Source organism: Dipodomys merriami, unplaced genomic scaffold, assembly GCF_024711535.1.
Source record: "Dipodomys merriami isolate MVZ:Mamm:240054 unplaced genomic scaffold, mDipMer1.0.p SCAF_110, whole genome shotgun sequence".
Lineage (NCBI taxonomy): Eukaryota > Metazoa > Chordata > Mammalia > Rodentia > Heteromyidae > Dipodomys > Dipodomys merriami.
This window is the reverse complement of record NW_027202383.1, coordinates 3,604,331-3,676,419: the sequence shown is the minus strand read 5'-3', so window position 1 is coordinate 3,676,419 and position 72,089 is coordinate 3,604,331.

The window sequence follows — 72,089 nt, the reverse complement described above, 5'->3', positions numbered from 1 at the left end:
AGCAACCACTATGCCAGTGAAGGACTTTGAGCTTGGGTGATAGATAGGTAAAGGTAAAGGAGCTGATACAGACAGATATAACTGTCCAGTGGGCACAACCAGACAGAACTCACAGCTTAGCATCCGTCCCCTCCACTGTGCTCTGGAGTTCAGAAAATGGCCTACATTCTCCCTGTATTCTTCTCTTTCTCTGATCCTTAAAAGTTATTGCTGTGGAGTCTCTCTGAGCTTTCTCTTGACTATTTTGAATTGTCAGCTGTCTGATCCAGTACTGCAGTGAATTTTAGGTTATCACTTTATGGTGATTTTGAGGTTTCTTTTGTTGTTGTTGGTGGTGGTTATGGGGCTTGAACTCAGGGCCTGGGCACTGTCCCTGAGCACTTTTGTTCATGGCTAGCACTCTAGCAGTTTGAGCCACAGGACCACTTCTTATATTCAAATGGTTAATTGGAGACTTTTCTCCCAGGGTTGGCTTCCAACTGTGATACTCAGATCTCAGCCTCCTGAGATGCTAGGATTACAGGCATGAGCCACCTGCACCTGGCTTGAGGTTTCTTTTTAGCAGTTGCTTTAAAAAATTATTACCAGCACAACTATGTTTATTTACCATAGTTAATATATGGAACCAACCCAGATGCCCCTCAGTAGATGAATGGATATATATATATATATATATATATATACATATATATATAAAACATATATATATATAAATATATGTACACACACACACACACAAACACACACACACACACACACAATGGAATTCAATGTCTCCATCAGAAAGAATGACTGCCCCATTTGTTAGGAAATGGAAAGACCTGAAAAAAATTATATAAGTAAAGTAAGCCAGGCCCAAAGAAACATAGGTCCCATGGTTTCCCTTATTTGCAAGAACTAGTACATGTCTAGGACAAGCAGAAAAGGTCAAAGCTATGTACATATGACCATATAAGATGATGTTAAGTCAAATGAACTCAAGATAGGGACACAAATAATTTTTTCTTGCTTGCTATTGTTTCTAAAATATTTATAATGTACTATGTGATTTTTTTAGTTTCTTTGTATGTTCCTCTCACACAGTATAACGCCTGTTTTCACTGTATTTGATTCTGGTGCCCTGTATCTTGTATATATATTTCTCTAATTTGGGGAGGGGAAGGGAAAAAGAAAACAAAATGCTTAAATAGGGATACAGGTTGACCCATTGAAACAATGAGCTGTACAAGACACTATGTTGAAAATGAACTTTACAACTTCGGTGTGGGGGGAGCAGGGGTGGGGGGTAGTTGCAGAGGTTCGAGGGAAGGGATGGTAGGAGGAAAACAAAGGAGGAGGCAACAATGCTTGATAGAAAATGTAGTCATTACCTTGCTCATGTAACTGTAACCCCTCTGTACAGTATTTTTACATAAAAAACAAAATTATTATTCCCAAATGGAATAAAACAACATTTCAAGGCATAAGGAAAAGTTTCTCTATATTTGGGATACTGCTTCCTTTACAGAAATCAAATAATTTCTACTCCAACAAACTAAGATTATTGAATTTTTCAGTGAGATTTCTGACCCGTTAGACAAGAAAAATAATTATTTGAATTTTAGGGAAACTTTATGTTCTATTATTGATATTATAATTATATTTTTCATGAAGCTAGAAATTTATAATATTAAATACAATTTTAAATATAATTTTATGCATCTTTAAGCAAAAATCCTCCTCTATGCCTATATCTTGCTGATAATGATAAGTAATAACTAAGTGCCAGTTATGTACCACAGACAAGGAGCTGGAATTTCATTCTTGTTTATTTACTACATCAGTAAGTTTGGTTTGATTTATAGAGCATCGCGGAGATTCAATTTCCTCACCTGTGAAATGACAACACAACATGCATCTAGCTCTTCTGCTGTGTAAACAGAGTCCTGTATGCAAAAGCATTTGGCATGAATCACTAGCAGAGTCTTGGCTCTTTCTTTGCATGCTTCTATTTTCATCTGTTGTTTTCTAGGAGACTGTGGCTAAGTTTAAAAGAGGAAATTGAGTTAGGGACCTAGTTTCTTCTTCATAGAGACTGTGTTAATAACCATTCATTAATGAAGCCTTGAAAACAATAGTGTAAAGAAAATATTAGGGTAAACTCCAGAATGTTGCAACTCCCTATGGTCTGTCTGTAATTAGATTTGTTCTGTGAAGGCAGTTATACATTTTGTAAATGAGTTGTGAATGTCAGCTAATCTTGTTTTAATTAGAGCAAAGAAGACTGATGTGAGACAAAGTTTCAAACTTTTACGTCACATTCTTTTCAAGTGTAAAATGCAGTAAGAACCACTTTTTAAGTAAGAAATAAGACCATTATAATGAATCATTAATATCATATAAGGAGAAGCATTTTTTAGGAAAAGAAAAAAATTAGTATTTTTGAGTTAAACAATATGCTTTCGAGAGTATGTATAAAGCCAGATTACAAACTGAAAAGCTCAAGTGATCATCATTAGAGTGATTAGGACACTAAAATGTATTGCTGTGCTGTGTTCTTCCTTGACCAATGTGACCTGCGTGTCTGCCTCAGACTGATCAAGCTTCGGACGGCAGTCAAAGACATGACTTTCTTGCCTCAGAGCCTTGCTTTTAGGAAACTTGTAATCACAAAATACTTGCCTACCACTTTGTGATATAGATCTTTTCCAAAGGTCTTTTGATAGCATTTACCACATAGGAATATTGTTCTCAAGAACTTGGGGACCATGCTTTTGAAAATGCGATCTTCTATGAAGGTGGTTATTCACATCTAAGGCCCTGGGTGGGTGGATAGGAGACAGGATTGATAACATTAATGGGTCCCCAGAGCTCTACGCTGTAAAGCTGTGTCCTAATGGTGAACATGTAAGAAAGCTTACTATTCCTTAGGCCAAGGAATTACACAAAATTCAGAGGGTCTGAAATTCCTCATTCCAGCTTCTAAAACTCTCCTGTCTATCTTTGTTTCTCTCATGGGAAGGAAGATCTGGCAGAATTCTGGCAGTATTTCCTTTACCAGAATTCTAGAAGGAAGACTGCCTTACATGTTGAAACTGTACAATCTTTGCTTCAGAAGCTGTCAATACTTGGGAGTTTTCTTAAGAGACATATGTTTCCTCCACTCAGAAAAACTTTAAATGTAATAATAGAAGTTAATACCTGGGAAGGCAACATTTGATAAGTGGCACCACTCTGAATACATACTGGCATAGTTACGTGGTGTGATTCCTCGACTTGGCCTTAGCAATCTTGGCAATCTGTGAATTCAGTGTTTTCTGATCATGAGAAACATGTTCAGAATTTCTGAAACCTCACGTTAGAAAAAAGAAAATAAACACAATTAAATACAAAATATATAAAGTCAATTTTGGGGATGTGTAGCAGGTATCCATAAATCTTTTCCAGACCTTTTTTAGTCCCAGTATCGTCTGAGATTTCTTGTGAGCTCCTGTCTTTCCATCTTGCTTAAGATCCATTATGTAGGGGAAGATCAGAGTCATGGATTATGTGATTTCTTAATGAATTGCCCTGATGTATAAAATTCTGTTACATGATTTATAAGATGTGTTTGGCAATGTCCAAATCAGACTTCAGTGTGGAGGTCTGCATGCAAAGGGCAGTAGAGCTTCTCTGTATCCCACCTGGGTATATTCTGAGAATTCCCACATGTTTGTGGTATAAGCAATCTCTCTGATGGAGCCTTGGCACTGTAGATGTGATGTGCACTGTAAGCTCCCGAAGATTTCTTTCTTGCTTATTCCACACGAAGGCACAACATCATCATGTCTTTTTCTCAATAACAATATGTTGTATCTTCCTGTGACCTGACAAACCCAAAGCAGTTCAATCTGTCCCAGATTATTTGCCCTGAGCCCAAATATTGTGTACAGCACCACACTCTGATGAAAAGCTCTCCCTTCCCTCACAGAAAGGATGTTTCCAATTAGAAAGGTGACAAACATTTATTCGATTCATTACACTGGCAAGGTAATAAGCCAGCATTCAAATCTTATGATTGAAATTAAACCATACTTGCCTTCCACTAGATTTGTCTTTCTCCTAGTAATAAGAACTCATGCCACCAGGGTAAATTAACCTAAGTGCAGAAAAAGAAGATCGAAGATGTTGAATGGTTGTTCCCAACTTCTCTCAGAGTCATCATGTTTGCAAGGTTTATCTTATCATAGTGTTACATATCTGTAGACACAGCCACTCAGGAGACTGAGGCAAAGAATCTCTTGAACCCAGGAGTTGTAGAAATTCCTGGGCAGCCAAAGAAGACCCAGTCTCAAGAGAATAAGGAAAACTTCATCACGAAAGGATACAGGTCTCTGAATATTAATTCAGGGTAATATTATAACAAATAAATTGGTTGAAATGTAAGAAAATATAGGTTTTCCTAGTGAGAGTAGGTATTTGGAAGTTAAGTACTTGTTTTGCACAAGTAATTACCATGAAGAGTTTTACTACACTAAGCATCATAGTTTCTATTAGCATTTGTTCCAAACCTACTCCTAAATATATATTATTTGTTTTTATTTATTTATTTATTTATTTATTTATTTATTTATTTATTTATTTATTTATTTTTATTGTGAGAATACTGTACAGAGGAGTTACAATTACATGGGCAAGATAACAAGTCCATTTCTTATCAAGCATTGTTGCCACCTCATTGTTTCCCCTTCCCATCCCTTCCCATCCTCCTTCCCTTCCCCCAACAGATCCTTTCCCCACCCCCCACCAAAGTTGTAAAGTTCGTTTTTGGACATAACAACTTGTACATCTCATTGTTGCAATGGGTCCACCTGTATCCCTAGTTAAATGATTTGTTTTTTTTTCCCTTCTCCTACACAAATTATACCAACATCAAATACAGTGAAAGAATGGGTTATACTGTGGGGGAAGGACATACTAAGCAACATAGAAATCATCTTAGAAATATGATAGAAATAATTGCATGAAAGGAAAAACAAAAAAACAAAAAAAAACATGTGAATACTTATCTTGGAGATCATTCCCCTAACATCAACTTATCTGATCTTTTCTGCTTGACTCAGACATACACTAGTTATTGCAAATAAGGGAAACCATGGGACCTATGTTTCTTTGGGCCTGGCTTACTTCACTTAATATAATTTTTTCCAAGCCTTTCCATTTCCTAACAAATGGGGCAATGCCATTCTTTCTAATGGAGGCATAGAATTCCATTGTGTATATATACCACATTTTCTTGATCCATTCATCTACTGAGGGGCATCTGGGTTGGTTCCTTATCTTAGCTATGGTAAATAATGCTGCAATAAACATAGTCGTGCTGGTAGCTTTAGTGTGACCTTGTTTGTGATCATTTGGGTAAATGCCCAAAAGTGGGATTGCTGGGTCATAGGGGAGCTCTATGTGGAGTCTTTTGAGGAACCTCCATCCTGCTTTCCAAAGTGTAGAACACGTTAGCTCCCAAGACCAATAGAAAGCCCACCGATTGGGAGAAGATATTCATTAGCCATACAACAGACAAGGGTCTCATATCTAAAATATACCTGGAACTTAAAAAATTAAATCACCCCAAAACAAATCTTCAAAAAAAACAACTGCCCAATAAATAAGTGGGCTAAAGACTTAAAGAGAAACTTCTCTGAAGAGGAAAGAAGGATGGCCAATAAACACATGAAGAAATGCTCAAGCTCTCTTGCCATAAAAGAAATGCAAATCAAAACAACTTTTAGATTCCTCCTCATTCCAGTTAGAATGGCTATAATCAAGAACTCTAATAACAACAAATGCTGGAGGGGATGCAGACAGAAGGGAACCTGACTTGCATTGTTGGTGGGAATGTGAACTTGTTCAACCGAAATATATATTATAGGTGAAATTTAAAAAAAACAAACTAGGAACAATCCTCTATTTAAAGCACATTATTCCTCGTCATTGTTTATTCAAGATTCTCCTGAAAAGTGGAACTAACCATTAACTAATGATTTATACCTATATACCTATGTATATAAAAGGATTTATATATATCCATATATATAGATGTATATGAGAAAGACAGAGCAAGAAAGGGGAAGAGAGAGGAGAGAAACATCTGTAAAGAATCGGTTTATGCAGTGGAGGACAAAAGCTATGATATGCACAGTCGGCCATGAGGAAAGACACTCATGACAGCCTGATGAATCTGAAGTCAGAATTATTTCCTCCTTGAGAGAATAGCTCATTTTTAAATTTACTATTAAAGCCTTCACTAATTAGATGATGAAGATAATCTGCTATGTTGTCAAATGTCTCCAGATTTAAATATTAACTGTATCCGAAAAAGAAAATATTTTCACAGAAACAACCACAATAATATTTGACAAAATAAATATGGCGTTGTGATTCAACAAAGACGATACATGCCATTCACAATCTCAAGTGCATTTCCTAAACACGCTAAACACCAAGACCAAATATTTTAAGCTTAAAAATAAGCAAAACCAAGGCTTGCAGGAACTACCAAAGCAAACAACCAAATGGTTTTACCTCCACAAGCAATTCATATGGATGGAAATGACTGAAAGATTGAGAGCAGGCTTCTCCATCAGGACTTCCTTGATTCTTGCTGTGTGGATGAGCAGGGAATCCTGAGTCATATCTAGGACAGTTCAGCTTGGAACTTGAAGGATACAGGGGGATACTTTCTAAGTCAAGGAACAAAGAAAGAAGAATACCTGTCCAGTCAGAGGAATCAATTGGGAAGAAATAGAGATGTCAGATTTCATGTTGGAGAAGCAACATGTAATGTTGTGTGAGCCGTAAACTATACAGAGCAACTGAGAGGGGAGAGGCGAGCAAATGACCTGACCATGGAGTGATTTGTGAGCCACATGAAGGCTTCTGGGTCCCTGAGTGAAATGGCTGAATTCAAGGTCAGATATGTGTTTTATAACACATTTCAGAGGATAGGAAATCCAGTGTGAGATAGAAGATCCAGGCAGGCAAAGCCATAGGATCAGACAAGCAGGGTGCGGGGCTATCACAAACAAAGCAAACGTTTAGGCATTTTTCCAACAGTCATTTGCCACTAACATTTTTCTCTTGTTAATGGTGGAACTCCTAGCTTATTCCCAAAGTTTCCTTTCCCATTTCCTTTCCTTTCCCATTCTTGCCAGTGTTATTCGGGCTTCTGTCTTCTCTAGGGCTGCTTGCTTTTTCAAGAGTGCTTATGAGTTCTTACCAACTTCACAGAATTAACAGTGCCAACTGATTCCAGTGACAATGTGGCAGGATTCTCTTCAGTGGCACAGTCATTTGAAAGTCACGCTGTACTATATAACTCTCCACAATGCTCACCATATTTCAAAACTTCAAAACCTTGAGTAAGTCTGTCTCCAGTCTGTGAGTTTCCTAACATTTTATTGATTTGATTTCGGTAGTTCTAGGGTTCACCCCTGGGCCCTACTCATGCTAGGCTAGTGCTAAACTATTATATCCCTGACCTGTTTCCCAGCCTTTAGCAAGGGAGATAGACATCTCCACCTGAAAAGTTAAATGTGCAAGAAGTGTTTAGCACACTGCTTGTGCTAAATATTTAAAATACCTTGCTTGGTCATCTTTCTGACATAGTAAATCATGCTCTCTCCTTTCTGCAACAAAGTTTTAATGTCTTAAACACTGAATTGTTTGTCATTCTGAAGGTGTCTGACTGTGATGTGGTATGTGTTCTCCTGGTGTATCTAGTTTCTTGAATCTGGTTGGTCAACTCTTCCTGCAATAACTGAGGACCTTCCCCTAGAAAGCCCTGCTCCTCAATAGCCCTGGCGGCTTTGGGAATGGATTACTCATGACTGTGGCAATCATCACTGCACCACTGTGGAAAGTGAGGGAGAAAGCCAGGGCTTAGCTTACATTGTCCCAGATATTTCTGAAGACTGATACATATTTCAGATAATATATATATATATATATATATATCAGAATAGTCATAAGAGAGCAATAGAAAAGCAAAATCATATCTCTGGTTACTGCACAAGGTGATTTATATCTCTTACAAAGACATGAAGATATCTTTATGTGTACCTAATTATCCACCCTTTGAAAAAATCATCTTCAGGAAATTTGATATGGTATTTCTTCTTGGAATATATTTTCTTGTCTGAACCAAAAGACTGAAAATTCTAGTTATGGTATAGGACTCTCAAAATTCTCAATATATGAAAGAACCCAATATATTTTACTTTCTCTTTCCCTCCCTCCCTTCCTCCTTCCCTCCCTCTTTCTCTCTCTCTCTCTCTCTCTCTCTCTCTCTCTCTCTCTCTCTCTCTCTCTCCCTCCATATCTATATCTATATACATCTATATATACATATATATAGATATATAGATATAGATATAGATATAGATAGATATAGATAGATATAGATAGATATAGATAGATATAGGTGGTAAATACTATTGCATGAAACATAGATGCCTGTAGTTTTAGAGTCAGGAAACAATTGCACATTTATTGAAATCCAAGTCCTGTCTAGATATAGACAGGAATGGTCATGCCTCCGGCTGGGACAATTGTACAGAGAGATAATATTGCTCTTCTGTGATCTGCCTGCTGTTTCTCTTTCCCATGTTCATCTGTCAATCAGTGCTCATGTCCCATTCAAGCATTCTCACACAGACATAGCAATTTTGCTCTTTTTCCTCATTCTCCTACTCAGTAAACCACTTTATATTCTTTAAGGTCAACAAAGTACTACATTCTTATAGGAAATAAAGCTGCTAAAATGTACCATGCTATTTTCTTTCAAAAGAGAAGACATCTTTGACTTTTAAGAAATTCCTTTGAATGGGACTGTATACTCAGATCATATTCAAAGGCTTTTTTCTTGTAATTTACATCAACATGAACTATAATATATTGAATAATTGTAAAATTCATTTTGACTCCTATATGAGTTCTGCTTTCATGAGCCATTTAGATTTTATTTGTTCCAAGCATGCTTAAATTCTATGCAGGCCCTCATGATTTGATTGTGATTGTAGTAACATAATTTCACATAATATTTTTAAAGAAATTTTAAAAGACTCCAGTTTTTCTAAATCATTTATATTGTAATATATTGCACTGACATATTCTTAAACACTTTAATGTTTTGCTGTTGAAAAGAAACACTTTGATATTATTAAGATCAGAACTAAAATTCAAGTTCAAATATCAGCGTGTTGGATTATTAGCAACATTGAACCATGGTTCTCTTGGTGACAAAAAGAAGAAAGTAATTCATAAGGCAAAATTTATATTAATAAGCAAAAATTATATGTGCTCACATATTTGACTGTCTAGCATGTCTTCAAACACGTACTGAAAGCTTGAGACACTATTTGTTTGCTATACCATATTGAGAAGTTTGAGATCATTCCCTTGGCATTACAAATAATGTCTTAAACATAAGGTAACACCCCATTTTCTCTTATGCAGATATGTTATAGAAAATTCCATGTATTGTAGTTCTGTGAGCTAAGAGAAACACAGGAAATTTATTTAGGACAAAAGTTTCTTGGCACCAGTGGCTCACACCTGTAATCCTAGCTAAATAGGAGGCTGAGATCTGAGGATTGCCAGCCCAGTCAGGAAAGTCCATGAGACTCTTATTTCCAATTAACCACTAGAAAACTGGAAGTCGAATGGTGGTTTAACTGGTAGAGCGCTTATCTTGAGCTGAAGAGCTCAGAAACAGCACCCACGCCCAGAGTTCAAGCCCCACAACAGACAAAAAAAGTTTTCTTAATAATTGCTGTATACTTTCATTTAGTCATTCACACTGGATCCAGTTTAACTTACCAGAACATAGATAACAATTCTTGTGGGTATTTTTAGTTGTGACATGTGACAATATTGGAAGACATTTAGCTGATGGAGTGAAATGGAGTGAAATTGACTTCTGGATGTATGTCATGAAGACAATCTATAGTACAAACACTCATGTATAACCAAGAATCATTTAGTTCAAAATGCCACTAGTGCTAAAGTTGAGAGACACTGAGCTAAGTCTCTATTAGCACCTTGCACATCAATAGTAAATAGCTGCTTAGAAGTAGAGATGTCAATCAATATCTGCTGGAATTAGATCCAGTGGTAGAGTACTCATCTTGAACAAAAAAGCTTAGATACAGCATCCAGGCCCTGAATTTGATACCCAAGACTGGCACCAAAAAATAAATAAATATATTTTTCACGAGAAAGTCTACACAAAGTACAAAGTTGATACATGAATAGATAGTATCTAGTGTGCTCATTTACATGATTAAGAGAAAACGAAAGATGAAGTTATTACAGTATCCAGAGGATGTTATCAAACATTTGTATGGAAAAAAGCAGTTTCTTCAAACAGTACTTTGTTCTCATGAAGGAAATTTTTTTAAAAAATTATACAAAATAAATTAGAATTTATTTTTGCTCATTTTATTAAAAGCCATAGAGCCATCAAAATTAATAGAAGAGAATAACCTTTATTATCAATGAACATTCAGATGGATTGAAAAAGAAATAACACTCCCAGATCAAAAGTCCATGAAAGGCTGAAGTACACTGCGGATTAACTTAATTGCAACCCAAGAGGAATGACATTAGCCAATATTGTTCAACACAATCTAATTAAAGAAAGCCAGGTAGAATCAAGAGCCATTGGGGAGATTTATCAGGTTTTAACCAATTCAGGAGCTCAATATATCTGATAAAGCAAAATGTGTTTATAAAGAAGAGCCATATGACAGAAAGGTCTGTAAATAATAAAATGAAGAATCATTTGTCTTAGTGAGGTCCTACACTCACCAACTTATTCTCAAGTAAATTATTTTAATTTTCTGTACATGTGAAATAATGAGTTTTAAATGGTTTTACTATTATTTCCTTCAAATCTTTAAGGGACAGTCATGATAAAATAAGCATGTTTTAGTTTAACAAATACAATACAGACAGAAATTTGCCATATACTAAGTAGAAATTATTCTAAACCTCCGATTGTTGCAGTTCACCCAACTCTTAAAATATATAAAGAAATATCATTAATGGCATTTTAAATTTAAAGAAAATTTAGAGTGAAATAGATCAGTCAATACCATGTAGAAAATAAGTGAGAGAGATGGTATTCTGCCACTTAAATCCGACATTACTTGATGTCTAAGTAGTAAAGAGAATAATCTTGTATAACACCAAATTTCCTGATACCAAAGACCTCTCTTTGTTCCAGGATTAGGATATTATTCATTTTTTTAAAAGTAATAAATTCAAAACTTTCTAAAAATGAAATTATAATGGAAATCTGATTTCAATGGAAACCTGATTCTTTTTCAGAATTCCTCAAAATATTATGAAATATGTTCTCACACATAAAAAACATGAATGCATATGTTTACAACACAGAGAAAGAATCACAGTTCTTTGGCAAAAGCCTAAGGAAGGCAGGTGTTCATTTCTTGCTTCATTGCATCTGAGAAGCTTCCTGGATGCTTACTTGATCATTGTGGGGGTCAAATGACAAAATAATCCTGAATTGTAGGGATGATTCAAGCGCACCAAACAGGATAGTGTGATCCAGGAGTGAGCCAATTGGGTAAAACTGGCCTCGTGGAATGCAAATAAGAATACTGTGCTTGCAAGAGTTCCCGAGCATGGGAAATTTGAACCACAGTCCTTGAGAAAGGTAGCCAACCAATCAGTAGTGTCTACATTACATTGAAAGCCAATGACTATTACCCTACCCAAAGGCATATTCACACTCCAAACTCTGTCTTAGTACAATACTTTTTGGTCCAGTTGCCCATGTGTCTGTCTTGTAATTGCCTTCTAATAAACATTTGTCTCTCCTCTTCTCCTGTTTCAGTACATAGTTCTTTGTCAAATAGAGATTCCAGATAATCCATAATAACAAACTTTGGGGAGGAAGAAATCCCTGCTGTAGCTAGCTTTCAGGGTGGTTTTTAGGAGTAGAGAATATCAGCCTGTGGATCATATAAGGTACACAAAGTCATTTGGTATTTGATGAACAGACATGTATGCTTCTCATCAGCTGCTCAAGGTTAATCTGCTTGTATTGATAATTTGGTAAAATTTCAAATGATGCTATAAATATCCAAATGCTTCTTGGCAAAAAATGAAAAATTAAAGATATCTCCACTTTTAGGCCAATGGTTAGGAAGAATAATGCTAGATCTGAAAGAGACATTAAAAAATGTTTTGCAACATAAAAGTTCAAGAATTAAATGTCAGTTATCTGATATGGGGAAAGGAAAGGGAATGATTAGACAAAAGTGAATCAGTAATACTCACTGGAAACTCTGTTGGAAATGAACTTTAAATTTGGGGAAGGAAGAGGCATGGGGGAGGATTGGGAGAAAATGAGGGAGGGGTTAACACTGTTCAAAATGAAATGTACAGCTGAGTGTTTATGGTTCACACCTATAATCCTAGATACACAGGAAGCTGAGATCTGACCATCATCATTCAAAACCAGATCAGACATGAAACTTACCATGAAACTCAAAAATCTGGAAGTGGCGCTGTGGCTCAAGTGGTAGAGCACCAACCTTGAGTCCAAAGAGGCACAGGGACAGTGCCCAGCCCCTGAGTTCAAGCTGAAAACCCCACAAAAAATAGAAATGTATTCATTACATTTCTTATATAACTGTAAGCCCTCTGTAAAACACCTTTACCATTTAAATTTAAAATTTAAATTGAAAAAGCAACAATAAATGTAAAAAATTCTTAGATGATGTTGGGTTTTTTTGTGAATGAAAATGAAATGTAAAGCGGTAGACAGATGACTGATAGAAAGATTAAAGACTGTGGATACACAGATGATAGGTGTGTGTAGATTCATATTTTATTCTTGATACTTACCTCACCAGTCCCCTACATTGCATGTGTATGAAGCATATTTCATTCTTTTGCTTTACTTGACTCTTCAAAAGGCCATGGCAATATTCTCATATTGCTTTTACTCATTTTTACATCAAACACAGAAATTTGTGCAAATATGTACACACAAACAGACAAATATGTACACAGGATTTATCTGGAGAACTCATTAATGGGTGTGGAAGTATGTTGTAGGTCTGTTCAGAATTGCTGGATGATGACAACTGTTCTCACTTAAAGACAGGATTCCTGAAGGGATGTTTGCATGTTCTTCTTGGCTCACCTATTATAAGTTTCTGCACCTTCAGATTCTATGTAAACTGTAAAACAGGATCCACATACTAATCATTAAATTACCTGCAAGTGAATTTTCTATTGAAGTGGGGAGATCTGGTCTGTTGGGTGCCATCTTGCCTGACAAGGTGGATGGTAGGGTCTGACATCTTATCTTCGTTGGGGAAAGTAAAGCCCTCACCTAGGTCATGGGCATGCCTGAATCCCTGGAGGCAGAGTCAGGGACTTGGATGATAGGTTATGAAACCTGTCAATCCAGTGTCAGGAACTTGAGTTTCCTGTGACCTTATCCCCTGATCTGACCCTATTTAGGCTGAGACCAGCTCAGGCACCATGACACCATGCCACATGCCATGTGTCTCCTCTCACTCCTGTCCTATTTCCTGGTCCTTTCATCTACATGGCATCCCAACTCAGCTTTCCATTGGAGCTGACTTGGTCTGTTGGTATTGTTTTTGTTCTTTCTTTCCTCTCTGGCCCTCCTGCCTCAGTTTCCTAACATTGTTAAGTGTATTGTCTGGCTGCAGACCTTTGAGACAAGAGTCCACCATGCAGTTGACAGCTTTTAATAAAAACTCCAAATCTGACCTCTCTGAAGGTGGCTTCTCTGTTTTCTCGTGATTGGATTTGTATCTGATTTATGGTACAACAGTTTCAATAGCTTCTCTTCCCCGATCTGCATTACACTTTTATTCTGTCTTCACACAGGAAATACTTTATTTAGACAGAATTGATGAAGCAGTACCCTGGAGATTCAGCATGGTAGGTTAATGGGAAAAGAATGAAATCTGGCTAGACTGACAGACACATAAAAGAAATCTATTATTTGTTTCTGAATCTTGTACTGTAGGTATCATGGATATTATATAGGTTCTTTGTATCCATGCTTTGGGCCAGTGTTCATTATGCCATGTTGGGAGGAAATTAAATAAAGTGGAGCCACCCAAAATTAAAAAGAACTGTCACTGACATTCAGTTGCTTTTCTGCCCTCTGGAATCGTATCCCGGCACTGGGAAAGCAGCTTGGTATCCGTCCAGTCGATTCTCACAGTAACCTCCCCTGCCATTCAGTGCTCTATAGGGTATCAGGATACACTTGTCCTCCCTGCTACCAGCCAGATTCAGCCCCAGAGGTGCCATAGAGAAATCTGAGCTCAACGATTCTTCTTTCATCTTCAAAACAAAGTGGTGACTATTATATAATACAATTATTTGATGTAAAATATCTTTAAAGATGTAACCAGTAGCATCACTGATAATCTACCAGTGTTTTATAATGAATATACATTACTTAAATACTATTAAGTAAACGTATTTTTAAAAGCAGTATCTACTTTTCTTCTAAAAAATTCTTTTAGATTTTCCTCTGAAGTATATTGTGGATCTATAGCAGATTAGACAAAGTTAAGAATACTTCAGTAGGAAGTAAATGAAAGGATGATTTGAGGATTAGCATATTAGGACCAGAAAGAAATAAATAGGAACAAAGGGAATCTGAGTCCTTAGGCATTTTTACTTCACAGTTTTTTTTTAATAGAAAACTGGTTTAGGAATTTGTTTCTAGCTACACTGTCATTTCCTTTAGAAATATGGTCATACTTCCTACAAATTTTCATATGCAAATGCCACCCTTCCCCCAAACTACAGAAAAAATCATTAACATTTTCCTGGTTCTTTTAACTAGAAATTCTTTATAACTTCTTTGAACTAAGGGAGTTCTTTATCTGTGTATCTCCTAGGAACACATGCCTAAAAAATGTTGGCACGGAGAAAAGAGTTGAGTGAAAAGAATTTTAGAGAAGAAAAACCATCCACATTCTTTCCCTGACTTTAGTTATTAGTGTTTTCTCTTTAAATTTTCTTCACTATTTTATTCATGTTTATTTTCACGTATATTTTTTACATAGTTCAAGTAAACTTGTGAAAACATGAAATCAAGATAGACAAAAAAAGCATCTAATTTTACTTGTTAAATGATAGTATCAATATTGGCCAGGTCACCAAATATTGTGCATTATTTTTCATCACTTTCCAACTTGAAGTCTAGCCTTCCATTGATTACTATGTGTTGTATCAGACTTCAAGGTGAATGAAGCTATAAATTGTTTCTATACTATGTATTTCCCCAGGGCCCTTCCCATAGAAGATATTCAACAAATATCTGTGTGAAAAATAGCTTTAATTTTGCTGCATTTTGGATCTATGAAGTATATTTTGTCATGTCACAATGCCAGCCTTCTCAGAAAGAGGAGACCTTTTAACTTATTCCATGGGTAATTTAGCTTTGGGGAGTGGGAGGTCTCACTGTGACCACTCATTCGGAGTTTTTGTCTCCTCTTTCTCAGAGCCAGCTACCTTAAAGTGAAGGAATGAATGGATTCCAAGAAGATTGTTTGCTTGGACTTACCTTGCTTAGAGGATGGTCTAGCGTGCTTTCAAAGTTATTCAAGCTATACTAGTCTCTGAGAAAGCTGAGGTATTTCTGTGGGGGAACTGGTCTTCCACTCTTTTAAGAACAATGAGTGCCAGAAGCAGTGCTTTGATGAATAGGCCTTTAGCTTTTAAATAATGGAGTCCTGACAGAAAATACCAAATCCTTGAAACAAAATCAGATTCAGAAATCCAGTTTAAAACTTGGCAAAAGTCCAGGAATATTAAGAGAAAATTAAATCAGTTGTAGGAAAGGAAGTATTCATATTATACTATTATTTTCAAACAACTGATAAAACCTCTACCTTTTAACTCTGTACCTTAGAGAAAAACATTCCCTAGAGTAGTAACCTGCCTGACTTCATATAACATAATTGACATTAATGAATGAAATTTTCTTTTGATATTAATCAGTGGGAAAGATAAATAAAACACTTTTTTGGCTTGTATGAGTAAGAGGGATTTTGTCATGCCTTATCTGCTAAGCAGAATATCCTACAGACTCTTGAGCATTGCAGAATTCATAAAATTAGCAACAATTCCCTTTAGGAAGAGTGTGTCAATACGGGTTAATATGAATCAACAGTAATGTTTTTAAATTATTTTATTATTTTAATTTATTTTTTAATTTTACTGTCAAGATGATATGCAGAGAGGTAATAGGTATGTAAGTAAGGTATTGAGTACATTTTTGTCAACCTTGTTACCCCTCCCCCCTAAAAAATTTTTTTAGGAAAAGGAATTTGAAATGGTAAATGGTAGAAAATAACAATACCTAATCATAAGAGTTCTTAAATATGATTGACCTATGCCTACAGGAATGTGGATAAATGGAATTTTAAAATGAATTTGAAATTTAACATATATATATGTGTGTGTGTTTATATGTGTAAATATATATGTATATTTGTGTGTATAGAAAGGAGCTAGGAAGGGAGGGTAGGAAAGAAGGAGAAAAGGAAGGAAGGAAAGAAGGAAGAAGAGAGGGAAGGAGGGTGGGAGGGAGGAGAGAAGAAGGGAAGAAGGAAGGAAGGAAGGAAGGAAGGAAGGAAGGAAGGAAGGAAGGAAGGAAGGAAGGAAGGAAGGAAGGAAGGAAGGAAAGAAACTTAAGGTAACATGAGTCAGAGAAAAACATGAGAGATGGGAGTGGCCAGTGTAGGCTAGCGCTCTGAGGTGAGACAAGGTCTTTGATTATGCAACCAGAACTGAAGCATCAGGAGAGAGAGAAAGCAAGGCAGGAAGCAATTTGAGCAGAAAGATGGGAACACATCACCAGCTTATTAGTGCTCCAGGTCTCCCACCAAGATGTACCACAAGTGTGTGCCTCCCAGTACAATGATTGACTCAAACTTCTTGAGGTTACCAACTTAAATAAAGCTGTTTACTCAGTTGCTTCCTTTGATGAGCCTAGAAGGGCAATCTGTCCCGTAACTTTAGCTTCTCATGGCAACTGGTAACACTATGTCTTCATTGACTAATGTTTGAATCCGGCCAGTCTCTTTTCTCTATGGGGCTCATCTCTTGGCTTCTTCCAAGTTCACCTCTAAACTGCCATCTTCCTTTCTTGCCTCCTGAGTCACTGGAGTTGCAGATTTCTTTCCAAATTTGGCTTCAAATTCAATATGTTAAGTAAGTTTTACTTACTATAAGTAAGTGATCTATTTGAAAAGAAGTCACTAAAAATGTTTATGAACCCTTCTGGAAATTGTTTAAAGAAAGTAAAAAGACCAAGAGAAGAAAATGAGCTAGTTTCTGCCAATACATTAGAATGGCAAGAGTTAATAGGGGCTTAAAATATAACAACAATAACAAAGAAAGATAAATACATATATTTGACAACAATTTGTGAGAAGAAAAATAGTTTTGAAGATAGCAAATCAATAAATTATTAAGCTTGGTATGTCACTGAGATGTCAAGGAAAAATGAAAGCAAAATGTTAACCATATATTCAGAGAAATTCAATCTAGAGAGATTCTGGAAATGCACCTTTGGAATTTTGGAAAACAGGATGTTTATGAGACCTTCAGGTTCTCCATATGGAGAACAGAGGAAGAAAATCAGGATGGTTCCCATATACAAGTGGGTCCAGTAGTTCAAACAGTACAGTAGTCTGAGGGGTAAAGAATAAGGTAAGAGGGGCTGGGAAGGTGTCTCAGTGGTAGAGTGCTTGCCTTGCATGCATGAGGCCCCGGGTTCGATTCCTCAGCACCACATGAGCAGAAAAAGCTGAAGTGGCCCTATGGGTCAAGTGGTAGAAAAAAAATGTCATTACTTGTTGGAGAGAAAATAATATAGACTGCTTTTAACATAAAGCTTTAAATGCTATTGTATGAAATCCTGAAAACCTTCAAACCAGTTTTACAGGAATAATTAAGCACAGTTAATTTGTATTATTTTGAGATACATTTCTATATATTGATGATTTTCAGAAATCATCAAGTTATCTTTGAAGCTTATAAGAACTCCCTCTCAATTAATAGATGGGCTGAGTAGTACATGCCTGTCATCCAAGTGACAAAAGCACAAATAGAATTGAAATCCAGGCAGTGAACTTATACATAAAACAAAGAACACAAGGGCCTAACCTGAAAATAACTAATACCTCAAAGGAATGGTTCAAATAGTAGTACACTTGCTCATTAACTGCCGAATCCAGAGTTCAAGCCCCAGTACCACCAAAAACAATCTACTCACAAAATAATAATAATTTGATCATAGATAAGAACAGAAGCAATGACACACGTGAAATAATTCTTTTTTTTTTTTTTCAAATAGACTGGAGGGGCCCAAAGCAGAATAAATAAAAGAAGCCTTGTCAGGAAATATTACAGATTTAATGCAGTAGCTCTATAATTTGAAGGCCACATTTACATAATATTAGGAATATACAATTGAGGAAGACAGGAAACTGGAATCTGCTCTTGAGTACTCCCACAGAGTGCTAATTCTTTCTATGATTCAATTCATTGGATTCAGCCAGCAGTAAAATATTTTTCTTTCCCTCCAAAGACTTGTCTACCTGCTGTTAAGAATTGGACAAAATTTACTGATCTGGTTGCCTACTGGGGTGGTGTCTTTAAGTGGCGCATATAAATCTTTAAATCACACTGCTTCAAATGACTTTACTTTTCCTTAGTATTTCATCCAGGAATAAGGGGGGAAAAGCAATTGAGATCACATTATTTACATTCACATCACCAATATTTTTTTCTGTGAAAATTCATTTTCAATGCTTCTGGAAAGCATGTAACTTTGTCTGTTTATTAGAGTGTAATAATGGCCTTTAGAAAAATAACTTTTTTTCTCCAAATATTTCTTTATTGGGATTAACTGATTACATAAATTTCACAGTTGTGGCATAGTGATACTTAGCTAATGGCACAAAAACACATTTTAACTTTCACAATGCAAATTGTCATAAATTGTCATTATCCTTTTGTTGTTGTTGTTGTTGGTTCTGGGGCTTGAACTCTGGGCCTGAGTGCTGTCCCTCATCTCTTCAGCGCAAGGCTAGCATTCTACCATTTGAGCCATAGCACCACTTCTGGTTTTCTGGTAGTTAATTGGAGATAAGAGTCTCACAGACTTTTCTGTGCAGGCTGGCCTTGAACCATGATCCTTAGATGTCAGCCTCCTGAGTAGCTAGAATAACAGGCAGGAGCTACAGGTGTGGACTCAAATTGTCATTATCTTGATCTACAAAGCTTATGAACTCTATGGACTTAGAACTATTTCTTCTAAATCATGTGATACGTACATTTCTTTTGCTTACTGTCAGCTATTCCCTCTTTCTCTCTCATTCCCTCCCTCCTATCACCACCCTTGAGATGCTTCCTTCATTTTCATCAATGTTTGGTGCAGCTGATTGGCCCCTCTGTTGTATTTTTTTCACCCACTTTCTCTGATTCTCTACCCTCCTCCTAGTTTCCCTCAGAAGAGCACGTATATACACCATATATAGGGTAAAGAACATAGAGTCATCTAAAAATGATTCGACAAATTAAGATGAGGTCCTTCGTTTCTTGAGTCCTGTTTACTTTGTCATATCTTGTTAAAAAATAACTTTAGATGGAAGGAAACATCTATACTCGTCATCGTAAGCAGAAATACTAAAAGGGACACTTGAATACAAGGAGATTCTGGAAATTTGAGATCTAGAACCTCCCATATCTCTTTCTAACTCTACTGAATAGACACAATTAAGCTGTTATAGTGATTTAAATTTGCTGTCAAGTGAATTTGACATTTCTATGAGGAGAAACTCATAGGAGTAGGAATCCTGAACACTGACTTTTGGAATTAAGTCTACTATTCAAATTTTCATTCCTTTTTCTTCCCTTTTCTTTTTAAATTTGTGATGTTGAAGATTAAACTCAAGACTTTTCTTCCTGAGAGTCAAATACTCTGTCACTCGAATGGTGCTGCCATTACATTTACTTTTAGTTTGTTTTCAGAAAGAGTCTTACCTTTTTTCCTGAGTGGGCTTTGAACCTTAATACTCTTCCATAATCTCCCAAGTAGCTGGGATTACAGGCATGTTAGGCCATATTTGGCTACCATTCTACTTTTCTGTCTCATTCTTTCACATCTAAACCATTCACACTTTTTTTCTGTTACTCCTGGTTTGTAGATACACCTAATTTATCATGTCATCTTAATTTTTGATTAAACATACAACATTTTCTGGTATCATGAATTAAATATTCCTGAGTTATTGGAATAATTTTTCAGACATAAGATTTCAGATATGAAAAAAGTGTATCTTTTAGTCTGGAGGTACTAGTTCCTAGAATTCTGCAATTACTATGGTACCCCACAAAAGCAATGAGTTCAAACCCCACTACCAACAATAACAACAACAACAACAACAAAAACAACACCACCAACAAAGACAACAAGAAACAGAAAACATACTAAGATTTAGGAACTTGAAATGGAAGTTTGGAATTTCATCCTGTTTCTGCTAGTCACTAGGCAATAACCAATTTTCAGAAATGTACCTAGAAAAACACTGAAATTAGTAATAACATCTATCAATCAATGATAGTTATAGGAATTAAAATAATGTAGGTGAAAGTATCTAGAAATTATTAGCAACCTAATTAACTTGAGGTTTTGAGCTTTGTTTCCTTTGTAAAAAATGTCTTCAGAAAGTTCCAGCACTGTTACGATTTTATGCGTCATAAACTCTAGAAGAGAAAGAAAACCCTAGTTCATAGACAACATGAGCATTAGGCTCTAGCTGATTTCCTCCAATTTCTATTAAATTAAGTGTAACTACAATGCTGGAATGATTCTATTTTTCTTGAGACATTTTGGAAACTTGCTTTTCAGAGGACTTTATTAATTCAAAATGCTCCTGGAAAAATTACTAAATTAATTTACTAGACTTTTTGCTATTGCTTACAAATTGTTATTCTACTATTTTACATGCAAGATTATACATCTTTGGTTTTAGAACCCAATGTGGTAAGCTCGAATTGATAAAGCATGTCTGCAATTCCAATTACTCAGTTGGCACAGGCAGAAGATGCTTGAGTTCAAAATGAGCCCCAACAAACTTAACGAGACCATATGTCAAAACAAATCCCTATAAACATTAAAAGAGTGGCTGAAGTGATAGAGACATTGAGAACCTGGGTTGTTTCATATCCAATATTGCCAAAATAGTTATTATTTATATTTTAACTGTATATCTAAGTATATAATTATAAACCAGGACTTAATGTAAGTATATAAAAGAAAGATGCTCTTGTAGAATTTATTAGAAGGAAAATATTTAGTATTTTTCCACTGGTAATAAATGTAATCATTTTTTGGCCACAATCCTTGTGGCTTTCTTCTCAGTTCAATATTTTGGAATTGATTTTTTTTGTTTGCTTTGGCATTCGAATGGTTTAAGGTTTGCAGCCTCAGACTTTGTAAGCAAGTGCTCTACTTCTCAAAGAAGGCCCTGTGGTTCCTTTTTTGAGAAATCCTCCAAGAACCATCTATTTCTCTGATATACTATTCAATGTCAAAAAATCCATTTATTAATTGTCTACCTTGTCTAACAAATCTTTCCAGTTATTCCCTGTGACGTTTGTATACCTCAATGTGATTCCAATACACTCCTCCATTTATCTCCCTTAGAATATGTGGAAGAATTTTTCAGTTGCCTTCATCATTCAAATGTGAGAAGAGCAGGGTTGTGGCATGTTCTAGTCTAGGCTTCCATCAAACTTGAATCTTGTTCTTTTAGGAGTACAAGAATGAAATGAGAGCCGGGCACCAGCAGCTCACGCCTGTAATCATAGCTATTCAGGAGGCTGAGGACCATGGTTCAAAGCCAGCCCAGGCAGGAAACTCTGTGAGACTATCTCCAATAAAAAAAAAACAATAGAGCCGGGCGCTGGTGGCTCACGCCTGTAATCCTAGCTACTCAGGAGGCTGAGATCTGAGGATCGCGGTTCAAAGCCAGCCCGGGCAGGAGAGACCGTGAGACTCCTATCTCCAATAAACCACTAGAAAAAAAACCGGAAGTGGCGCTGTAGCTCAAGTGGTAGAGCGCTCGCCTTGAGCTGAAGAGCTGAGGGACAGCGCCCAGGCCCGGAGTTCAAGCCCCATGACCGACAAAAAAAAAAAAAAAAAAAAAAAAAAACAATAGAAAACCAGAAGTTGTGCTGTAGCTCAAGTGGTAGAGCGCTAGCCCTGAGCTGAAGAGCACAGGGACAGCACCCAGGCCCAGAGCTCAAGCTCCACGACCAACAGAAAAAAAAAAAAAAGAATGAAATGAGGCTTAAACTACACATAAAAAAAGGTTCTTGACTGTTTCCCAGTACAATCATCCAAATAATCTTATCTACTTAAAAAATTATGTGGCATCCTAAAACTGGCTCGTCCCCTAGAAAATGAGAAATTCAGAAGCAGAGAATGCTCTAAGTGAACCCTCAGTAACACATACCACAATGGAGTTGTTTGAGGAAGTGAATGATTTTTTATACTGAAAACTGGAAAACAGTGATAGAAACTGAAGACACACACAAAATGCTTTCTCATGTTCATGAAAAAATAAATTAAATAATAAATAAATAAAGTGTCCATAATGCTTAAAGCACTCTATAAATTCAATGGTATCCCTTTGGAAAAGGACTGTAGAATTCTTCCAAAAATAAGAAGACAATCCCTCTTAAAAGAGACTTTTTAACTGGGAGAGGGCAAGGTAATAGCTGATATTGTGTAAGAAAAAGAAATTATTCTTTATCTGACTTATGTAACTTTAACCCCTCTATACATCACTTGTGCAATAACAATAAAAATGCAAAAAGTGAGATTTTTTTAAGTGTCTGTAAGCACTAAAAAGCCTGAATTGCCAAAATATTCCTGAGCTAAAAGAACAAAATGGGAGACATCCTCTTCAGAATATACTACAGAATATACTACAAAACTGTAATAACCAAATCAGTATGAGAGCAGCCTGGAAACAGAGACTCAGGTTTGTGAAACATAACTAACAGCACAGATGTTATAACTCTATCATATATTTTATTATTATTAGTTTACCCAGTTCATTGCTATATCTCTCCACATATTCACAGCATATTCTAGTGACATTACTTGCCTTTCTCTCCCATAAAAATGTAACTCCATTATGTTTCCTTACTACATTTCCCTAGTTGCAAATGATCTATTTCAACAGTATTCAAGATCCTATGTACTCTCCATCAGCCTAAATCTTATATGCTCAATTAGATCCTTGTACAGATCTACTTTTCTCCCTCTCATCTCCTTACTGGGCAATAGGTTTTACTGAATTTGTTCTATGCTGCGATAATATATACTTGCAAATTATTCGCACTCATTCTTTTCACCTTTCCCCTTTACATCTTAAGTAATTTCTTATTTTGATTAATATTCTATGTTCAACTACATATACAGTATATAGACCATGTATACAGAACTCAGATGGATATAGAACATGTATATAGAACTCAGATACAATATATATTACATATACAAACATGAGTGAGTTAAATAAAAAATAAAATTTTCACTCATATTTGGAATCTAGAACTGAAAGACATATAAACTCATGGTGAATTTTGTATATCTGTATTTATATATGTATGTATTTAGGAAGATAGATAAATAGATAAACAAGTGGATCTATATGCATAATTACCTTCTAGGATTCGATGGTGGCTTTGATCTTAGCATTTAGGCCAGGGAAAGTATGGTCTTCATTATCATTTAACTGCCATTCCTGAATTGTATGAAAACTTCATCTGAGAATTTTTTGCTTGTTTGCTGAAGGTCTCACTATCATTTGATATATGCATACTAAAGAAGTATTTCTTTCCCAATTAGTTCATTTAAATATTCTTACCTTTAGGTTCATTTCCTATTTTCAGAAACCTTTGAAGAAATTCATGTTTATTTGATTTTAGGAACATAAAAATCTACCTTCAAGCATATGTTAAAAATAAACTATTTTTTTTTACTTGAAATACTCTAATATGCATGAGAAAAAGTTTCTGTCTTGTAAGAATATTATCGCGACTGGAAGCAACCGTGTTTTATTGTAATGCATTCACTGTGCTTTAGTGAACTTGAACATATTATATTGTTAAATGACAAAAATGATGAAAGAACACGGAGGGAGCCCATGCAGAAAATGATCTTTCCTGATCAAATAAACATGAAGCGAATCTCACATTCTTTGTAAATACCTGCCCATCGCTGCACAGGCCTAGCTCAAGACATGAGTGGGCTGTAGCAAATTAACTATATTGGCTAGGATAAATGTGCTCAATGAGAGCCACTCAGTGTAGATCTGTGAATGGTTTTCAGGTGGAACCTGCATAGACTTTTTGTTTTCTTCTTCGACTTACTTTAGGAAGGAAGCAAACTAGAACAAAAAAAAATGTTGTCAGAAACAAGTTAGAGGTGGGCATAATTTCTCATGAATCTGTATCCCAGCACTTGGAATGGTGAGGCTGGAGATACTGAGTTTGAGGCTAGCTTGGACTATGTAACAAGAGCCCATCACAAAACAAAACATAGAGGCATGATACTTTTAAGCCTGTTCCCCTAGGACCTTGAGAAGCAAAGGTTGGGGTATCACAGTTCAAGGCCAGATCAGGTCGAAAAGAAGTTTAGGAGAACCCAACTCATAGAATGCCTGGGTAAGATGACACATGACTCATGCTAGCCTCAGTGGACCACACATGCTGGGTGACTGACAGGTCCCAGTCATGCCCAGGAAACACAAATGAGAATATTGGAGCCCAAGCTAGCTTGAGTGTAAAACAAGACCTTACCATAGAAATAAGCAATATGAAAAGGGTTTGAGCATTTTAGCTCAACCAATAGACTGCAAGTCTAGCCCTGAGTCCAATCCTCAATATCACCCCAAACCAAACAAAACCTAGTACCACCTCAAACAACAAAATCCACTAAAACCAAAGAGAGAAAACAAAAAAGCACGTTAACAGGTGCAGCAGGTGCAACACACAACATTGACTATAATAGTGGGACAAAAAAGAGGGGGTTGAGGTGTGGCTCAGTTGGTAGAGCACTAGGAATGAAAGTGTCAGGTGATCAGTTCACATCCTAAAAAATAACGGCATGACAAACTTTATATTTGAAGACATTGATCTCAAATATCAAGAGTCTTAGGGTCACCAGGTGCCAGTGGCTCACGCCTGTAATCCTAGCTACTCAGGAGGCTGAGATATGAGGATTGTGGTTCAAAGCCAGCCCAGGCAGGAAAAGCTGGTGAGACTCTTATCTCCAATGAACCACCAGAAAACCAGAAGTGGTACTGAGGCTCAAGTGGTAGAGCGCTAGCCTTCAGCTGAAGAGCTGAGGGACAGCTCCCAGGCCCAGAGTTCAAGCTCCACAACTGACCAAAAAAGAAAAAAAATTTGAACTTCTGTGTTTTAAAAATACCCCATGGAAACAGTAGCTGCATGAAATAGTGCGAGTTTCTGCTATCTTAATGAATATCCCTGTCATTTATGCAGAGGAGATAGGTAAACTTAGCTGTTTCTTCTCTGTGTATTTTTACTTATCTGATTTGGACTCTTCTAATTGGATGATATCCAACTGAATGATTTCACTTTGCTTTTCAAGTTACAGAATACAAAATGACATGGGCTTTGTTATGTTGTTTTCATCTGACTGGGTCCTGAGACCCTCAGCCTCAGCCTCAGATCACGGGTGAGTACTTTAAGGACACAGAGAGGGGCTTGCCTGGCGCAGGGCACCTCTGTGTTCGGTTGCCTCTCCGTTTGAAGACACGGCCCAGACTTCCTCAAGCATTCTTCAGCCTCAGTGGTACCTGTCACCCTGCCACTTCAGCATCTCGGACCACACAGAGAAATGCATTCCCTGTCAAAGTCTTTGCTAGTCCCTGGGTGGAAATGTCTCTTCTTACATTTATCTCTGTGGTCTAGGAAGATGATTAAGCACAAAATGATGACTTGGAATGTAACTCTTCCAAAATCTAGGCAGACATTTTGTGCATTTTTTTTTCTTTTATGGGCAACATACTAGTGGTAGTTTGCCCACCTTTTACATTTGCAGTTGGAGGGCATGTGTAGTATTCCAGGCTCCCAGTGGAAGGAGAAATTTACTTCTGTCTGCCCTATCCCTCAGTGCTATATCACACTCCACCTAGATATGACCAGAGCTTGAGAGTTAACTTGTACTTGTACATGGCTTAAGACCCCTGAAGAGGATGGAAGGGGCTTGATGTGCATTTCCCTGTGAGAAAGACAGGAAATGTGGAGGGCCAGGATAGAGAATGATGCAATGGATTAGATCCATCCACAAATTTGTATGCGGAAGTAATACCACCTTGGGTCTTAAAACATGACTGCATTTGGAGATAAGGTCTTCCTAGAGGGGATTAAATTAAAAGGAGGTTAGAGGGGTGGACAGTAATCTAACAATACTTGTGGGTCCTGTAAACCATCGATACAGAGAATACATAATGCTCAGATACAAGAGCAAGGTCAGGGAAGCGGGGATTATCTTCTTCAAAAACCAAGGTGAGAGGTTTGGAACACACAGATCCTTCACTCACTGTCCTTAGAAGAAATGCCCTGGACTGAACACTTGAACATGGAGTCCCAGCCTCCATAATTACCAGATGATCAATCTCTGTTGTTTAAGGTGCACAGGCTACAGCACATTGCCACACGGAAGCCCGAGTAAGCAAAGACATTACTCAGCATGACTTCCTCTGCCTCTGATTTCAAACAAGGCTCACAAGGTTTAAAGGACTGTCAGCAACAATAAAAATCTGCCTGGTTTTTAATGCATGCAGTCTTGTAAGTGCTGCTGTGGAAACCAGCACAATGTCACTGTGACTTTAGTTGTATGTTTTCTTGTTTCACTGTGTCTGCATATTTAAAAGAAGCAATTATAAATGCATGGTGCGTATGATTCATAAAACAAATCCTATCTTGCCCTTCAAGCTGGTAAACTGGAACAATAGATTGTCAATAATATAATATGATGATAATCATAATAATAACCTATATTTTGCTCAGAAAAGACTCTTTATGACGTGCCTATTGATAGGCTTGCTTCAAGGCGTAGCTTGTCAGGATATCAGCACACATAGGCTTTCCAGCCAGGTTTTGTGCTGGGATAAAACATCAATCAGGGCACAGAATGCAGCTTAGTGGTAGAGTGTTTGCTTAGCCTGCACGGAGCCCTGGGTTTGATTCATCAGTTCCACATAAACAGAAAAATCCAAAAGTGGAGCTGTGGCTCAAGTGGTAGAGCAAAAGAAGCTCAGGGGCAGTGCCCAGGCCCTGAGTTCAAGCCCCAGGACTGGCAAACAAACAAACAAAAACCAGGCAACTGTGGACAGTGGCACCGCTTCTGTACTGTTTACTTCTAGATTTTATTTTCTGCATTTGAGATTTACAAAAAGTAATGCCTTCAAATTGTCCATTTGTGCCACAATTTTCCCCTTGCTGTTTTAAGTTTAGAGTGATTATTGCTAACCTGCTCTCTGCAAGACTCTGCCACAGTTCTCTCCCTGGTCTCTTACTCATCTATTCGGAAATCCAATGAATAACTTGGAACTTTAATATATAGGTCACGTTAATGCAAGATGTCCAAAGTCAAACTTGAACAATTCTCTTGCCTCTTATTTCCTTATTCAAAATAATCTGCTTTACTGTCTCCTCCAGTGTTTGGCTGGCATGTCAGGAAATACATTTCATAAAGTTTTCTAATAGAGCAAACATGCATAGGGCTCATATTGTGTGATAGCCAATCACTTTAGATATTCCCAGCATGTTGAGGAATACATTTTTTATTTCAGATGTTACTTCCATGATTTGTATATTCCCTATCAGTAATTAATTGAATTATTTTCATCTCATTGAAAGTCTGTGTTTCACATTCCATCTTGGTTCCTTTTATTTGTTCTCTATATGGAGTCCAGATTGCTGTTTCTGTATAGAAAACCCACTTTAATGTTTTTCTGCTTCACTGAACTTTGAACTTGCTATAGTGGGGATGTTTCCAATGTTCCCAAAGATGTAGCATCCTTCCCTTAGGCCTCCCCTGCTTCCTTTCCTGTATGGGATCTCTCCTATCAAGTAAAATAAACCAATTATTGAGACATTTGTAGATTTCAGAAGACTTTATGCTTTCTCCCACTCCAATACTAATTGCTACTCTAGGACATTTCCTTCCTTCTTTCTTTAGTCATTTAATCTGACTAATGTGTATATGTCCTTTGGAACTCATGTTTCAAATATTCCTCATGAGGTTTTTCCAGCATCTTAAGTGATAGCATTGGTGGGAGGTATTTCTAATGCCTGTTTACTTCTGTAAGACTTCTGTTGTAAAGGAACACATTTTTTGTTTACCTTATAGTGCAAAAATGTACCATGGAATAGGATATGCAAAAAATCTTGGTAAAGATTAGAAAATAAATACCTTCTTTCTGGTCTATAGTGCTATTACTAACTCATTTCTCCTCAATCTACTTACCTGATGAAAAGTCTTCATACTAATATAGGTTCCAAAATTTATGGATGTTTTTCTTAAATCTTTTAAAATTATTTCTCAGTACATTATAAAATGTCTGAGTGCCTTTAAGCTGCGACATAAGAATTCAGGTATTCCAAAGGTATTCCAGTTAGTCACTCAAACATCAAATATCACTGAGCATTTACTATGCATGTAATTGAGCTTAGAAGTGGATATACTATATAATACAGATGAAACAGGCTCACACATCAGAGTGGACCCAGGAATTTCAATTTAGATGTTAATGCAGAGGACATAATTTATAAGTTTTGAAAAAGAATAGACATATCTGGTTGAGTTATCTAAAAGTGATGGTCTGTGATCACATTTAATATAATATAAATATCATAGAATATTTAATTGTTTTAGCCTAATATACTGCCCATAAATTTGAGAAATGTTATGGTACTGTCTTGTTTACATGGGCTATGTTAACAAATTTTAGCACAGATATGTTTCTACAAATAGAGATACAGAGAAGTTGAGATGAAAACTGAGTATATATACCTAGACTTGTGTTTTATTTTAACAGTTCATTAGCTGCTCTATGATTAATAGTAGCAATCTCGTAATCTTGCTTCAAATGCTGAACTGCCACACACGTCAACATTCTTTGTCTTCATATGATCCTTTCAATATAGCTTCACCCCATTATTTTCCTCAGATGAAGTGGAGCTCAATAACCAGGCAATTTAATATGTGTCTCTTACTTCAGAAATTAATATTGGGAAAATAGTTCAGAAAGTGACTTTAACAAAATTACTCTCCTTAAAAATTAGTTTTATAGATCCAGTTCTCAAGAACCATATGTATTTCAGAACAGTGGATCTCCAATTCTTTCTAATGTTTGAGCTGCAAATAATAGTTCTTTTATTTACTAGTAGCAGAAAGGAGCCAATCTGCACTTCTTTAGAAAAGCAGAAAAACAATGGAATATACCCAGGAAAGAATCTGCTACTATAAACTGGATCTAGGGAGTTAAACTCACCATCAAAAAATATATAAATGAGAGCAGAGTTCAGGGTTGCTGACGCCTAGATAACAATTTGAACAGAAAGGGGGTTTGTTATGTTTCAACTCTGTTATATCCTGAATGTGTGGAGTACCTTCTATTCTGTGTGTATGTATGGGTGTGTACTCACAATTGTTAATTTAATTAAATTACCATATTTTGGTTGTATACATTACAGATGATTTGACCTTTCATTCCAAACTCTTAATACATTCATAATATGAATACTCAAACATATAGGTAGTCTACTCAAGAGCCTAAGTCTGGAGAATTGCTTGAGATCAGTAATTAAGGGCTCCCTATGTAGCACAGTGAGACCTTGCTTCCATTAAAAACATAAAAATATTTACTAAAATTTGTGAAAATTAGATACAATTTATAAAATCGGTTAGTACAGTTTCCAGATACATTGAAGACTTTCTTCTTTATGACTCGTAGATACTAATTTTGGTTTAAATACTTAAAAGATATCTATTAATAAAAATGATATTCTATCCAGCCTGTCTTGAAAATATCATTTTACTTATTTATTAATTCACTTTCTTTCTTGCTTATTTATTGGCACAGGCTATTGTTGCATGGCTCAAGCTGAACTCAAACTCACAAACATCTTATACCTATTTCTCATGTGCTAGGATTACAGGTTTATAATCCTCTGCCCAGGGGAAAAAGGTCTGTTTTAAGTGCCACATATTTTTCATTTAGAAATCTCTCCATATTCCCTCAGAATTGTACTCCCATTCCAGGTAACTCTCAGTATTTGCTTCATTTAGAGCCAGGGCAAGGCCATATTTGACTGAATATTTGCCTTTAAGGAAGCCCTGGCAATGTCCATGGCTTGCAAATGTGTCATAGTTTCAAAAGGGCACAAAGTTAGACACACCAAGACTACTGAATGCATGGAGATAGGAGAAAGGTCGAAAGTTTGCAATGGAAAGTTGGGGAAAATGAGGTTGAAGCCATAGAATTGAAGGGGAAACCAACTTGGTGAGTTTAGTCCTAACCCAGATGGTTAAAATGATTTCCAGTTCCACTGACAATCCCTGCCTTTATTTCTCTGATAATTTACCCAGAAGAGAAAGAAGATAAACTGGATCTGAAGGAAGAGAGGTAGGAACTTGGCCTATAGCTTAATAGGATTTTTGGACAGAAATGAACTTTGATATGTTATGGGATATATAACTGAATTATGTAAAGGACACATAGAAAGCACAAATTTTAGAAAGAATAAAAGTAGCAATTAGTAGATTTTAGTCATTAATCTGTCACAGAGCCTGCAGCCGTGTGATTCCTAAGATATGATTTTATCAAATAAACATATTTAATCCCTTTTCCAGAATGCACTAAAATTAAGTGCCTTCAAATTACATGGAAAGGAAATTGTATAAGAGCCAAGATTAGCATAATTGGTGATTTGAGAACGATTTGGCCTTTAAATGTAAATTTCATTTTATTCCAGTCTCTATATAAATTCTAACCCCAAGAGTTCACAATGATAGTAAGATAGTCTGCTTAAAATGTGTGTAAATATTTTAGCCTTAAAGCACATTCAAATGTTGCAGTACCGTTATCCATAATGTCCTTGTAAATTTAACATTTTTAATACCTTAGCTGAATAGAACATAAGACATCAGGGTGTACTGCTACAGTATATAATTCAGTTTTTTATTCTAAATCACTCTCCCTTTACATATTTAATACTTACTTATATATTAATGACTACATTAGTAAATATAACTACTCTGTAGTCATAGTTTATAAATTTGAAATCACTATTGAACCAATCAGTATACGTGTGATTAATGGATTCCTCAGCCCTCTACTAATTAGATACCAATTCTTTTAAGTAGACAAATACAGCACAGGTATGCTCTAATGCTTCCTGTCGCTCTTTGTGTACAGGGCTGTTTAGATCCACAGCACCACCTGTAGTAGGAATGACTGCTCTGACATGAGTTTCTTATTCATGCTGGTTGCTGCTGTAAACTTTCTTCAGACTTCCAATCTATTCTCTCAAGGTCTTCCAAGACCATTTGGAAGGGTAGCAGGAATTTCCAACACTTGTGAATTGACTTAGCTGTGGATATTTTCTTACATAAATGTTGAATTATGAAGAAAACGCTGCATAGAAGAGAGAAAGTCTTCTCATACTGGACTCTTCAATTGCACCCACCATGAAACCAACATGTTCTCATAACTGCCAACCTCTCCCCCAGATCATCAAAAATGGATTGGAATTTAGTCTTTGCAACAGCTATCTAGTTGAGATTTTCCTTCCTTCCTTCCTTCCTTCCTTCCTTCCTTCCTTCCTTCCTTCCTTCCTTCCTTCCTTCCTTCCTTCCTTCCTTCCTTCCTTCCTTCTTTCCTTCCTTTCCTTCCTTCCTTCCTCCTTTTGTCGGTCATGGGGCTTGAACTTTGGTCCTGGGTGCTGTCCCTCAGCTTTTCAGCTCAAGGCTAGTTCTCTACCACTTGAGGTACTGCACCACTTCTGGTTTTCTGGTGGCTTAGTGGAGATAAGAGTCTCATGGCCTTTCTTGCCTGGGCTGGCTTTGAATTGTGATCCTCAAATCTCAGCCTCCTGAGTAGCTAGGATTACAGGCATGGCCCACTGGTGCCCAGCTTGCTTTTGCTTATATTCATTTAAAGTTCATGAGAAATTAATTAGACATTGATATCTCATTTGGCCTTCAAGGCTCAGCTTAAAAGTAACTGTTTGCTAGAGGTTTACAGAAGTTAACCATGCATCAGGGTAGTTAACACCCTCTGATAATTTTTTTCTAAAAATAGATTTACACATGTTTACATACCTGTGTCACAATACATAATTCTAACATACACATAGTATTGGTGATTTTTGTGTGCATATTGTTTGTTGTTTCGTGTGCCATAGCTTTTCATGTATTCCATCCTCACACTGTTGTATAGGCTCCTTGAAGAAAAGATATTTTAAGTAAATATATACATATATATTACCATTTTTATCCTTATAAGACAGTATAAGGATAAATGCAGTAACTCAATTCACTTAGCTTAATGATTGAATGTAAGATTATGGACTGTAAGTACATTTGCTAGATAACTGTTAAAATACTGACACTGAAATTGTATTGAATGAGGTGTCTTCACATGATAAATTACATGACATTCCTGCCCTTTTTGTCATTTCACAGTAGTTATATTTGTGCACAGACTGCTGTGACTTCTATATGACTACTTAAAAACAAATGTTCCTCCAAGCTGCTGCTGAAGAATACATTGACATTTTTAACAAGTGTACTGATTTCATAAAGGCGGTGTTGAGCTGTCATCTATTGAAATAAAATCACATAACAGGCAATTAATTATTTTCAAGTGTAAACTCCAGTGACGTTCACTTTATTCACAATGTTTGACAAATGCCACACACCAGGACGGTTCCCGTAAGTGTTTCTTCTTCTTTTTTCTCTTCTCATTTTCTGGTGACCTCCTTCCCTCATCTGTTGTCTGTTGTTTCATACTTTCTTCTTCTAGAATATCATTAACAAGGAATCAAATTTTATGTGACACTTAGTTCTTTCCCTTGGTATAATGATTTTAAGGATCTTGTATCCTGTCAATAATTATTTCTTTATAGCTCAGTGACTTTGCGTTTTAGGCAAGCACCATACTTGATGGTAAACATCTTGAATATGTGTTATTCATTACTGAAAGTAGGATACTGAAGCCTCTGAATATGTTATAGTAATACACTTTGTTTCACCCAAGTACATCAGTGTTGTATCATCTATTTTGGGGTTCTCTCATTTGGTCTTAACTTGAAAATGAAGACACCACAAAAGAATCACATGTTTTGAAGAATTTCTCCTCAACCAAACTAATCATCAGGAAGTAATTGTGTCAGGGGGCACCCAGCCAATCAATGGATTATTGCAAGGATGGAATATTTTGATGACATCACTGTGAAACTTGCAGAGATATTGGTGGAGGAAACAGGTCACTACTGGTGGGATGGAAGTTGGGGACTGTATCTTTACTTGGTTCTTTCTCACATCGCTCTATGGTTCCTGGTTGCCACAATTTGAGAGGCTTTCTTCCACTATGCCCTCTCCAATATGGTGCTGTCCCAGCAATGGAGCCAAACCATCTAGACTGGCAGCTCCCAAACACTTAAGCAAATCTTTTCAACATGTCATTTGCTTTGTTCAAGTACACTGTCATGGAGACAGGAAAGCTGACAAATACACATCTTGCCTATAATTGTAATTCTCTGTCTTTTGATGCATTATCACATTGAATGATATAAAATGCTGTGTTTCTTAAAATAATTTTCAATTAAATTATATCTCTTGCAAACGGTAGCATGGCCCTGCTAGCTATTTATTCTAGCTACGATTTTATCAGGTATCTTTTCTTACATTTCACTGTCAGTTAATTTATTTCTCTGGTTCAAACTTGAGTTCCTTTTAGATTGTATGTAGATGGATCCAATTAGTTATATCTATTCTATGAGTTTCTGACATTTGTGACTATAAATGGTTTACATTTAGATTAAGTCTTGATAATACAAGACTTCAGTCATTGTGCATTTCTGTTCTACGTATTATTTTTATTCTTCCACAATTTCCCAGTTTTCCTTCTGTGTTTTGTAACATTGTAATATAATAATAAATATATGTATTGACATTGAATTCCTAATGCCCTTGTACACAGGAGCACCAGAAGCATCTCTTGTTTTTTTATTGGACTATGGCCTCAGTTCTGACACAGAGCTTCTGTGACATTTGGAATTTCTTGAGGAGAGGTGGAAATGTCACAAAATGAGCTCTTGAATATTTTATAGTTACTGGGTGATAAATTGTCTTCTGTGGCAAATAATGAGTTGATTCTTGATTGTCTTCTTGGTAGCCAAAAGAAGATAAATAGTCGTTAAAGAAGCCAACCACAAGATAGACAGCTGTAACTTTCAGACTTACCCCTAGTCTCCAGAGAGGGGTAAAAATGAAAGACTTAAGTAAATACCCCAAAACAATAGTATTTTACAGTGTATTTGTTCATCCATAGAATCTTGACTCTATCCTGGTCAAAAATTATGAATAAAGCTATATAGAATATGGAAAACAGTTTTGAATTCACTTATTTAAATACCAGAGGGCTCTGACTGATTGTGTAACAAAGCTCTCTTTGGTTTTCTATGAAAACAATGCACTTTGTTGTCTATTGCTTCTCATGCTCATCAACCTTTGTGATGGCGATGGTTTGGATTGGGCCATCAAATCTGTGTACAGTGATATCTCAGTATTGTGACATGATGCACAACATCTTTCTATGTACTCATATTCCATGAGCACTGTCTTTGGTGAGGTAATTGCTTACTTTAAAATCATTTTGTTTTCCTTGTCACTGAATTTTAAGTTTTCTTGATGCACTTAACAGTACTGCATCTGTTACACCTTTTGCAATTATTTTGTTCCCAAATTGTATTTTGTCTTGATGTTCTCTTTACAGACTCATTCCCAGACAGAAGTTTTTAATTTTAATTAACCCTATTTATCAATTGTTTCTCTTATGGATTGTGACTTTAATGTTGTATATTAAAACACAAGTGAGTGTGCTGAGTACCAGTGGCTCATACTTTGAATCCTAGCTACTCAGGAGGCTGAGATTTGAGAATTGTGATAAGCAGAAGAATCCTTAAGACTCTTATCACCAACTAACCATCCAAAATCAGAACTAGAGGCATTAACAATGAGTTGTTGTAAGCCAGCTGTGAGTAAAATAGCTGAAAAGGAGCACTGAGGTTCTAAGTTTAAACTCCCATATCAACATACAAATGTTGCTCAGCTTGGTAATCAAATTGAATTTAATAACTTTAAAAAATATATATCAGTCAGCCACGTGCCAGTGGCTCATGCCTATAATCCTAGCTACTCAGGAGCCTAAGATCTGAGGATCATGGTTCAAAACCAGGCCGGGCAGAAAAGTCCGTGAGACTTTTATCTCCAATAAACCACCAGAAAACCAGAAATGGCACTGTTGCTCAAGTGGTAGAGCACTTACCTTGAGCTGAAAAGTGCAGGGACAGCACACAGGCCAAGAGTTCAAGCCCCACAATAGACAGAAATTGAATATATATATATGTATATGTATATCAAGTGTTCAAATTAACCTTACTTTTATGTAATTGCTTGTAGTTTAAGGTTGTTTATTTTGACTATCTGATGTGTTTCTATATGGACATCATTATGAAATGACAACTAAATATTTTTTTAATTTCTAATAATTCCACAGCTAGGTAATAATATCTATTTATGATAAATATAGGAGAATTAACAAAACAATCATAGAGGATTTCATTTTATTAAAACACACAAATTGTTACTCAGGCTGACCTTGAGCCCTTGAGATCAAATGATCCTACTACCTCATCCTGCAAAGTGGTTGGGATCATAAGTATACACAAAAATGTGTGCTCAAGCCGGGCGCTGGTGGCTCACGCCTGTAATCCTAGCTACTCAGGAGGCTGAGATTTGAGGATCGCGATTCAAAGCCAGCCCGGGCAGGAGAGACCGTGAGACTCCTATCTCCAATAAACCACCAGAAAACCGGAAGTGGCGCTGTAGCTCAAGTGGTAGAGCGCTCGCCTTGAGCTGAAGAGCTGAGGGACAGCGCCCAGGCTCAGAGTTCAAGCCCCACGACCGACAAAAAAAAAAAAAATGTGTGCTCTGAAGGAGAACTACTGAAAATTCTTCCCATATACATGAATCGATTTTATTTTATATTTGTTGGTATTCTAACATTTTCTATATGCAAAACCCTTTGTCTTATTTATGACTATATACATAATTACTTATGCATTTATTCTCCAAACTATACCATATTTGCTTCCTACACTGTTTCCTGATATCCTACATGCTTACAAATATTTGTACTCTTTCACAGTATCCAGTCTCTCTAAATGATTTTACACAAAAGCACAACTCAAGGAAAACCTATATTCAGATTTTTCAGGAATTCACCACTTACGGATCAGACTCCTTCCTTATAATATGTTTGTATTTTTCAAGTACTTCTAAACTTTGTATGTAAAAATTCAAATTGATAATATTCTATTCAAACATAGTCCTATCCACATTTTCCATGAGTTGATATGACCTCATCCAATTATGCAATAAGTTTCGGTCGAATCAATCTTTATCAACTCAAAAGTAATCCATTATAGTTTCCACTTAGACCCCAACAGTAACAAGCATTCAATTAGAATAGGTGAATTTCTCTTTGGTTATTTATGTTAGTATCTACTTTTTTGAATATCAATAAAGTACCAAAGTTTTACAAAACATCTTGACAAATGGATTCATTTGAGTTTGTAATTTTACTTCAAAGTGATTGATTCATTGTTGGAATTTCTGCACTATTATTCTCCTAATTGATATGACCTTTGCTTTATGATCCAAAATAAACTGACAAATCACTGCTGCTCTTAAAATTTTATTCTAGTCTTTGAAAACACAAATTAAGTCAATGCCATACTGGCACATAAATCTTAATAGGCTTTAATGAGAAACCAGAGCAAATTGTAGTGATTTCTGCAGAAATATTATTCCTAAGTGTGAAAAATGGAAACTATGAGACTATTCAATAGCAGGAAAATTATTAAGTCAATCAGAGGGAAATGTCCATTTAATTGATTTATTGTAACCTTTCCATTGGCAGTAGACAATTAAGAACTGAGTTTAAATGATATAAACGAGCAGAAAACAAGAGATGGAAGGAATTGTTAAAGGGCCATTCTTTAGATCTCATCTCAGTGACTAGATGATATGTAAATACCTGACTGAAAGAAATATTTGAAAGAAGATTAACTCTAGCCTTCATGATTAAGTACTGCAACAGGTTTTGTTTGCCAAAAACAAAATAGAACATACTCATACTTAATCAGAAATAGACAGAGTGATAGGACATGATAACTTTTCAGGACATTATCGGTAAAGTGCAAGAATTACAGGTGTTTTGTTAGCAAATAGTAATGCAAGGCAATGGATTTTAGTGTGATATTCTTGCAGAGTCCTGCGATGTTCATTTATTGTATTCAGTCTCATCACCCTGGTAACACTTCCTTCCTCTTCCCCAGCAGTCCCTTCTACTTTCATGTCCCATTATTTCCTTCCTAGGTTCCACATATAAAATAATTTTTTCCCAGAGTTTGGCTTATTTCACTTAATATGAAGATCTCCAGTTATATTTGTTTTTCTTTTCTTCAAATCATAAAATTGTTTTTGTTTTTGTTTTATTTTATTTTTGGTCAGTTGTGGGGCTTGAACTCAGGGTCGGAGTGCTGTCCCTCCGCTCTTCAGCTCAAGTCAAGCACCCTACCACTTAAGCCGCAGTGCCACTTCGAGTATTCTGGTATTTAATTGGAGATAATGGTCTCACAGACTTTCCTGCCTGGGCTGGATTTGAACTGCGATCCTCATATCTCAGCTCCTGAGTAGCTAGGATTACAGGTGTGAGCCACCGACGCCCAGCAAATTGTTTCTCTTATGGCTGAATAATATTCAATAGTGTGTATAAATATTTATTCATCCAGTGCTGGACACTGAGGCTGATTCATAACTAGGTTGTTGTGAATAGTGCTATAATAGCAAGAATTGACAAATGGATTACATCAAACTCAAAACATTTGCATAGTAGAAGCACAGATGACCAGAGTGAAGATGGGGAAAAAGCATCACCAAATATCTATCTGACTGTGGATTCATATACAGAATATATTTAAAAACTCAAAAAATTAGACGCCACATAAATGGACTGAAAACACATTTGGCAAAATAAGCACAGCTATATACAAAGAAAAATAATGTGGAGTAATCTATTCAAAAATAAATGCGCAAAGAAATGTTCAACTTTTTTGGGGGGGAGGGGATCCAGTCGTGGAGCATGAACTCTGGGCCTGGGCACTGTCCCTCAGCTCTTCAGCTCAAGGCTAGTGCTCTACCACTTGAGGCATAGCACCACTTCCAGCTTTTTTTCTTTTTGCTTACGTGGTGCTGAGGAATCAAACCCAGGGCCTCACGCATGCAAGGCAAGTGCTCTACCACTGAGCCACCTTTCCAGCCCCATGTTCTTTTTAATCACCAGGGAACTTGAAATCAAAGTCCTACTAGATTCTATCTCACTCTAGTCAATATGGTTATCCTCAAGAAAACACCACACCATAAACTCAGGGGGGGATGCAGGGTAAAAGGTACTCTGAACACTTTTCATGAAAAGATAAATTAGGGCAGCCACAATGGAAATCAATTTAGAATGTCTTCAAAACACACATAGATCTACCATATGATCATATTATACCATTTCTCTGCATACATGTGAAGGAAATGAAAGACTTATAATCTTGAAAGTTTTTTCTGATCTTCAGGAAAGAGGAAGCAAGATATCATTATAACTACAATTTGGTCACCAATAAGGTATTACAATCATTTTTAAAATATGTTTTTATTGTGAAAATACTGTACAGAGGGGTTACAGTTACATGAGCAAGGTAATGAGTACATTTCCTATCAAACATTGTTGCATCCTCCTTTGTTTTCCCCCTTCCATCCCTTCCCTCCCACCTCCTCCCCAACTATACTTCACCCCCACCCTCTGACAGCCTAAATTGTAAAGTTCACTTTTCAAACTTTTAACAGCCCTCATGGCCATAAATGACTTACCAAGAGTGTTGATTAAAAACTCAAGAGAGTGGCACTGTGGCTCAAGTGGTGGGACATTTGTCTTGAGTTGAGGGACAGCACCCAGGCCCTGAGTTCAAGCCCCATGAATAAAAAAAATTAAAAATAAAACCACAGAGTAGAAATTTGAAATATTCATATAAAGACACTGGCAATTTTAATGAAAAGAGGATGATGCTTAAATTCAGATTTCATCATTTGGAACGAGGGTTTGAACTCAGGGCCTGTGTACTGTCCCTGAACTTTCCACTCAAGGCTGGTGCTCTATCAGTTTGGCCATGGCTCCACTTGCAGGCTTTTGGTGATTAATTGAGATAAGAGTCTCATCGACTTTCTTGCTTTAGCTGCTTTTGAGTCATAATCCTCTGATATCAATGTACTGATTTGCTAGGATTGCAGGCTTCTGCCACCAGCTCCTGCTTTGATTTCTTAATTTCTTTTCTAGACCCTTCTTTAAAAAAATTCATGCCTGAGATTTCTGACCATATTTCAGTTTGTAAAACACTTCTTTTTTTAATTTAATTTAATTTTATTTGTGAACATACTGTACAGAGGGATTACAATTACATGGGCAGGACAATGCGTACATTTCTTACCAAGCATTGTAGCCTCCTCCTTTGTTTACCCTTCACATCGCTTCCCAGCCTCCCCCCTCCCCACCAATCCCAATGCTTCTACTTCCCCCCCTTCCCCCCCCCCCGCACCAACATTGTAAAGCTTGTTTGGACATGACAACTTGTACTTCTCATTGTTGCAACAGGTCCACCTGTATCCTTAAACAACTGGTTTTCCCCCATCTCCTCCACAAGTTATACTGACATCAAATATAGTGAAAGCAGGGGTTATACTGTGGGGGAGGGACATACAAAGCAACAAAGACATAATCTTATAAATGCGTTAGAAACACATGCATGAAAGAAAAAAACATTAAAATACACAACTAAGGGTTCATTTTCCTGACATCACATTATCTGACCTTTTCCACTTGACTCATACATATTCTAGATATTGCTAATAAGGGAAACCATAGGACCTATGTTTATTAGGGCCTGGCTTACTTCACTTAATATAATTTTTTCCAAGTTTTTCCATTTCCTAACAAATAGGGCAATGTCATTCTTTCTGATGGAGGCATAGAATTCCATTGTGTATATATACCACATTTTCTTGATCCATTCATCTACTGAGGGGCATCTGGGTTGGTTCCATATCTTAGCTATGGTAAATAATGCTGCAATAAACATAGTTGTGCTGGTAGCTTTAGTGTGGTCTTGTTTGTAAACATGTGGGTAAATGCCCAAAAGTGGGATTGCTGGATCATAGGGGAGTTCTATGTGAAGTCTATTGAGGAATCTCCATACTGCTTTCCAAAGTGGTTGAACAAGTTTACACTCCCACCAACAATGAAGTAAGGTTCCTTTCTGTCCACATCCCCTCCAGCATCTGTTGTTGTTAGAGTTCTTGATTTTTGCCGTTCTAACTGGAGTGAGGTGATATCTCAATGTTGTTTTGATTTGCATTTCTTTTATGGCTAGAGAGGTTGAGCAATTCTTCATGTGTCTATTGGCCATCCTTCTTTCTTCTTCAGAGAAGTTTCTCTTTAAGTCATTAGCCCACTTATTTATTGGGCAGTTGTTTCTTTGAGGATTTGTTGTTGGGGGGTTTAATTTTTTGAGTTCCAAGTATATTTTAGATATGAGACCCTTGTCCATTGTATGGCTAGTAAAGATCTTCTCCCAATCCATGGGCATTCTATTGATCTTGCTAGCTATGTCATTTGCCCTGCAGAAGCTCTGCAACTTTATGCAATCCCATTTGTCCAAACTTTCTTTGATTTGTTGTGTTTCTGGGTCTCTATTCAGAAAATTTCAGCCTGAGCCAAGGCGACCTAGGGTTTCTCCTATTCCATCCTGTAATGTTTTCAGAGTGTCTGCTTTGACTTCGAGGTCTTTGATCCATTTGGAGTTGATTCTGGTGCAGGGTGATATATAAGGATCTAGCTTTAGTTTTCTACATGTAGTTAACCAATTTTGCCAGCACCATTTACTCAAGAGGCTGTCTTTCTTCCATTCTATTGTTTTAGCTCCCTTATCGAAGATTAGATGGCTATAGGTCTGTAGGTTCATTTCTGGGTTTTCAATTCTATTCCATTGGTCCTGAGGTCTGTTCTTATGACAATACCAAGCTTTTTTGATTACTATGGCTTTATAGTAGAGTTTGAAATTTGGTATTGATATTCCTCCAGCAGTGTGCTTTCCGTTGAGGAGCGTTTGTGCTATTCGGGGTGTTTTATTGTTCCATATGAATTTTGGATTGCCTCTTCTATTTCCTTGAAGAATGAGGTTGGAATTTTGATAGGTATTGCGTTGAATTTGTAGATAGCCTTGGAAAGTATTGCCATTTTCACGATGTTAATCTTTCCAATCCAGGAGCATGGGAGGTTTTGCCATTTTTTAAGTTCTGTGTTGATTTCCTTTTTTAAGATTTTAAAGTTTTCATCGTAGAGGTCCTTCACTACTTTAGTTAAGTTAATTCCTAGGTATTTTATTTTTTGTGGGGCTATTACAAATGGAATTGCTTTCCTAATTTGAGCCACACTTTTCTCATTGTTGGCATACAGAAAAGCCATTGATTTTTGGGGGTTAATTTTATAACCTGCTACTTTGCCAAAGTTTTGAATCAGCTTGAGTAATTTGGGAGTGGAGTCTACGGGATTCTTTAAATAAAAGATCATGTCATCTGCAAAGAGGAACGTTTTATTTCTTCTTTCCCTATTTGGATCCCCTTTATGTCTGCATCTTGTCTTATTGCGGTAGCTAGGCATTCTAATACTAGATTGAAGAGAAGTGGAGAGAGTGGGCATCCTTGTCTTGTTCCTGAGTTAAGAGGAAATGGTTTTAGTTTTTCACCATTGAGTATAATGCTGGCTGTAGGTTTGTCACATACAGCCTTTATTGTATTGAGGAATGTTCCATGGATTCCTAATTTTTCCAAAACCTTCATCATAAAGGGGTGTTGGATCTTGTCGAATGCTTTTTCTGCATCTATTGAGATAACCATGTGGTTCTTATTCTTGCTCCTGTTGATGTGATGAATAATATTAATTGATTTGCGTATATTGAACCAGCTTTGCATCCCTGAAATGAATCCTGTTTGATCGTGGTGTATGATTTTTGGATGAATTGTTGAAGTCAATTGGCCAAAATTTTGTTGAGAAGTTTTGCATCAATGTTCATCAAAGAAATGGATCTATAGTTCTCTTTCTTTGATGAGTCCCTGCCTGGTTTTAGGATGAGAGTTATGATGGCTTCATAGAATGTGTTCGGTAGTGAGCTTTCTCTTTCAATTTCATTGAAGAGTTGGAGGAGTATTGGTGTGAGCTCTGCTTTGAAGGCCTTGTAAAATTCCGCTGTAAAACCATCTGGTTCTGGACTGTTCTTAGCTGGGAGGTCTCCTTTGCTGTTTCTATTTCAGTGCTTGATATGGGCCTGTTAAGATAGTTTAACTCATCTTGGTTTAGTTTTGGCATGTCAACATTTGCTAGGAAAAGGTCCATTTTTGTCAAGTTCTCAAACTTATTAGCATAAAGTTTTGAGAAGTATTCCCCTATAATGTTCTGAATCTTGGTTGTTTCCGTGGTGATGTTTCCATTCTCATCTCTGAGTTTAGTAATTTGGGTGTGTTCTCTTCTTTTTCTGATAAGATTTGCTAAGGGTCTGTCAATTTTGTTAAGTTTTTTGAAGAACCAACTCTTTGTTTTGTTGATTCTTTCTATGTTTTTATGGATTCTAATTTCTTTAATTCTGATTTAATTTTGATTATTTCTTTCCATCTACTGGATTGGGTTTATCTTGCTGCTCTTTTTTAAGGAGGTTTAGATGTGTCATTAATTTGCTAGTTTCAGATCTCTCCAATTTGTTGATGTAGGAGCTCAGAGCTATAAACTTGCCTCTGAGTACTGCCTTTGCTGTGTCCCAGAGGAGCTGGTAATTTGTGTGTTCATTTTTGTTGAATAGCATGAATATTTGAATTTCCTTTCTAATCTCTTCCATGACCCACTCATGATTCAGCAGTGTGTTGTTCAGCCTCCATGTGATACTGGACTTTCTTTGGTGGCTTTTGGTGTTGAGTTCTAATTTTATTCCCTTGTGGTCAGAGAGGATGCAAGGTATAACTTCAATGTTTCTGAATTTAGACAAGTTTGCTTTGTGGCCTAAAATGTGGTCTATTTTAGAAAACGTTCCATGTGCTGCTGAGAAAAATGTGTATTCTGATGCTGCTGGGTGAAATGTTCGGTAGATGTCTTTAAGTCTAGTTGATCTATGCAGCTGTTTAGATCTGCGGTTTCTCTGTTGAGTTTTTGCTGAGTTGATCTATCTAGTGGGGAGAGTGGTGTGTTAAAATCCCCAACAATTAATGTCTTTGGATCTATATGGGATTTGAGGGAAAGTAGTGTTTCTTTGATAAATTTGGGTGCTCCATTGTTTGGTGAATAGATATTTAGAATTGTAATATCCTCCTGACCAAGAGATCCTTTAATTAGTATGTAGCGACCTTCTTTATCTCTTCTCACGAATTTTTATTTGAAGTCTATTTTATCTGATATTAGGATTGCAACACCCGCCTGTTTATGGGGGCCGTTTGCTTGGTAGATTTTGTTCCAGCCTTTAACTTTGAAAATTTGTTTGTTTTTACGGGCAAGATGTGACTCCTGCAGGCAGCAGATAGAAGGGTCTTGTTTTTTAATCCAACTAGACAGTCTATGTCACTTAATTGGAGAGTTCAGTCCGTTAACGTTAAGAGATAGGACTGAGAGATAATTGGGGGCTGCGAAAACTGGGTTCTTCCTATGGTTCTTGGATTCTCAGTTTGGGTGCAGTTTCTTGGCCTTTATTGCGGTCTTGTTGGTTTTCTATGTGTAGGACATCTTTAAGAATCTTTTGTAGGGCTGGTTTGGTGGAGATATATTGTTTCCATTTTTCTTTGCTATGGAAGGTTTTTATTTGGTCTTCAGTTATGAAGGAGAGTTTAGCTTGGTACAGTATTCTTGGTTGATAGTTGTTTGTTTTTAAGGCATGGCATTCCAGGCTCTTCTTGCTTTGATTGTCTCTGCTGAGAAATCTGAGGTGATTCTAATTGGTTTCCCTTTATAGGTGATTACTCTTTTCTTCTAGACAGCTTTAAGGATCTTTTCCTTGGTCTGAGTTGATCCTGTGTGGATTATAATGTGACGGTGGGATGTCCTATTCTGGTCTGGTCTATTTGGGGTTCTAAAAGCTTCTTGTATCTGAATAGGCCTATCTTTTGGTATGTTTGGGAAGTTCTCTGCTAGGATCCTGTTAAACAAATTTCCTAGACCATTAACTTCTGTTTCTAGGTGCTCCTCTACACCCATTATCCTTAGATTAGGCCTTCTGATGGTGTCTTCCAGGTGTTGGATAGATCTATCATATTTCTTGGACTTGTCTTGGATGGTTGTATGTTCTTTCTCTATAATATCTAGGCTGTCTTCAATCCCTGAGATTCGATCTTCTGCATGGTCTAACCTGATGTCAAGATTCTACTTTGTTTTTTATCGCTTTTCCTTCTAATTGGTCAGCTTTGATTGCTTCAAGTTCTTTGTTGAAGCTCTGTTTTAGGTCTTGTATGAATTTCTTTACTTCCTTAATTTGGTGTTCAGTATTTGTTCTCAAATCACTTAGTTGATTGGTTATGATTTCTTTGGACTCCCATTCCTTCTGTTGGGTTCCATTCAACATTCCCTTTGTGGTCTCCCTTACTTCCTTCAGCTCTTTGTTAATGGATTCCATGAATGCCTTTAGTGATCTTTGTGTATTCTCTACCTGGTTATTCAATTCCTGTATTACTCTTTGATTAGCTTCCTCCCATTCGTGGGATTCCTGCAGTTCTCTTTGAGTGTTCTCAGCCTGCTCACGCCATTCCTCCTTTTCTCTTTGAGTATTCTCAAGTTGTTCATGCAAATCCTGTATCAGTTTTTGAGTAGCTTCCTCACGCTTATGATATTCCTGTATAAACTTTTGGGATGCCTCCTCTCTCTCCCTATCACGCTCATACAGAGTCCTTTGTAAGTTGCCAAACTTCTCATTAATCATGTTTGCCACCAGTGTTTGTAGAGCTATTTGGGAACTCTCCTCTGGATTGTTCATTATCTGTTCTGACCCCTGATTATCAAGATTCGGAATTGAGATACCCGGATTTGCCATTTTTCTTCTGTTTTTCTGGCTTACTCTGCCCATTTGAAATGAAAATAGCACCAGTTTTGTGCTAGAGCACTATCTTAAGGCAACCATCAACCAACGTTCGCATTTATACAGTCAATAGTCTACAGATACAATCTAGTTAAACAAATACATCTATTCAACATCAAACAACTATATGTTAATGGGCTTCGAACCGCAGAGAAGAATTTGGAAAACCAGAAATTTTTAGGGTTAGGGAGAGATGTGGGTAAAAAATAGGAATAGATTGGTGTGGGGAGGCACAGGGAGAGTTAACTATGTCCTAATCTCAATGCAGGAAATAGGTTGGTAGGATGCAAGTAGAGAGAGAGAGAAAAAGAAGAAAGGGAAAGGGAAATGAAAAGAGACCAGAAAAAAATAGAAACATAAAAATTAATATAGTTATGGGGATTAAAAGACCATCTATTTAGAGAGGAATGTGAATATATTGAGAAAACAGGAGGGAGATAGAGGAGATGTGAAAAACTTAAAAAATGCTTAAAGTATTATATAGGCATAAAGAGGTAGTACTGCTATTAAGGAATTTAAGTCTCAGAGGTTTTAGAGTGAGTAATAAATTTGTGGATTAAGTGTGTACACAATGGGGGATAGGGTCTACTAGTTAACTACGGGTTTATCTGAGGATATGCAGGACAAGAGTTAAGTCACATAAAGAAGAACAAAAGAGAGGAAAAGGTGAAAAGGAAAAGAAAGGGAGAAAAAAATATCAGAAGTTCAGTAAAGCTAGACAAAAAACAAAAAGATAATTAAGAAAGAAAGAAAAAGAGAAAGAAGACAAAAAAAGAAAGGAAAATGCACATTCATGTATTCCTAAAATAAAAATTATAAGAGGAAAAAACAGTTACTGGAAAACAATTATTTTTTCAAAAAAGGCAAAAATTAAAGATTAATAAAAGTTTTAGAAAAGGAAAAAATGTTTTTATATAGTACCAAAAAAATAAAAGGAGAAGAAGAAAAAAAAAGTTCTTTGATTTTTTTTTTTTTATTTTTTTTGGGAGGGGTGGGAAGAATCCTGTATCTCCCTTTTGTCTGTAACCAGCCTCTTGTTGGAGTCTCTGGTCAGCTTGAGGTCCTGTGGCTTGATTGGTTTCTTAAGTCAGTTTGTTCGAACAGGCAGTAAAATGCTCTGCTTTACCCAAGATTTTGAGATCCCCCTCGCAGGTTAGTTTAATGGGAGTGTGATCTGCTTTGAGAATCACAAAAGAGGGGGATGCAGTGGTGAGGCTAGGTTCTGGGTAGAGTTGAGGCCTTTCAACAAACAGTAGCTTTTCTCTGGGGCTATTTTGTGAAAAACTCACAGAGCCCAGCCTGGAGCCATTCTCAGGGTTTCTGTTTTTCAATTGATAGTGGAGGTGGCTAGAGGGAGGGGCAGCCTCTGGCTCTGGTTACCCAGTGAGGAAAGCCACTCTAATGGCTGGCACCTGAGCTGGGTGACTTTTCCCTGGATGGAGCTGAGTCTGGCAGGTCACTTCACCGTTAAGTTCTTATAACCTGCTAAATGACTCGTTTTATTCCAAGGCCTGAGTTGGAGCTGGCAGCTCCTCCGAGCTTTGTTGGTATCCAAGATGGAGATCACCGGTGCTGGGGGGGGAGGGGTGGCCTTCCCTTCTCTGCTCCCTGAGAAGGAGTGAGGACGTCAGGCTTCTACTCACTCCGAGTCTGGGATCCTGGGTCGTCTCTGGTCTGCAAACTACAGGATGAAGATGTCTGCTCCTTGTCGGTTCTTGCTGGTGTTGAGTAGAATCCGCTCGCCTGCTGCGGCTGGCTCCTTCGTCCCGGACTCTCTGTGGCTCAGGTTTGGGTGCCCTGTGGTCGCCGCCGCGACCCTGTCGCTGCCGCGGCGGCTGCTGGCAAGCGCTCAGATGTGTCTCCTTGCCTTGGCTTCCCCTCTCTTGTCTAACTCTCTGTCCTGTGATGGCACACTTGGTGTGATTCTCTGGCTTAGGACTGTTCACTGGAACTCTAAAACTGCTTTCTATGCGAGAGCTTGTTCAGATTCCAGCTTCTCCTCTGCCATCTTCCCGGAACCCCCGTAAAACACTTCTTTAAAAACACATTTTGAGGGTGCTGGGAAGGTGGCTCAGTGGTAGTGTGCTTGCCTTGCATGCATGATTCCCTGGGTTCAATTCCTCAATTCCCACATAAGCAGCAAAAGCCAGAAGTGGCGCTGTGGCTCAGGTAGAGCACTAGCCTTGAGCTGAAGAGCTGAGGCACAGTGCCCAGGCCCAGAGTTCAGGCTTCACAACCAACAATAAAAATAAACACACAATAAAAATAAAAAAATAAACAACAATAAAAACCAACACACATATACATATACATATATGCATTATATATGCATATATATATAAAAGTATATATATATACATATATATATTGATTGATTAATTAATTGGGTAAAATTAGGAGTAAATATATCTGGTATAATATATCTCTAAATTTTGCTTCTTAGGAAATAAAATTCCACCAGAGGGGAAATAAGGGCCAACACCTAGGACTTAAATGTCTTTAACATCATAATTTTCTCCCTATTTCTTCTGTCTACTGAATCTTTCTTTCTTTCTTTCTTTCTTTCTTTCTTTCTTTCTTTCTTTCTTTCTTTCTTTCTTTCTTTTGTACATGAACATAGAATTGGACTACTGAAATTAATCTGATTTTTTCTTATTTATCCAACTTTATTCCTTTTTCAGATGAAAAATGAAGTATGAGCAGAGAAGTTCATTAACTTTATATTTAAGGCAAGAGCTAGAAATTAAGTAACTAGTATTTCTTAATTTTCAACAAGGATTCTTTACATTTAACCCTTAAATAGTTTCTTTCTGCTTGTACAGATGTATTAAATAATTTGTAAATTAATTAATTGTAATTGTCTTCATAATTTTTAACCAAACAAATGAGCCATATATGGGAATTAAAACTAATACTAAAACTAACACATTGACTAAATTTCTTTCTAATCATATGCTATTTTTCAGTGACTTTCTGAATTATTCATTTTATAAGTATTAGCATACACTGTTTTACACAGGAGGTAACTGCATAATTACATAATTTCATTTGACATCTTCAGTTTACTCCAAACCCTGTGCCTGTGTCATCAGGATTGGTTTGATTACCATTTTTATCATCGTATATTTTTATGCTGGATTCTCTTATTAAAAATTGCAATTAATTATGTTGGTAATGACACATAAGCTCTTGTTTACAAAAGCAGAGGCAACAATAATGAAAAGAATCTATAGATATGGTCTGCCTGGAAACGTAAGATTTAAATCCCCTAAATAATAGGATAATCAGATGGCAAGTTTTCATGTCAATATTCTTCAGTTCTAATCTTTGTGGAACCCAATACAACCTCACTCAGTTTATAATCACCAATTGAGGATTCTTAGGTAAATCAGTGAAGCATAGTTGTTATATACTCTCTGTTTCTGGTGGGATCATTAATCTGCTCTAAATTTCTATACGTTTTCATTCTAATTGCTCTTTCTTTTTTTCTTTCCTTCCTTCTTTCTTACTTTCTTTTTTTCTGCCAATCCCTAGGGTTTGAATTCTACCCCTAGGTGCTGTCCCTGAGCTTTTTTTGCTCAAGGCAAGTGCTCTACCACTTGAGCCATGAACTACTTCCAGCTTTTTTGAATAGTTTTGTATTGGAGATAAAGCTGACCAAGCTAGTTTTGAACCATAATCTTCAGATCTCAGCCTCCTGAGTAGCTAGGATTACAGGTATGCAGCATACTCAGCTTGTAATTTTTTCTTATACTTGATATTATATTCATCGAAGCCCTATAATATTTAAGAAAGTTTCACAGTTTATAAATTATATATGAACTTCTCCTTAGTAAGTCATTCCAGTGTCATGTGCATAAGTTCAAGTACATAACGTCCTTAAATGATGCGTTGTTGACATCAGGTTCCCTGCCAAGGATTCAGCACAACAAGAAGAAAAACAAAATCATAGTGAACACATCTGTCCTTTCATAATTCCAAATCTATACTGCTGGAGTATGAAGTACATCTCTTAATCCAAACCCTTATTTCACATCTTTTGCATGATTTATGTAGCACTATTAGATTTATTGAGACCTATTTTCAGAATAAATAGTTTGACACACAGAAGGAAGACTCACACTCACCACATACTCTATGATAAAGAATATAGTTTTGTTTAACTGCATTGTGTTCACCGGATCAGAGGAATCACAGTCACTATAGAATGTTTATTAGCTTACAATATCTGAGAATTTCAAGTTCAAGTACTCATTAATTTAGTCTTCTTGTTTTACTCTGGTAATTATTTCATGCAATGAGTGCTTTATTTCTTAGTCTAAACATTTAACATGATAGATCTTGATCATTTTTTTGTACAAGTAAATGTGGGCATAAGAGTTAGCTATTCAGTGAAATTGCAGAGAATAATTAATAATAATAATAACAAACAAATCATTCTGTGGAGGAATTACAATGCCCATTTTTAGTGTACCACGTGCACTTTTTAGTTTCAGTTGCTCTATGGTTCAGTGCATCAGGCATTTTTTGTGATACAATAATCACAAGAACAACAGAGTAGTCATTCAACAACTAATACAATTTAAAAGTGGAGGTGAACATGAGTACTTATAGAACTCTCAGAGTAAATATTACTGATGTTAGTAACTACCTTGAATAGTATATTTTATCCTATGGTTGTTTGGACAAGATTAAAATACACACAATAGCCTACCATATTATATTCATAGACGTCCCAATAAAAAAATAAGTGCCCATAGACGTCTATTTTTTTTATCAGCCCCATTAAAGATAATTTTCCATACAGGATATGAAACCACACTGAAATGATAAATTAAAGTAGTCTAGGGAATGGAAATAGATTGTGCAGGCAAACATAAGGATAAATTTTCTCATTACACACTGCCCATTGTACATGTATATGCATCCTTTAAGCATTGAATGGCTTATAATTTAACATCTATGAACATTTATAAATGCTGTTAGATTATAATGACACATTTCATTCTGAATTATAGCCAATTTATGTATCTGAAATTAAAGAAGCTCAATTTCAAAAGAAATAATCTCTTGAGTGTTGTAGGGTACATAATCGCTTTTCAAAGGAAATAAAATAAAACAAAGCAAGCACATTCACTATAGAAAGCTATGATCAAGACTCTTATGTAACACCAAGTCTTTTAATTCTATAGCTACTGATAATTGGAAGGCTAGGAATGTAACCTTTTCTACCACAAAAATAAAATAACCAACCGGATGCTCATACCGGTAATCCTAGCTACTCAGGAAGCTAAGCCAGTCTAGACAAAAATGTTTGTGAGACTCTGACCTACCCTTAACTAACAAAAAAGCCAAAAATGTAGCTACAGTCCAAGTGGTAGAGCAGAAGCCTTGAGCAAAAAAGCTCAAGAATAATGCTCAGGCGCTGAGTTCAAGCCCTAGGACCAGCATAAAATAAAAAATTCATTAATCAATTAAATTAACCATTTTGATTCCCAGAAGAGTCCTGGGCTCTAAGCTATGTGTGAATGCTTTAATGATACTTTTTGTTTGTTTGTTTTTGTTTTGTTTCAGTAAATGAAACTTATAGATGACCAAACAGAATTGCACTAAAATAAAACTTTTTACCTGTGGTTTCAATGTATTTATTTTGATATGAAGCATAGAAATAAATGGATTTACTTTCATGAGACGGCAGGGAAAAAATGGAAGTCTGGATGTTTTAGAGAGCTCTTGCAAAGATCAAAGAAAAGAAATAGTTTGGATAAAAAGATGCACAGGTGAATTCTTCTGTGAAGCAATAGAGCTAAAATAGCGCCTGGATTGGAAGGATCAACACCGTGAAAATGGGAATACATCCCAAGGCTATGTACAAATGCAATGCTATACCTATCAATATTCCAACCTCATTCTTCAAGAAAATAGAAGAGGCAATCCAAAAATTCATATGTAACAATAAAAGACCCCAAATAGCAAAACGATCTTTAACAGAAAGAACAAAGGAGGAGGCTACAATGCTTGATAAGAAATGTACCCATTATCTTGCCCATGTAAGTGTAACCCCTCTGTACAGTATTTTCACAATAAAAAAAGAACAGTGTTAGAGGAATATCAATACTAAATTTCAAACTCTACTACAAAGCCATAGTAATCAAAACAGCTTGGTATTGGCTCAAGAACAGACCTCAGGACCATTGTAATAGAACTGAAAACCCAGAAATGAACCAACAGACCTATCGCCATCTAAACTTCAATAAGGGAGCTAAAAAATAAAATGGGACAAAGAAAGCCTCTTGAGTAAATGGTGCTGGCAAAACTGGTTAACTACTTGTAGAAAACTAAAGCTAGATCCTCATATATCACCCTGCACCAGAATCAACTCAAATGGATCAAAGACCTCGGAGACAAAGCAGACACTCTGAACACATTACTGGATGGAATAGGAGAAAGCCTAGGTCTCATTGGAACAGGCCCAAATTTTCTTAAAAGCGACTCAGAAACACAACAAATCAAAGAAAATTTGGACAAATAGGATTACATGAAATTGCAGAGCTTCTCCATGGCAAAGGACATAGCTAGCAAGATAAATAGAAAACCCACGGATTGGGAGAAGATCTTCACTAGCCTGACAACGGACAAGGGTCTCATATTAAAATATAGCTGGAACTCAAAAATTAAATCCCCCAACAACAAATCCTCAAAGAAGCAACTCCCCAATAAAAAAGTGGGCTAAAGACTTAAAGAGAAACTTCTCTGAAGAGGAAAGAAGGATGGCCAATAGACACATGAAGAAATGCTCAACCTCTCTAGCCATAAAAGAAATGCAAATCAAAACAACATTGAGATACCACCTCACCCCAGTTAGAATGGCTATCATCAAGAACTCTAAAAACAACAGATGCTGGAGGTGATGTGGACAGAAGGGAACCCTACTGCATTGTTGGTGGGAGTGTAAACTTGTTCAACCACTTTGGAAAGCAGTATGGAGGTTCCTCAAAAGACTTCACATAGAGCTCCCCTATGACCCAGCAATCCCACTTTTGGGCATTTACCCAAATAATCACAAACAAGGCCATATTAAAGCTACCAGCACAACTATGTTTATTGCAGCATTATTTACCATAGCTAAGATATGGAACCAACCCAGATGCCCCTCAATAGATGAATGGATCAAGAAAATGTGGTATATGTACACAATGGAATTCTATGCCTCCATCAGAAAGAATGACATTGCCCTATTTGTTAGGAAATGGAAAGACTTGGAAACAATTATAATAAGTGAAGTAAGCCAGGCCCAAAGAAACATAGGTGCCATGGTTTCCCTTATTTGCGATAAGTAGTATATGTCTGAGACAAGCAGAAAAGGTCAGATAAGTTGAACTTCTGTGAAATGAACCCCAAGATAAATATTCAAATGTTTTTTTTCTTTCATGAGATTTTTTTCTAACATATTTATAAGATGATTTCTTTGTTGCTTTGTATGTCCCTCTCCCACGGTATAACCCATGCTTTCACTCTATTTGATGTTGGTATAATTGGTGGAGGGAAAGGGAAAAAAACAAATCATTTAAATAGGGATACAGGTGAACCCTTTGCAACAATGAGATGTACAAGTCATTATGTCTAAAAACGAACTTTACAACATTGGCAAGGGGGCGGAGGGAGATGGGAAGGGATGGGAAGGGGAAACACAGGAGGAAGCAACAATGCTTGATAAGAAATGTACTCATTATCTCGCCCAAGTAATTGTAACCCCTCTCTACGATATTTTCACAATTTAAAAAAAAGCTAAAATAATGTTCTGTTAATTCAGCTGATTGCCAGTGATTCACCTACAATCCAAGCGACATAGAAGCATGGTATGTTGGGACTGCTTTTTGAAGCCAGTCCAGCGAAGACAAATCCAAGACACTTAACTCTAGTTAATAATCAAATAGCTGAAACAGGAAGCATGGGTAGAGTTCCAGCTCTAGGAAAGAGAGAGAGAGAGAGAGAGAGAGAGAGAACCCTGCATTCAAGCTTCAGTATCAACACATACACATACAAAATCCATTAATTTTATTTATTTTTGTACATTTTTATTGTAAAAATACAGTACAGAGGAGTTGCAGTTATATGAACAAGGTAATGAGTACATTTCCTATCAAGCATTGTTGCCTTCTCCTGTGTTTTCCCCTATCATCACTTCCCTCCCACCTCCACAACACCCCCTACGCACCCCCCCACCCTCACCACAGTTGTAAATTTCACTTTCAACCGAGTGTCTTGTACATCTTATTGTTACAATGGGTCGACCTGTATTCCAGTTTAATTTTTTTGTTTTTTCCCTTCCCCTCCCCAAATTAGCGAAGAGTATATACAAGATGCAGGGCACTGACATCAAATACAGTGCAAACGGGTTGTACCATTGGGGAGGAACATACAAAGGTACAAAAAAATCACATGGCATATTATAAATACATTAGAAACAGTAGGAAGAAAGAAAAAAATATTTGTGTCCCTATCTTGGGGTTCATATCACTTATCTTCTATGGTCATATGTACATAGTTTTTGACTTTTTCTACTTGTTCTACACATGTACTAGTTATTGCAAATAAGGGAAATGATGGGACATATATTTCTTTGGGCCTGGCTTATTTCAGTTAATATAAATTTTTCCAAATATTTCCATTTCCTAACAAATAGGATGATGTTATTCTTTCTGATGGAGGCATAGAATTCCGTTGTGTATATATACCACATTTTCTTGATCCATTCATCTATTGAGGGTCATCTGGGTTGGTTCCATGGCTTAGCTATGGTAAATAATGCTGCTGTGATAAACGTAGTTGTGCTGATAGCTTTAGTATGGCCTTGGTAGCCAGAAGGGAACCTTACTACATTGTTGGTGGGAGTGTAATCTTGTTCAACCACTTTGGAAAGCAGTATGGAGGTTCCTCAAAAGACTCCACATAGAGCTCCCCTATGACCCAGCAATCCCATATGTCTAAACATATATTTCTATATGTATAGAATATTTTTCTCATTGGCCACATTATTTCCTTCTATTTGCTCTATAACAATGCATTTTCCCTCTGTTTCACATTCACCCTGAATAGAAATTTGATTCTAACAAAGCCTCATTAGTAGTTAATCAGATACCGAAGCTGTTGTCCTGCTAGATCCCCTATAAAGAGTTCTCTCAATAGGCTACTCTGCAGGCTAGAATGAGAGGTACCTAGTTTCATTTATACCTAGTTTATATATTCTCTCAAATTAGTCTCATTCATCTTCATGAAATCTAGGGTGTGTTTGAGTTTCTTCTTATTTCTGAGAATGCCAAATTTTTCCTGAGCTACCTTTCTTTCCTTGTATGAAAAAAAAAATTGTCAGGAATACCTACTCAAAGGGCAAAGTGAAACCTATTCCTGAGTAGTTTTGTAATTCTTACTGATAAATAGTTTCTTAACATGGCTGTCTTAATTTAGCCATTCTTTCAAACATTTAATCATCTACTCATTAATTTACTTAATATTTAGGCATGCAAACTTAGAAGCTTTTTTTTTTAATTGTGAAAATACTGTACAGAGGGGTTACAATTAAATGGGCAAGATAATGAGTACATTTCTTATCAAGCATTGTAGCCTCCTCCTTTGTTTCCCCTTCCCATCCCATCCTCCCCACTCACCACCACCCAACCCTCCTTCCCCCCTACCAAAGTTGTAAAGTTCATTTTCGACATAACGACTTGTACGTCTCATTGTTGCAATGGGTACACCTGTATCTCTAGTTAAACGATTTGTTTTTTCTCTTCCCCTCCACAAATTATAAAAACTCAAATACAGTGAAAGCGGGGGTTATACTGTACTGTGGGGGAGGGACATACAAAGCAACATAGGAATCATCTTATAAATATGTTAGAAACAATCGCATGATAGAAAAAACATTTGAATATATATCTTAGGGTTTATTTCCCTAACATGACCTTATCTGATCATTTCTGCTTGACTCAGACATATACCAATTATTGCAAATAAAGGAAGCCATGGGACCTATGTTTCTTTGGGCCTGGCTTACTTCACTTCATATAATTTTTTCCAAGTCTTTCTATTTCCTAACAAATAGGGCAATGTCATTCTTTCTGATGGAGGCATAGAATTCCATTGTGTATATATACCACATTTTCTTGATCCATTCATCTATTGAGGGGCATCTGGGTTGGTTCCATATCTTAGCTATGGTAAATAATGCTGCAATAAACATAGTTGTGCTGGTAGCTTTAATATGGCCTTGTTTGTGATTATTTGGGTAAATGCCCAAAAGTGGGATTGCTGGGTCATAGGGGAGCTCTATGTGAAGTCTTTTGAGGAACCTCCATACTGCTTTCCAAAGTGGTTGAACAAGTTTACACTCCCACCAACAATGCAGTAGGGTTCCCTTCTGTCCACATCCCCTCCAGCATCTGTTGTTATTAGAGTTCTTGATGATAGCCATTCTAACTGGGGTGAGGTGGTATCTCAATGTTGTTTTGATTTGCATTTCTTTTATGGCTAGAGAGGTTGAGCATTTCTTCATGTGTCTATTGGCCATCCTTCTTTCCTCTTCAGAGAAGTTTCTCTTTAAGTCTTTAGCACACTTATTTATTGGGCAGTTGTTTTTTTGAGGATTTGTTGTTGGGGGATTTAATTTTTGAGTTCCAGCTATATTTTAACATGAGACCCTTGTCCCTTGTCAGGCTAGTGAAGACCTTCTCCCAATCTGTAGGCTTTCTATTGATCTTGCTAGCTATGTCCTTTGCCATGCAGAAGCTCTGCAATTTCATGCAATCCTATCAAACTTAGAAGCTTTGACACTTAGAAGTTTGACACATTTCTAGATATTTGATATACCAAGTGGAAATTCACAACTGCTTTCAAAGATCCAATAACCTATTAATAAAATTTTGGCCTTTCATTTTGTTGCTACAAGAAGCCAGGAAACATACTTGAAATATGTCCAAATATATAATAGACCTGGCTCCCAGTCAGCAAATCATTAAGTCTGTTAATTTTAATTTTTTATTTTAATGATTGTTTTTTTCTCCCTCATTTCTTAGTAATTTTCCAATCTCCTGAGTCCTGCACAATGATGTCACTGCCTCGACTTAAGTCATCCATTTCAGTATATATGTTGGGATCTCATCTTTCATGCTCACTCTGCCAAGAGATGAAAAAAAATCAGATTAAACATATAGCAACATTCTATGCCTCTATTATATTGGACAATATTTCATCGACTCTATTAAATACCTCCAGGCTTTAATGAGTGACAGATTGTCATTCAAGCTGACAGATGGAAATAATTAGAATTAAGATTTCCCTAGGATCGCCCATATGACAAACCTTCATGGTTGGCATTTGGATATTTGACCTTGGTGTCACTACTACAGTTACTCAGCCAAGTTTTCCAGTTTCTAACTTTGTTTCTACTTCATTTGTGAAACTTTGATTTCATACTTTAATCTTAACCCCAAAGTGGTAATGAATACATGATGACTTGCCTTAAATTTTATTTTATTTGTGATTTATCTGATTTGTGATCTTAGATAATAGACTTTACAAACCTGTTACATTTACATTAAGCTCATAAACTTGCCTCTAAAGAACATTTTACTCTCCTCTCACAAATTGTCATGTTTTATTGTTATTTATTGATGTAGGCTTTTTCTTTCTCTTGAGACTACTTGGGATCATGGAGCTCTCAGAACCTTGCTGTGTATTTCCCGCGTAATTGAATATATTGTGTAATATTTCTGTGTTTGATTTTTAGTTTGATTGCATGTTGCTTGAAGGACACATACAATATAGTTTCAATGATTTCAACTGTGGTTTGTTTTATATCACAATGTATGGTCTGTCTTAGTATCAATTCTATGAGTATTTGCAAAACAAAACTCTGCATTGAGTTCTTGGGTGGAAGGCGCTCTCTTCTTGATACTCACTAGATCATATTTGTAGATGGTGCTGTTGAACTCCGAATAAATATTGTTGGCTTAATGTTTCATAGAATTGCTTGCTCTTTTTTCAGCCAGTTCCTGCTTTACTATTCCAAAGAGTTACTGTGTGGTACATTTACATCCAACATTATCATAGCTTCTAGGTCAATTGGCTTTCTCAAAAAATTACATAATCCCTTCTCTACTTGTAATTCAGTAGTTTGAAATTCTATCATATCCAATATTGGTAGAATCACTTTTATTTTCCTGTATTTAAAGTTTCACAAATACACCTGTTTTCTCTTCATATTGTCACATGGCCTGTATTGTAGTATTTGACATGAATAAGAAGGTTGACAATCTACATAGGGTGATGACTGTTCATCCATTTGCCCGTTTCTTGTCAGAAACGCTCTTTAGGAGTCTTTAAATTATATGTGATGTCATTGGTCACACAGTGGCACTTGTACCTGTCAACATTTCTGTTGTTTTGTGTATTCCTTCTGTCTCTGGTTTTCTTTGGTATTTTTGTTTTTGTATCTTACTATTCTTACTTTATATATTTTTTATTTTGATAATATTTTAATGTATATGGCTTCATCACTCCTTAAGGTTCCTCTTAGTATGAAATAAATAAATAGCTTACTATCTATGGGTGAATAAATGTGTAGAAATCTACTGCCTGTAATAGTATCCCCTTGATAACATCATAGTTTAAGAAAATTCTCCCATTCTCAGAAGAACCACTCCCGTAGAACCACATCAAGCATTATTGTACTTTGAACTAAAAACAAAATGCAAAAAAATTGAAAGGAAAGTTTACTTGGTTTACTGCATTTATGGACTTCGTTCATTTACTTCATGTGATCATTCTTCTCTGTGTTCCAATGTTTCCTTCTTTGTGTCTTGATTCTCTTTTCTTCTTAGGTGGCTTGATCAACATATTCTGGACTTGAAATGCTCTAGATTGAAGCCCAAGAGTAGTTCGACTAGATACCAGTTATATCAAAGCCCAGATGCCCTACAAGCAATGAGTTATAGTACATACACACAATGGAATTTTAATCATCCATTAGAGTGGATATTATATAATTTGCAGAAAAATAGATGGACCAGAACAAATGAAGTAAACTAAGTTCAGAGGGATAAATGTTGGCTGTATGTTTTCTCTCATATGTGGAAAGAATATTTAAAATGTAATTAGACATTATATATATATATATATATATATATATATATATATATATATATATAAACTGACTGAGGAGGATATACTTAGGAAAGGAATCCATCTAGAATACTGTTTATCAAAATTAATACAAGGCAATGAGAATATGGGGTATTTAGGGGGGAGGAGAGGGGATACTTGAAGGGAGAGAGGAAAGGTGAGGAAATGCAATAATTATATTCTATGTACATTATATAAAATACAGACTATGCAACATTTGGGTAGGGATGGGAGGGAAAAATGGGGAGAACAAAAAGAGTGACATTGTCCAAGAATCATTGTACTCATAACCTAACTTATGTAACTGTAACCCATTTATACAACTACCTAATTATAGCAATGAAGAAGGTATTTTCCCTGGTGCCAGTGGCTCATGCCTGTAATCTTAGCTACTCAGAGGCTGAGATCTGAGGATAATGGTTCAAAACCAGCCTGGGCAGGAAAGTCCCTTATCTCCAATAAAACACCAGAAATCTGGAAGTGGCATTGTGGCTCAAGTGGTAGAGCATTCCCCTTGAACTGAGGAGCTCTGAGACAGTGCCCAGGCTCCAAGTTCAAGCCCCTTGACTGATTGAATGAAAAGACATTCTTTTAAGATAAGCAGACTGATGACAAAGTTTCTTAGTTTCCTTTATCTGAGAATATCTTGATTTCTTCTTTGTTTCTGAAGGTTATAGTCTATAGACACAAATTTCTAGGTTGAGAGTAGTTTGTTCCATCACTTGAAAAATGTGCCACATGGATTTGGCTTATGTAGTTTTTGATGACAAATTCTCTGTTACTCTGTTAAATTCTCCTCTACAATAAAGTGTTATTTCTGAGTATGTTCAAAGTGCTTTTGAACTTTTATTATCAGATGATGCATAGAGTCCTAGTTGAGTCTTCCTAGGATTATATCATTAAGAGCTTTATCTGCTTTTTAAATAGTAGGGGATTATCTATCTTTCTTTCTAATCTATCTATCTGTCTAATCTATCTATCTATCTATCTATCTATCTATCTATCTATCTATCTATCTATCTATCTACCATCTCTCTATCCATCTAACCAGCAATCATTTACCTACCTGTCTATCACCATACCTACCTACCTAACTTTCAAACTCAGAAACTTTCTCAATGTTAGGTTTTTTGTTTTGTTTTGTTTTGTTTTGTTTTAGTGGTGCATGGGGCTTGAACTCTGGACCTGGGTGCTGTCCCTAAGCTCTTCAACTCAAGGTGAGCACTATACCACCTGAGCCACAAAGCCACTTCTGGTTTTCTAGTAATTAATCGGAGATAAGAGGGTCACAGACTTTCCTTCCCAAGCTGGCTTTGAACCGTTACCCTCAGCCTCTTAGTAGCTAGGATTACAGGTATGAGCCACCAGCAAGACTAGTATTTCGTTTTGTTTTTTACTTCTGTTCCCTTCTAGAAAGATTTTTGAAGGATTCATTTGCCAAAATGTATACATTTTATAGTCCTATCGGTCATAAAGGAGCTATTCATCTTTGAAAATTTATTTTACCACTTTCTTGCTATTTTTGACTATTGGTGTTCTTTTTTTTCTTTTAATTTTTTATTGTAAAAATACCGTACAGAGGGATTACAATTACATGAGTAAGGTAATGAGCACATTTCTTATTAAGCATTGTGGCCTCCTCCTTTGTTTTCCCTTCCCATCCCTTCCCATTCCCCCCGATGCCAAATTTGTAAAATTCGTTTTTGACATAACGTCTTGTACAGCTCATTGTTGCAATGGGTCCACCTGTATCTCTATTTAAACAATTTGTTTTTCCCTTCCCCCACACAAATTATACCAACATCAAATACAGTGAAAACAGGGATTATAACATGGAGGAGGGACATACAAAGCAACAAAGAAATCATCTTATAATATGTTAGAAACAATCACAAGAAAGAAAAAAAAATTTCAGTCCTTATCTTGGGGTCATTTCACCTAAGTTCAACTTATCTGACTGTTTCTGCTTGTCTCAGACATATAGTAGTTATTGCAAAATAAGGGAAACCATGGGACCTATGTTTCTTTGGGCCTGGCTTACTTCAGTATAATTTTGACTATTGGTTTTCTTGTACCTGTTGTACCTTATTATTCATTGATGGTTTCTCATGAACTTTTTATTTTCACATTAGTTCCATCTATTGTGGATTTTCTAAAAGTTACAAAATTATTATTTTTCAATTCTAAAATTGAAGCATATATATATAATTGTTACTTGAAGCACTGTTTATGATATTCACTGTTTATGATGTCCACTTATTGAATGTCATTTTTCACTGATTTTATTCAATTTGAATTCATGACTGAACGGTTTACAAAATCCAAACTACAAATATTTGGATATTAGAGTATAGGGTTCTGAATCTTATCTAAGCCTGTTCATTTACATACTTAGTCCTGGAACCTTCCTTTGGAGAGGAAGTCAAGGATTAGGTCCTCATTGTCCCACAGAAAACCCAGCTTTCCCCATTGGCAACCTCATCCAATAAGGGCTCTTTGTTTCTGTGGTTTGTGGTTTGAGTTCCTGATTTCCTCCTAGATCTCCTTTGAATCTCTTCTACCTAGGGAGATTGGAACACCTTTATGACTGTTCTTTAATTCTTACTATTGTCAAGTTGGGGCTTGGCCTTGTTCCTGCTCTGTGTGGTTATGAACGCTTTGAGTCAGAACTAGGAATTTTCTGACATTTCTCCTGCAAAGCGGATGTGGGGTCCTACCACCACTAGAGGAAGGCAAAAGTCCTCACTGAGGGGGAGGGTTTATGGCCAGTGGACAAGAGTTAAAATAGTTACTACCATTCCTCTCCAATAATACTAGCAGAGTGGGACTGCCAGACTGTTGAGGGATTTTATGTTACACTGGTGAGGGTGTCAGTCTGGGCTAACAACTCTATAATTACTCATGAAAGTGAGTTCTTTTTTTTTTTTCCTGTGCGTTTTGGCTACCGAGCAGTATTTGTTGTCTAAGAAAATTCTTCCATTATTGGACTACTTCTTCCCCCCATTCTTGGCTTTGAAGGGCCGGGTTTACTTCAGTTGGGAAGTTATGCTTTTTCTTTTCTTTCTCTTATTCATATTATGTTCTCTTCTCTTTTATTTGTTTTGTAATTTTATTTTTCAAAGCCTTTTTTTTGTGTTTTGGGCTTGCTGGCTCCTTTAACTTCAAGTTTAGATATATGCGTTAAAAAAAGAAATCTGAGAGAATTAACCCATTTGATTTCTTGTGTACTGAAATTTCAAACAAGTTCTATTTCTTGTCTCTTCCTTTTAAGTCTGTGCCTGCTTTTTATATAATGACTAGGATTTAGGTTGGAAAATTTATTTGGAAAGGATTTCAGGTAGATCTAGTTTTGTTATTACTTTATATATAACAAAAGATCCTGACATACCATCATGACTGAAATTTCCACTTGGTTGGTTGCAAACTTTTAAAATGATATAGTGAAAGTATTTCAACAACATTCCATGCCAGGTACATATACAACCATATTTTGAGATTCAAAGTTAACAGAATGGTCCTAAAGAATAGTACATATATTCAAAAATTTACTTAACACAACACCAGTGATCACTCTGTGTCTATGTATAGAAAACATGAAGATTCAGAGAGAAAAATCATCCACAATTAACTAAATGGAATCTAATCAATCCAGAAGCATCATATGCAAAATGAGATTTACTTAGACTAATAAGTTCTGAACAAAACCAAGGTGCAGAAATTACATTTACTGAGAAAGAAACTGTGTCTTTTGTTTTTAAGAGCACAGTGGAAATGATGCACAAAGCTAACTCCATTGCTTTTTATTATTCTTCTCCCTGTATACAGCAGCCTTACTTTAATCTCATTGATGATTCCAAAAAGACCGAAATGAGATATATATTGGCTTGTATATTTACAGTTTTATTTTCTTTTTCTTCTAAGGATATTATGTGTGATGTAATTGATAGGTTTATATACTCCAGTAGTAAGTGATGACAGAGCAATCATAAATTCAATTGTGGGATAGTTTTGAGGGATGAGAGATGGAGGGCAAGAAGGAGGAGAGGGAGGGAGGGAAGAAGGAGAAAAAGAGTATGATGGATAGTAAATAATATAAAAAATATTTTATGTATGAAGGTCACATAAAGTACCTCACTGAAAGCTGTTGAGAAATAAGGGGTCAGGAGACAGGGAAAGAAGGCAATGAAGGGGATTCTTGGATTAAAATATACACATGGGTAAAATATCACAATGAAGCCCCTTTGTATAAGTCACATACATTAAAGAAAATGTCTAACAGGCTATGTTGGGGAGCCAGTGCCATTGTGGGGAGGGCAAAAAGATAAGGTGAATGAGAATTAACATATTGCTGAAGAAATAATGTGTGCATATGGTAATAGAAAAATGGAGCCTATTTGGAATGGTTTTGAGAAGGAGGCAGAGACCATGAAAGGGAATGAGAGGGGGTAACTTAATCAGGATACATTATGTGCATGCAGGGAAACCTCATGGTCACACCTGTGTTTTGTGTGTGTGTGTGTGTGAGAGTGTGTGTGTGAGAGAGAAAGAGAGAGAGAAATTGTGAGGCTTTTAAAGAATTCATTTACTCCTACATGTCTCAGATATTCCTAAATAGCAGACATAGTTTGAAAACAGGACAAAGAAAGGTGTTCGAGTCCTGAGTGACTTATTAAATTCCATCTCCAGCACCAGTCCACCGCAGCAGTGTTGTTTGCCCACACTGGACGTCGTGGGAGACTGAGGGATGATGAGTGGAAGGATTCCGGGAAGGTGCAGCCACTGGAGTGTTGCAAAGGCTCACAGACTCAAAGCTGAGAGACCCAACCAATCATTCTTATCAGATCGGAGACACACGGACACGTGATTGGAGACATGATGAAGAATTTCACCACGTTTCTGCCAGTGGATTTAGGAACGGGAGGAGAGTTTCTCAATCCCGCTCAGCATCTATGTCCATGGATATATTTCTCTCTGCATGGCATCCTCCTATTGAATGGCTCTTGCCTTGAGCGGCTCAGGGACCATCAATTCAAACTTTCTAGATTAATATCAGCTTTCCTTACCTCCCTGTCCTCCTCAAAAACCCTTAACTTTGTTAAGTGTAAAAAGAGGCTATTTGAATTTGACATTCATTTCTCCAGTGCATCGTTCACTTCCAAATATTTACTAGATATTTACTCTATGTAAGGTAGATCGAAAAGTCTGAAGATTTGAAAAGATGAAACACTTGGATCCTTTTCTAGAGGATCTGATTTAAGTAATATTTACTATTTAATTAGATGTATTTATTTTCAAATAATAAATTATTATATAAATATCTGTAATCCAAAGTAAAAGTAATATGTGATATAAATGTGTACTATAAATGTGACATAGAATATTATAATGAGAAAATGGAGAGTTTGCTCAGAAAATATATTTAAGTTGATTCTTGAAGATGTATATAATTTGAATTCATGGAGCTATGGTAGGTTATGTCTAGCTGAGGGAAAATGTGAGTAACGAAGTCTGCTTAATATGTATGCTTGGGAAAATAAAAACCAGTTTGAGCTGGAGAAATGTGGCCCTTGGGAAACACAAGAATATTTTTTATTGGGGAACAATTTGGATTTCCAATGAGTAGGCTATAAAATATGGCATCATCATGTCTTGTTCATTATGGTGTGAATGGAAGAATTTAAGGAGCTAAAGGTTGGGCATTGTGGCTCAACTGTATAGTTATTCTGTACATAGAGATCAGGAAAATGATGGCCCAAGGCAGCAAAAATGCAAGTCCTTATCTGAAAATTAGCTATAGTGAAAGGGCTAAAACTAAAGTGATAAAGTACTTGACTTAGCAAGTATGGGTTCTGAGTTCAAACTCCAGGACTTCCCAATAATTGTGAAGTGTTCATTTTGTTATCCATGCCTTTTTATAAGTTATGAGTCATTTATTTACAATAAAAGTCATCCATTTAAGATGCCCCGAATGAAGAATTAAATTACTACATGTACCAATTTATAAACTATAGAAAATTATAGAATAATCTCCACACTTTTGGATATTTTTACTCCTGAATCAAAGTCTTTACACTCGTGCCAGTCCAGAAAAATCTTGTTCTGACTTCAGTCTCCAGGATGGGACTGCTTGTAGATATTTTCTGAACAATATCATAAAATGTGTAATTTTTGCCTTTGGCTTCTCTAGGTTTGATTACTGTTTTTGAGATCCATTTGAATGTGTCATGCACTAAAATTATATTTTATTAGCTAATGGGTAGTATGTTATAGCAAGGATTCAGGCTAATTTGAATTGCTGTGAACCCCGATTAAAACCAGCAGCAGTGGTTCTTGCCCCAGAAAAATTGTTCCTTGCAGAGGGTAGACAACCAGAAGTTTGTACTCTGACATATCCTTGACATGTCTTAATTAAGAATGGTTTGGAATAATAGCATTGCAACTATACAGCAATTAATTGGCCTCAGATTCTATTTCTTTCTTTTATGGCTTCCTAATTCATGCCTCCTGTCCAGTTTGTTTTGCTCCTGCTGCAGGCAAATAAAAGCAATTTTGAGAAAAATTAGCAAAAACTTTTACACACATGTACACAAACACAAATGCCTACTTTTGTTTCATCCACCATTGAGTTTGCTGAGTCTCTCTACACATGATCATTTCCCTTCACAATTATCCTTGACTATTCAAATGATCCAAACAGCCATTTAGTGACAATCCTCCCCCATGACTCCTTTTATACACATGTGTATTTATAATTGCATAAAGATGGATGGAGTACATGATGTTTTCAAGTCAACATACCTATGTACATGTATGCAATCATTACAGTGAAACTCTTTTGTCCAACTCACATATGCACATTAATTTATGAAGAGCCATTGACTTAATCCTCTGTCATTTGGCTTGAGGTATAAGGAATAATGAGGTCAGATGATTTTAATACCTTTGTCATGATGTGGCAGTAGATGCCTAAAAAATAGCCTTCCTCATACTTGGGATATGCACACATGATAAGAAAATTTATCCATGAGTATGTTACTAAATGGCGAGCCAAAAGAGAGGGGAAATGTTATGAAGGCAGGGCTTTGATGGCTGGCAGAGGAAGAATGGTACCAGAGTCAGCCTTCCATCACAGTTAACCACTCATCTAAGCAGCTGTGTTCTCCTCTTTTAATAATGAGTTCTCTCTTTCAACACATCTTTGGTTCTCTCTGGGTGTGTTCCTATTTTTGCAAGCAGCTCAGTTCGTTTATAATGTTTGCCCCCCTCCTAACCCTTTCATACACAATACTTGACATACCACAGTCCCTGTTACAGTTAGTAGTTCATTATTTCCCTAACAACATTGTACTAAATGTGTATGCCTCTCACATCTACATTTTTACACTCAGTTTCCACATTTTAGACATCAGAGCAATAACACTTTCTCGTGTCTCCACAGCATCAGGCCACAAACACTAGAACACAGATTGGATGTGTGGTCTCTGGCCTTGGCCTATTTCCTGTTTATCCAGTGGTGAGCAGGATTTGCTTTTTTGGGAGAATGCAACCATATCCACTGCCTGCCTGGGAGTTCAGGACCCAGACCTCTGTGCTTAAGGGCTCAAGGGAACTCTAAGTTTTCACCCTGATTTATGTAACTCAACTCTTTCTGACTGTAACCACTAAAGTCACATAAGTAAGCAGAGTAGAAAATCAAGCTGTCTCTCAATAAAAAGAATACAGGAGACTGAAGAAAAGCAAAAGCACACTACTTTATTCATTCACAAGTGTTCACATGAGTATATCATGTCTTGGTTTTTTCTTCTTAGGATGATAGTGTTAGAAAGGACTTAGGCATCATCCGTTTCAGGGGCTTTTATTAGTTTTTCAAAGAAAAGTAGCTTATTAAACTAGGTTTATTAAATAACTGTCAACATTCATATTTTTTAAGGAAATGGCTCATTATGTGTACAAACGCTGGGCTCTTACATCACAAACACTGCCCAGTCTCTAAGCAAAGAAAGCTCGAAGAAGAAAGCTTTACCTACAATTAGAATTGGTCAACTTTATAAATATCTTTTTATTTTCTCTCCCCAAACAGACATTAGACCTGGTCAGTGTAAAACCTCTTCTCACTTCTGTAAGCAGGGTTTTTGATTTGCATTGTAAACAGGTAATATGGGTTCCTCTCAGGTAGACATCTCTAATATCCTTTTGGTTCCAAGACAGGCTTATTTTACAGCATTTTACCAAGGCAAGTGAAGTCCCAGGACTTCAGGGAAATGTGTTTTATGAATCAGTTTCCTAAATGACAGTATAATTCATGTTTAGTGTCAAGAATTCTAGTCACCTGAGCACCTGGAACTGTTAAACATTGAAGTATGTCAAGTAAATACTTCCTAATTTCATCACTTTAACCTTTCTACACTTTCTAAAATTAATTTCACAATGTCATATTCCTTTTCAAACTTTCTATAGTGTTCAATTCCCTTCCAGATAAATTGTATATTCTTTCCCTTGACATAAATCTAACCCAAACATCTTTTTGACCTAACCCTAATTACTTTCTTCCATGAAACTTACTTAATCTCTTCTCTCCCCTCCTTTCCATGTTTTCCTTCCTACCCTTTTCCTTTATTCTCCTGTCTGTCTGTCTGTCTGTCTGTCTTTCTGTTTCTGTGATAGTACTGAGGATTGAACTCAAAGCCTCAACATTGCAAGACTGGTGCTCTACCAGTTGAACCATGCTTCAAGGATATATTTTACTTGGCTCTTTTTGCCTGGATTACCTTGAGTAGGGTCTTGCTTTATGTGCAGACAGCCTGGGATCTTGGGCTTCTTCATGTTGCAGAGACTGACAAGAAAACACAACTGTAGCCAGCCAGTGTATTTCCCCATCGCCAGGATTGCAGGCATGTGTTACCACACCCGATCACTGCTCAGGATGGAGTCTGGAAAACTTCATCTTGCAAAGGGAAACAATATGACATCAAATTGTTCTGGAACACCAACTTTTTTTTTTGGGCAAGCCTAGATTCTAAGCTTCACAGAGCCAAGGGTTTACCTGATTCTCTGACTACCTAAGACCCAGGGAACAGAATTAAACATGCCTTTAAAAGACCCAAGAATATGCTAAATAACAAGGTTATGGGTCACAATAGACATTGTAGCTACTTAGTGATAATATTAAGTGCAGATTTGCATATAATTTGTATTCTGAATTTTATAGTATTTAAAATAAATGAATACTGATGTACTTCATTAAACTCCACTGATACGTGAGATAATTTGTGCTCTGATTAGTAAAATTTTTTTCCTTATGCTTGGGATACAATTTTAAACATTTCTTAGAATATGATTCAAACAATCCTATTAGAATTCATTAGTAAATAATGAATCCCTAATTTGTGAATTATTGCACCCCGAATAGTTCACAAGTAAAATTATTTTTCAATATTAAATATTTAGCCTCATAGGATAACTTCCATGATTAATAGAATCAGTCAAAGCATAACAGATTTTCCCAAGGAATCAATATAAAAACAAATTTCTCCACATATTACATTTTGCTCATTTAAATGGCATCTAAACTATATCTTTTAAGGAAGATAACTCTTTAGTAAGGACTAATTATTTGTGTTCCCCCAAATCTCATATCTTGCCAACACCATTATCAAGAAGGACTTTGGAGTGGTGGTTAGGTTGATGTGACATGATGAAGGCATTGATGTCTTTAAATAAATAGGAATTGACCAAAGTTTTTTTTTTCTCATTTCTCTCCAAGATACATCTGAAGACATAGCAAGATTGCAAATATGAAATAGGTCCTTCTTCAAGAACCATGACTTTTCAGTTCTTAGGACTGTAGGAAATAAATATCTATTCGTTAAAAAACCCAGAATATGCAATTTTATTCCATCAATTGACTTAAAATATTTTGTTGTTGATGTTATTATTGTTGTTGTTGTTCATAGGGCTTGAACTCTGGGCCTGAGTGTTGTCCCTCAGATCTTCAGCTCAAGGCTAGTGCTCTACCACTTAAGCCACACTGCTACTTCCAGTTTCCTGGTAGTTAATTGGAGATAAGAGTCTCACAGACTTTCCTTCCCTGAACTGTGATCCTCAGATCTGAGCCTTAAAAATACTCTTTAGTAAAAGCAAGTTTAGGATGCTTTCTGTTTTATTCAACAGAATCTTCTTTATATTTGGACTAATAGTATTGATCTGGACCTTCATATAGAAATATGAATTTGAGAAAAGTACATTATTCTGCATTTTAAGTAGAAAAGTTGGTTATTCTGGAATAGAAATGGATCGTGATGGATGAGTGTAGAGGTACAGAAAGGAGAATGGATAGAGAAATCAGTAGGTTACTGTGGATTTTTTGTGAAGAACCCTTATGACAGAGGGTTTCTTACCCTATACTCTCTCGATGAATATTGCTGATGCTGATATATACATAAAGACACAAATCCTTATCCTTTATTTGTGTTGATATCTGTAGATCAGAAAGAAACAACTGTTTGCTTAATTATAACAGTGGTCAATAGTGTAGACAGAATTCAGGGGAACAAAATACACCCTCATGAAAGCAGGAAATTGAGAATGAGCTCTGAGCCTACATGGAAACATCTATTGAACAGGTTACATGGGAATAAATGAGCTTTTAATGTGTCAGCTAGTGCTCATGTGATTTAGAATACTAATTGCTTGTGTTTATTATGTGCTTACTATGTATCAAGCCATGTGCATAGGCCTCGATCAACATGGAGTGTCTTCTTCAGTCCCTTTAATTCCTGTCTTCTATTATCATCATAAACTTGCATGTGTCTGGGTTTCCCTGAGCTTACATAGCTGTACATATCCACACAGTTCATAACTGAATGAGATGGAAGCCCATCTCCAACTCTCTCATGTCTCATGCTAATTCAGGTCGGTGTTACTTTACGGTCTTATGTTGCAGCATGAGGAGTATGAGAATCGCTCAGCCCATTTCTCTGTAATTTTGTAGATATTGTTATTGCTGTCTTGAAAATATCTCCCACAATATTATCAGATGCTTTGTATTCACATACTGTTTTGTAGAATGGGAACTTCTTTGTACAACTAGTTAAATATAATAAAAAATTAAAAATTAAAAAAAGAAAATATCTCCCACTTTTCCTTGGGAGATATTTTTTAATATGATTGAATACTTTTTGAGTATGATTAGAAGCTGATTTTACACTAAAATAGATGAGGGTCAGACATTATTTTTGGAAGCTTTGTCTATTAGAAAACCATATAGCTTTATATGTCTCTGTTTCTGTAAATAGTTTTATTTAGACTATTTAAGATTAGCATTGCTAGGCACCGGTGGCTCAAGCCTATAATCCTCAAGAGGCTGAGATCTGAGGATCTCGGTTCAGAGCCAGCCCGGGCAGGAAAGCCTGTGAGACTCTTATCTCCAATAAACCACTAGAAAACCAGAAGTGGCACTGTGGCTCAAGCGGTAGAACGTTCACCTTGAGCTGAAGAGTACAGGGACAGCTCCCAGGCCCCGAGTTCAAGCCCTACAACTGATAAAAAAAAAAAAAAGATTAGCGTTTTATTTATGTGGTTGCCCATTGTTAAATTGCAAACTTTTAGAAAACTGAAGTGTTAATCATAGTACGTAGCACTGATTAAATACATGCCGTTAAAATTAATTTTGAATAAGAAAGTTAACCTTAGGTGCTACTCTTGTCTTATTTGTTCATGTGACAAGATTTGAGATATCTAAGAACAGCTTTGTTTCTTATAAATTCTAAGGAAGGTAATGGCCTTTACAGTACCAAACAACTTTGAAATTGCATAATTTCTCTGCTTTTAAAAATATCAGGCATCCTTTCTATTTTATATGTATATATGTAACTTGATATCAAATATTTAGGGTAATATAGATTGTTGTTTTAGATCATTGTTAAGTTTTTATGATACCTGGGAGCATGAAAAATCCTCATAAGATCATTCTCTGAAAGTTGTCCAGTGAGTTGGGAAATATTCCTCAAGATCCAACTTTGTCCAACTCTTTCCAAAACCTTTCCCTGATGTAAACGCATGACACAACATGAAACAAACACTTCTTGTTTATTTTTGGTTCTCTCTAATTGACATCTCCACAAAGAGCTCTGCATTTCTTGTATGCATTACAGATACATGCCACCCTGTGGAACTTTTCTCCTGCAGATAGAATCTGTGAACATTTTTGCCCAAACTGGCATCAAATTGTGATGCTCTGCTCTTAGCCTTTCATGACTATACATGAAAGAGTTAATAGACAGGGAGAAGGAGGGCAGATGCAGCCAAAATGTTTAGGTACATATATAAAATGGAACAATGAAGCTTTAGGAGATTGGATTGGGAAGGGGAAAGGGAAACAAAGGTGAATGTTGTTTTCTTATTATGTAGTGCTCTATAAACTAGTTTCTAATTTTTGAAGTTTTTCTCAGCTCCACTTATGTTTTCTCATCTCTTTGGGACCATCTTTGAACTTTTAATGGAAAGGCTATGATCTGGATAAATTGGTAATTTCTTGTATAACTAGATGAAAAGCTCTAACTCCAGGAAAGTTTACTGCTACAAAGACAAGAAAAAAATCATACTTATTATTTTTTCTATGATTTGGAACTTTACTTATGGCCATGTTTTAAAACAAAAGCAAGAACTTTCTCTCAAGGAGAGAAGTATTCAAATGAGGATTGTGGAATGATTTCCCTCTTTGTGTCATTAAGCTCACAACCCCAGGAGGACACAGACAAGGAGATATTGTAGAATGAGGATGGCCATGAAATTAGAAGAAATATGCTGAGCTCATGCTCCTCAAAAGAGTCGGAACACAGTGATTGTTCAATATAGGTCTGGGGGAGAGAAAGGAAGGGGAAAGAATTGCTACAGTTCTAAAAGTTTATTACCTTTTTGAGTTAATATTTACTAGTAAATTATTTTGCTGTGTGTGAACTTGACATTCGACAAATGAAAAGATAAGGCACTCACAGATTAAGAGTTTCTTTTTAATCAATAAGTTATAAATGGCATGCAATTTAATAATTAACATACACCATTATACAAGTCATTCTCTTGAAGTTGGAACCAGACCACTGATATGGTTGAGAATTAAACCTTGAATGCAAACTATGAAATAGGTTGCATTTCAAACAATAAGATACTTTTAAATATCATTGATAACTCATAGAATGCATAACACATGAATGGCTATGTGCTGTCTTTGTGACATTCTGAAGAAA